This window comes from Natrix helvetica (assembly GCF_964273705.1).
Source record: "Natrix helvetica genome assembly, chromosome: 1".
In the NCBI taxonomy this organism is placed as follows: Eukaryota; Metazoa; Chordata; class Lepidosauria; order Squamata; family Natricidae; genus Natrix; species Natrix helvetica.
Window position 1 is genome coordinate 109,871,941 of NC_138548.1, and position 72,089 is coordinate 109,944,029.

General features: G+C 38.6%; 1 protein-coding gene across 1 annotated transcript; it reads left to right on the forward strand.

The window, feature by feature from the left end:
• Positions 1 to 28,172: 28,172 nt before the first annotated feature.
• On the forward strand, positions 28,173 to 56,551 carry TH (tyrosine hydroxylase; the record flags this gene model as incomplete). Its single annotated transcript, XM_081935460.1, has 13 exons — positions 28,173 to 28,262; positions 35,372 to 35,578; positions 41,270 to 41,444; positions 43,162 to 43,250; positions 43,614 to 43,681; positions 45,279 to 45,329; positions 46,159 to 46,304; positions 48,048 to 48,183; positions 48,278 to 48,347; positions 49,794 to 49,850; positions 52,272 to 52,367; positions 52,544 to 52,677; positions 55,750 to 56,551. The coding sequence occupies 13 exons, from the start codon at positions 28,173 to 28,175 to the stop codon at positions 55,907 to 55,909; spliced, it is 1,479 nt and encodes a 492-aa protein (XP_081791586.1). The 3' UTR covers positions 55,910 to 56,551.
• Positions 56,552 to 72,089: the final 15,538 nt, after the last annotated feature.

Consider the following 72,089-nt stretch of genomic DNA (forward strand, 5'->3'; position numbering starts at 1 on the left):
CACAAATTCTCCCCCACCCTTTAGCATTTACTGAAAGAAACTGCTACCAGTTCCTTACTACTCCAGGAAGTCATGGTGCTCTAAAGGTTTTAGAAATTATATTCCCTTCAATATGTTTCCAATGATGGTCATACATTTGTTAAACTTTATCTAAGGGCGAAAGTCTCCCTTCATGGGGGCAAAAACCAGCTCGGAGAGTATGACTCAGCGGATTGGGCCTGTGACTAGCATTTGAGCATCAGTAAAATCTTTTCTAAAAATTTACATTTGTGCCCCCCCCCCCGCCCTCTCCAAACACACAATTATTTCTTTTCCACTGTGAGAAGGAACAAGGGAGTTGAAAAAACACTTCCCTATAGATCAGCTCAGGAGAGAAGAGCGATATAATCATAAGTATTAGGAAGATTCCGGAAATAAGAGGCTATTCTGCATGTGGTATAAGGAAGATTCACAATCTCTTTTCTCATACTCTTTTCTTGGGATGGAGCCAGTCCTGGACTTGGGTCAGAGGGCCAAATAGTACAGTTTGATATTTGGAGGCTGAAGCAAATGGGAAAAGAGGTTTTGGTTTGTTTGGTGCTGATTATTTTTTGCCCTTGTATGGAAATTAAAAAATGATTTTTTTCTGAATGTTTACCTTCAGTGATTGGAAGTGGCTATTTTCATAGCAGCCAGCAAATGAGAGGTAGAAGTATAATCTTGAGTTAGTGACTATAAACTGTTAAGATCAGGAAAAGTCTCTCAACTAGAATGGTGGACACCACATGGGAAGCCAGGGCTTGGAGCTCTAATTTGGGTGTAAGCTTCATGCACAATGGAGTTGGTTTTCAGAAATGTATTTACTGCTATAGGGTATAATAAGAGAAACTTGAAACATAGTCAAAGATTCCCTGTATTAGTACATCTTATAACAAATTAAACCAAGGCAGAATTATTTTAAGTATATTGTTTTTCTATCCCAGGATGGAATAATTTTCTGAACCTCCTTCTCTCTTAATGTTGCATTTACCCTCACAAAATTTCTAAGGCTAGATTTAGGTTCCAACATGACTCCCTACAGAAAGAAAGAAAAGAACAAAAAAAAAGAAAAAAGAAAAGAAAAGAAGGAAGTGAAAGAAAGGAAGGAAGAAAGAAAAGAAGAAAGAAAGAAAAGGAAGGAAGGAAGGAAGGAAGGAAGGAAGGAAGGAAGGAAAGAAGGAGCCAACATAGTAATATAGATAGATTAGCCTAAATAAAGTAACCACCAAGAGAAATGAAATGGAAAGCCTTGTTTTAATTGTCTATTAACATGTTGAAGGAGTATAGATATGATTTAAAGTTCAAAGCATGTATTACAGCTACTATTTCTTCACTTGATCTTTTCTGGCCAACTGTCAGCATAGTCATTTCTACAGGCAATCAGCAGGCATTTTATGTCACGGAAGCAGATGACAAGGCTCCAAATTACAGGGCCCAACTAACAAGAACACATTTGTGGAAAGCCATAATTGGCATGATGATGTTGAGCCATTAAAGGGCTTGGTGACTAATGGCAATTAAAAAAAGAGCAGAAAAAGAGAGAATGGGAAAGACAAATGCTGGGTCTTTGATCAAAGAATGACTACAACCTTTACAAAAATCTATTGGCAGGGAGGAAATTACATTGTTTTTGTCCGTTGATATTTTCTATTTGCATCAATATTGCCATTTAGCCTTGGAAAATTCAATCTGCATTTTGCAGAAAATTTTACATCAAAAATGGAGGTTAACATTTCTGTGTATCTCTGTTTACACTGTATTGTTCTTTGGGCTCTCTCTCTCTCTCTCTCCCCCCCCCTCTCTCTCTCTCTCCCCCCCTCTCCCCCCCTCTCTCTCTCTCTCGAGAGAGAGAGTTAGGACTGTGCATATTTTGAAAATATGCCTGCTTGAAGAAGGTGACTCATTAAAGTTACTGTGACTTTAAAACTAATCACTGCTTTTTAAGTCTTACGCAGAAACTTGAAAAAAGTTGGACTACTTTATAAGGGAGAGAGTCATATTTGTGAGAATTCTTCTGAAGCATTTCTTCTGCTGATTTTTGTTTTGCTTTGGTTTTTAAATATGATTTTAATTGAAACTTTTGAAAAGGAAGATTATATACAAATACAAACTAATATTAAGAAAGGAAGAAAAAAAGATCAAATTAGGAAATCAAAGACAAAATAAAAAGTGCAAGGAAAGGCAAAAAGTTAAAAATAGAAAAGATAAAAATAAAATACAAAAAAGGGCTTGCAGTATTTTTCATAACATATTTATATTATAAGGTCTCACTCTAAAGCTATATTATAATACTCTTCTTTTTATAAACTATCCTGTCTCCCCATCAATCACAACTTCATTTTTTTCATTTTGCACAAAAAAATCCATAATACGTCACCAATAAATGCAGATAGTGTACTTCCAAAGAATATAATTTATGCATCTCAGTAAGATCTGACAATTTTGCCAACCTTTCCTCCATAATAGGTAGATGAATCTTTCCATCTTTATGCATATTACCACAGTGATCAAACATTGAAACAAGCTTCCATACCTTTTTTCTAACTGAAAATGAAAAATATTAGGTTCAAACTGTCCCCAGATAACCAAGCAAGTCTAAGCCTCAGTTAATTACATAGGACCTAGAATCCAACCCTAGATAGATTTGGATGATGTTTTGGGTGTTACATGGTCGATAGTAAGAAAACATTAGGAGCAAATGAACCATCCATCATGAAATCAGCTCTTTTCATTTTTTTATCTGCTCACATATGTGGAGGTATAATTTTGCTTTTGCCTTTCATCTGACACAGAGATTTTAGTAACTAGCTGAAGCCACACTGCTGTAGTTCCTCCTCTTATTTTCTAGAGAGTTTCTCTAAGGAGTCATGGCAACTCCTTTTGCCTGTTCCTTAACTACTAAGAAATCAGATACAATCTAAAGGGGGAAATTATTCACATTTCTTAATGCAACCTTAAGGGAGTAGTAAAACAGAGGGTTGGACAGGACCAAATGGTCCCACCATAACTTGTAAAACATTGAAGCATAGTTCATATGATGTCTCCTGCCTTGAGCAAAGGGTTGGACTAGAAGACCTCCCTTCCAACCCTATGATTCTATGTTCTATGTTCATTTTGGTGGTGTGTATTTTATTTCTGTCAATGATTCAGCCCAAAATTTGTACTGAATAAATAGGGATAGGGACTCAATGCGCTTGCTGCAAGCAAGGGTTGCGTCACTGGTGGAGGAATCAGCAGGAAGGCATTTTTGCATTTCCCTGTTCCTGTTTAACAAATATGCCTGCTCAAGTTTTTTTTCATTGAAAGTGATGTTTGCTTAGACTGGATGCGGCAATGTGATAGGAGCTATGATGAGATATGTTAGGCTTTCTTCCACTTTTATATATGATGTGACGTAGGTGTTTGGGCCCTCTAGTACTCATTATTTTGTTCATTTATTTGATGTATTTGACTTCATGCAGCCTCTGCCAGCCTGATTTTCTATTGAAATTTATTTTTCATTAAGTATATTATCTTAAGGTTGTGATCTGCAGGCTGTTTTTTATTTCTGAGTTTCTGCTTCTCCTTTAGTTTCATTCTTCAGAAGTTTATCTTATGGATCAAAAATGGACTGAGAAACTTTCACCCCATCTCTACGGTTCTACAGCTATATTTCTCACTTCGTGGGGAGTCAAGGAGGCATAAAGGATCCAAATGATCTTGAATTTCAATATGATTATCATTTCATATGGAAAAATAAATGGCCAGGTACCAGGGGTGGTGCTCATCTCCGTTTCAAAGCGGAAGAGTCAGAGCTGTCCGAAGACATCTCCATGATCATGTGGCTGGCATGACTAAATGCTGAAGGTGCACGGAACACTGTTACCTTCCCACCAAAGTGGTCTATTTTTCTATTTGCATTTTTACGTGCTTTCAAACTGCTAGGCTGGCAGAAGCTGGGACAAGTAACGGGAGATCACTCCAGTAAATGGTGCTAGGAAATATGAAAAAAAGGATAGTTGCTATAGAATTATAAAAAAAAAATCATTGCGCCACCATGTCTCATAGTTCAGGAAAGTTATTTTGTTTTTGGAAAGTTATGTTTTAAAAGATAAATTTTAAAATGCCATGATTATCAATTATCAATTTTGAAGTTTCAATGTATTTTTAAACCAATGTATGGTTTTATACATTGGTATAAAACACACACACACACTGGTGGTATAAAACACATTGGTATAAAGCACACACACACACATACACATGCATATGCACAAACACACACACACATATACACACATACATATACTCTATCATCTATCTATCTATCATCTATCTATCTATCTATCTATCATCTATCTATCTATCTATCTATCTATCTATCTATCTATCTATCTATCTATCTATCTATCTATCTATCATCTATCTATCTATCTATGCTGGTCTTGTTGTATTCGGGTCTTTTCCCACGTAAGATTGAGATTGTCTTGGCTTACATCTTACGTAGGAAAAGACCTGAATACAACAAGACCAGCATACCTACACCCGTGAAAATCTACGAATACGCACACACACACACACACATTTTCTTTTATTAATTAGTTTAATATAGCAAAGTAATGTGCCCTGGAAACGCAGCTGATCATGCAAAGTGGTATTCAATGAGGACCAAAAAGAGGACCCTGCACCTTTGGGAATATGCTAGGAAGAAGATGATATAGCAAAGTATGGTAATACCTTTTTAAAAAATGATCCCCCCCAAAAAAATTTTTAGGATTTCAATATTTATGGACAAAACGTAACTAATATTTAAAATTCAGTCCGTCACTTACTAACTGTTCTCTCTCCCTCCCTTTTTGATGATACCACTATTATATGCTTTTTCTTTAGGGATAGTCATTCGTGAATCTCTGATAGAAATTGGAGAATTTCCTTTATGCATACCTATTTTTTAATTTTCTTTGGAAATCAAAACTGGAGACACTTATATTGGAACAATTACACTGAACACATACTAGCATTTTACCTTTCAGTAGGTGCTACAATATTATTTCACTGATCATTTCAGAAATAGATCTTTCAAAAGCAACCAACCCTAATGTTTGTTTTCTATGCATAGGAAGAACCAGGGACGTGCGGTCAGGGGAGGCAGGGGAGGCAGGGCCTCACCTCTCTTCATGAAATAATAGTATATAATATTATATACTATATATATATATAATATTATAATATTATATACATCTGTCCGGCCGCGCCCGGGAGCTGCGGAGGCAGAAATGTTGGCGCTTCCAGATGACAAAGGCATGAAAGCAACTGGGTTCCCCAGTCGCTTTTGTGCCTTCGTCATCGGGAACGCCGACAACATTTCTGCCTCCGCCCTCCGCAGCTCCCGGGCGTGCCCGGACGGAGGTAGCCAGAATGGCGCCGAGGCAGTCCGGCGGGCGAGCAACCGAGGATCAGGCTGCCTCGCTCGCTCTTTCATCTGCCCGGACCGCCTCGGCGTCGCTGTGGCTACATCCGGCCGGCCGGACGAAAGAGCGAGTGAGGCAGCCTGATCCTCGGTCGCTCGCCCGCCGGACTGCCTCGGCGCCATTCTGGCTACCTCCGTCCGGGCGTGCCTGGCAGCTGCGGAGGGCGGAGGCAGAAATGTTGGCGCTGCCGGAGGACAAAGGCACGAAAGCGCAGCCGCTTGAATGGGAAAGCAATGAAAGGGGCTGCGATTTCACCCCGCTCAAGCCTTGCCGCCTGCATCGGAAAGCAACGAAAGGGGCAGCGAGGGTGGGCAGGAAAGCAACGAAAGCCTTGCCCAAGGGAGCTGGGGATCGGGCTTTGGGTTGGTGGGAGACCTTGAAGGAGTGGGGGGGGGGAAGGGACTGGCGCCGGTGGAGGAAGCAATGCTACGCGGATCAGTGCACTCCGCGGTCCCCTTAATGTTCACTCAGGAAGGCGGAGAATGGGACCACGTGTGCTGGAGGCTGAGGCTGCCTCAGCCTCCTGCACACATGGTCCCATTCCCCGCCTTCCTGATGACGTCACCAGCCTCCCCAGCCATAACCCTCACCGCACGTCACTGGGAAGAACACTATATTGAACACATTGTACTTTTATACTGTGAGGCACAAATGGCTGCTTTTGCATCATTATTTTTGCTCCCTTCAAAACTTGCTAGAGTTTCCTTATCAGAATATGTGTTTAGCCATTTGGTCAGTAACTGTTAGGAACATTTGCCTTTATTCAAGTCTATTTATCTTCTTTGGAAATTTCATTAATTCAATATTATGTATTTTTTTTAATATTTGTTTGTACAATCAAATCATAGGTTGTTCACTAAAGGAAAAATTTGATAAAAGATAAATATCCGTGTTTCAGAAAGTCAGATTATGGATCATATGTTAGGTTGTGCATTTGACCAGGACTGTTTGAAAAGGTATGGTACCAAACAAGCCAGATGATGTTTATGGCCTCATAATCCAGATCCCTCTTTATGTAAGTTGTTACAGGTACAAAGAAGAGCATCTTGGACTGCACTACTGAGTCTGCCATCTTGCCTATTTTGATCAAGCCCCACCTCTGAGATGGCTTGGCATTTAGCCATATTATGATAAGGGATAGATGTACAATGAAGGCTAAAAAAATATTAACCCTACCATTCTAGCCATTGTACCTAAAAATGGTTCACATATGTTTAAACAAATAAAATAAATATTCCATTATTATATAAAAGTATAATATTTTAGGAACCAGGTTTATTAATAAAGGTATAATTAAGCCATTGCCAAGAGAGAATTAGCTAAGTAACCCAGAGATATCCTGCTGAATTCCTTCATCACAGCAGAGAAATTCTGCTGCAAATAGGCCAAAATGAATACTGTATGTCAGGCAGGGCTGTCAAACTCATGGCCCACGGCCTGGATGTGTCACGCACTGGCCACACCCACACCTGGTTTATAGAAGAGGAAAAAGTTGTGATATGTCATGTGACAATGCTGTGATGATCTGAGTTTGGTACCTCTGCTGTACATTATCTACAAAAAGAAAGGCAACATGCCACTGGACACCAGCTGGGAAATAGGAGTGGAATAGAGCTTATTTTTTATCCTATCTGACTGGTGAACTCCCAAAGTGGTATTTGCTTGACCACCAACACAGGTTGGTGTACTCTATGGTTCTCTGGTTTTGATCCAAAATTCTTCTTATTTAATATTATGATTACATAACTACATCTAGACAACTATGGAAGATCCTATCATATATCGTTGTTCAGAGAATCAAAATATAATCAACACTGAGGTTTAACCTCATGAGTAATTCAGTTCTCTCTCTCTCTCTCCCTCCCTCCCTCCCTTTCTCCCCCCCTCTCTGCGAGCATGTTTCTTTTTTTCCACTTTCAATTTATATTAGTTTTAGTGATATTTAGGATCTGGCTGAAGTGACATTTGCCATGTTTCTACAAAAAGTATGAAACAATAATATTCTATAAACCCTTTGCTAGCCTCATCTAATCCTCATGCCTTGCTAGTTCTCTCAAGGATTAAAAAATTCATTTCATGTTTAAGGTAAGTCCATTGTTCTTTTTATAAAAATGATAAAAGCCAACCCTACAGGAATTCAGTTCAGTTTCTCACCTAGACTAGAGAAACATTTAAAGATAACATAAAACTCATTGCACCAAAGTAAGGACATATTTCCTCTATGGAGTTGTGGATATGTTTGCTCTCTGATGCCATTGCTTTTTTTAAAAAAAAAATTCAATTCTAAGCAAAGAGGATTTTTAGATGATTTTTTCAAGATCTCCAAATTGTCAAAGATGCTTTTCATAAAATCCAGAGAGCCATTTTGCTCCTGAAAAAGAGAGGAAATTATTCACAAAAGGACAAAATCCATACAAAAAGCCTGGATACCTAAATCTGGAATTCCAGTGTTTGAAAAATAATACCATATTGTAAGATATAATAGCATTATATATGTTACACTATTTTCAAATTAAGGTATGTTTTAAAACTATATTCTCCATTACCATATTTTGTTCCCAAATAATAATTCCATAATATCTGAGACACAGCATTGGCATCAGTTGTACTCCAAGCTAAGTCTTTCTCTAAGAATTACATATTTTGATTATTGGAAGCTCACATTCTAAGAAGTGCAAGATTTGAGTGGGAAATCTCTTTTCAAACATGTTTTTTTAGAATGTAAGAAGGAAGTGTGTGGCAGGGAGGTGGAGGTGTCAGAGCCAGCTTTCCCAGAAATACTTCTCATCATTAAGAGAATCAATCCTTTATCATAAATCTTTTTTTCTCAATGAAGTCAGCCCTCTTTTGCTGTCATGCATTGGCTCAAGTCTATCATGCATTGGCTCAAGTCTATCATGCATTGGCTCAAGAATATTGCCAGAACAGATTTAACATCGAGTCGTGTCAAAAAATGAAGGCAACTCTACATATTTCTGCAGACCTTTTATTTTCTAAAGGAATGATTTAAATTACTTCAACATTTCACCTATTTCTAAAATGCACCAGGCAGATTTCTATGGAGATTCTCAGTCATCCAGGTCATGGTTGTCCCAAAGATGCTTTTTCAAGAGGCAACTGGACTTCCTTGTTTTTCTTTGAAGACGTTTCGCTTCTCATCCAAGAAGCTTCTTCAGCTCTGACTGGATGGTAGGGAATGAAACGATTTATATTCCATGCAGATAGTTGGTCATTTGCATCCTTTTAGAGAGTCATTGAGGCCACTTGGAGTTTTGTCTGTATCCTCAGGGTCACCCGAGTTGTGCAAATGAGCATGGAGCCTTTTTGGAACTGTTGAAAGGGTCCACGTAGTCTGCAATTTTCTGGAAATCCATTCATACTCCCACACCATTGAAGGGTGTTCATCTCAAAGTGATCGCTAAATGCCTATGGAGATTCTCAATCATCCAGGTCATGGTTGTTCCAAAGGTGCTTTTTCAAGAGCAACTGGACTTCCTTGTGTTGAATGCAAATAAGCATCTATCTGCATGGAATATAAATCCTTCCATTCCACACTATCTAGTCTGAACTGAAGAAGCTTCTTGGATAAGATGCAAAACATCTTCTAAGAAAAACAAAGAAGTCCAGTTGCCTATTGAAAAAGCACCTTTGGGACAACCAGACAGATATTGAAATGAGCCCCTGAAGACCAATTCTTTAAGCTGGGTCCCAATAACATGTTTGGTGTATCTGCTAACCACAGTTCCAACTCTAAGATAAATTTGTGCAGGAAAACAATTACCTGCATCTTGGAAATATATTTTTGTGAATCCAAAGCTAATTAAAGTGATAAGAAGACAAATATACTTAGTTTCCTCTCTACAGAATAGTCTGTAGTTAGTGGCAACACTTCAAAATAGGAAATGGAGTTAAATCTTAGTACATAAAAACAGGTTATCTACTTATAGGTAAATACACAGAGTCCCACCTTAGGTATGAAAGCCAGCTGGGTGGCTTTGGGCTGCTCACTCTTTCTCAGCCCAAACTATTTCACAGGATTGTTGTTGTGAGTAAAATAAGAGGAGGAAAGTATGTTGAATATGTTTTCTGCCTTGAGGTATTAGTAAAAAAATAATAAAGGTGGGATACAAACAAACAAACAAACAAACAAACAAGTAAGTAAGTAAAGTGTACTATTTATTTAGCATGAATTCCAGGTAGGATATAAATTTGTGATCAAATTCTGTGTGTGTCTGATTGCAGTTTGGAAGGTTCAGATTAGATAGCAACAACTCATGTGATGTTCAGTGTTGAATGCACTCATTTAGGCAAGCATCACCTGACCATGTTGACTTGCTGCACCAAATGCTCTACAGCACAGGTGGGGAACTATAGCCCTTTTATGACTTGTGGACTTCAACTCCCAGAATTCCCCGAGTCAGTCATAGAAGAGCCATAGTTCTCCATCTGTGCTCTACAGGAAGTTAAGTGCTGGTGGCTTTATTGGAACAGTGTGAAGAAGTATTTGAGGTGGGATGGCTTTGGCCACTTGATGCCAAGTGATTGGATATTAGAGATTTGGCAAGGATCTGGTCAGATAAGTATCCAAAATCAAAGACAAGAACATAGGAAAGTGTTAAAAGAACTTTCCCTTAGTATCTGTTCCTATCTAAAGAAAAAAGTTAACAAAAAAGTAATCCTTCTTTAAATATCAAAATCAGCAGCTGAGTCAGTGGGAGCCTGAGACTGGAAATGTCACAGAGGAATTTAGATTCTCTGAGAGATTGTGAATCTGCAATTATTGTTAAATCACTTGTGAGGACCCTTTTGGCCTTCTTTACCACAGAACATGGTGGGAGGAGGGAAAAGAAAAAGCAAAGGCAAGTGAAAAAAAAATGGAATGGCTGGTAAAAGAAGTCCCATTGGGAGCTGTCCAAAATATGAACTGGCAATTCCCTTCAGGCAAAGGAGAACTGCAACAGTTCCCTCAGGAAAGTATGAAATCATCAAGGGGAACTGAAGAGGATAAGAATCCCAAGTGCCACAGATGTCCAGGCATGCAGGCTGAGGCAGATGGAAATGGGAATCAAACAAATCTGGATGGAATGATGTTGATGAAGCTGAAATATGAATTATAACGGTGCTATTTGCATATGGACTGGAAAATAAATCCCCATATTTCAAGAATGAACAATGGATCAGGAATTATACTTCACAACATGTAGTAGTTACATGTGTTGTAACTTTCAATTAAACCATCTTATCCATCTCACGTAGTATCCCTAAGTGTATCTTACCATCCTCTGCTTGCAATGATGAGATGGAAGCACCAGGGGCAAAAGAATGCCTGAAGCAAAAACAGCTACACTAGGAAGACTTCTCCAATAACTTTCTCAAAGAAAGTAAGATCAGACTGCTATGAGTTTGGTACACTGTCTTCACTTATACAAAATTTCGAGTTCCTGAAATATTTGGGATTTCCTATTTCAAGCTTTCCCAATCTGGGTCCGTGCAGATATTTTAAAGACTTTCTTCTATGTAGTTGATAATTTTTCATGGAGGTTAGGACCACATTAGGGTAGAAAATCTTGTAGCCTTCAGGTGTTTGGTTGACTTCTCCTATATGTTTTCCAGGCAGCATCGATATGAGAGCTTACAGGAACTGCAGTTCATCTACTCAAAATTACATTAGTCTGTATTTTTTCTAGACTTCTTATCTAGCTACTAATTTAACTATTATAGTTCTCCTTTTTTTCTGAAAAAAAAGTTATTCCAAACCACAGCTGACAAAAATAAAACTGGCATCAATGACATCATATATCTTTATATCTGGTAGCAAATATTACAGCCTGAACACTGAGTGTTTAACAGCTTTTTACATTCTTCTGAGTGAATGTATGCTTATCCCCCATCACCTAAGAGGCAATGAAAATTAGATTCTATTAACATAAATACACTGTTTTTATGAGGGAAATCATGCTATAAACATTGACATGAAAAATCTGTCTGCTTCTAACTTTATTTCTTTAAACTTGAATCTAAAATTGGGTCTGATTATTTCTGCATTCTGTATACTGTATACATTTATTGAAGATAGTTTCCCCAATCTTCGGGCTGTCTCCATATAACTGGATATTGTGACTGAGAGTGAGAGGATTTATAATCTTCTCTGGATTGCAGAGGAAGCTAAATTAGGGTAGTTGATTTATGACCTATCAATAGTTTTCCATAATGTTTATCAAAATGGCAACTCTTCTCCATAATTTTATACATTTTATAACTTAGTAACCATGACATTGAAAACAAAAAGATACACTACCTGTTGAGAAGCCAACTTTAAAAATAAACTACATGCAAGTGGGGACTTCTGAGAAATTTCCCTTCCATACCCTTTCAGTGGTGAAGAGGCAGCCTCCCAACATCTCTAGAACCAATCCCATCATTCCCTTGTGATACTATGAGCAATAGAAATACATTCCTCTCTTCCTTGGGGAGGGGAGTGGTCTTGTGTGATGCATATAAGACAAAATTCTGTTCTTCCCCTCTTGCAGTCATAAGGAGTAGGTTATTGAAAAACTCTGTTTACAGGGTGGTATCAGGCCCCCTAATTATAGATTCCTGGAATATGACGGGCATTCTCCAGACTTATTTCAACTATTGAATCCCTTGTTTCCATATAGCAAATGTCATTTGAACAGCTTGCAAGAAGGAAGCATACCGAGTTCAGTAAGACCTTTATGGAATGAAGTAATGAATATAGAAGATCAGGTAGATGTGTACTTATTATATTATTAGAAACCAGATGATCACCTATACTGCTTAACACAGCTTTTGCTGTAACCTGGAGTATTATTTAAAAGAAACCTGGAAACCATAACCTTAAAAAAATGCAAGTTTAGTCTGCTCAGTCAAAAATTAGAAGGCAGCAAAAGCACTTAAAAGAGGAAGTAGGATGGAATAAGAGAAAAGAGGGAATGAACATGCCAACTATAATCACCCATGCTTCCTTGTCACAATACAGCTGTTGATAGGCTTGCTTGATAAATTAGTCTCTAACAAAGTTGGAACATTATTTATTGTCTAACACATTGGTGATTGGTTCAGAAGTGGTCATTTTGTGCATGCCCTGAGAGCAGAGAAAATGAATTCTGTATAGAATTTTGCCTAACTGAAAAATGGTGTAGTCCTCTGCAAAACAACCTATTTACTTGAATCTTTGAAATATCTGATTTCCAAAAGGTTACATAATCAGTACATCATAATATAAGCAATAGGTTGTAAATGTTGGTTGTAATTTGGCTGGGGATGTAAATTTGTCTGTGCCAGTGTATACATTGTAGAGATTTGAGATTAAGGTTCATCGGTTAATAGAACTCCATGTAAGATCCATTCTCTAGTCCTTCTGGAGACCATATTAGCATCAGAATCCCGAATAGCTCCAAAATAAATATGTTTGCTATGCTAATGAAGGAACCTTGAACTTCTTGGAGAACAAACAGCATCCTTAGGAGCATCACACCAAAACCCTGCTGATCTGAAGCAGTCAGAAGCTGCCTTGAGAAGAAAGGAACAGACTTTGAAATAGTTGGGCATAGCAGTAAACGGTAGCCTTTTAATCTTGGCTTTTCAGATTAGACTACAAAGTTCTAGCTATTTTTCAGGCTAGTGTCGACATATATTCTTTCTATCTCTGCTACAGAATCGCTGCCTTTAGTCTAGTCCTAGGTTCAAACTGTTCCAAGACACTAAAGGTCTGTTTTGGCCACTGCAGCAAGTTAGTAATGGTGATTCTGATAGAGCAGAGTGTACAACATGTTGAAGAAACACTGCATATCATGCTAAAAATTGGATGCTGCTCATTCAAAAAGATTTTATGACTTCCCAATCTGCTTTGGGATTACAGTGTGCTAAAGTAAATTTGTTTGTATTCAAGTTCTTTGTTGTACTTGACAAGGGAGTGTTCTTAAGTGCTACCAAAACCAAGAAATGACTCTAGGATTACAAGGCCATTGTTCTTGAAAACTTCATCAAATGGACACAAGATTTGAGGATACAACAGTAGATTCATAGGACAAAAGCAGAGAAATGATCCTGGAAGTTTCAGTGGAGAAAAAAGAAACAGTACTTTAAATAGTGAATTTTATTACAGAAAGCCTGTAGAGACAGAGGCTGATAGGACAGGACGTCAGGAGGAAGAGCTGCTACTATGAAAACACTATGAGAAAATGGCCACATGAAACATTTTCCCTAGTTCACCCAAAGACAAAGTAAGGAAAGAGTAAGTACATTCACATTTGCAAGATTCTGTTATTGTAGCTGTTACATTAAAAATAATCCTGACTGTATAATATTTTAGATTTTTATAAAATGTTTTATATTTTTATTTCTTGTGCTTTATATGGAAATGTGATGTGAATGTGCCATACAATAAATAATAATAATAATAATAATAATAATAATAATAATAATAATAATAATAATAATAATAATAATAATAATAATAATAATGTTATTATGGTTAATAATGGTTAATGCAGTGCTTTCAACAATTGAATCGGGATCCATCTTGGAAACAAATCAGTTAATGTACAGTGCAGCTGTAATAGTCACTAATGAACTAGGCATTAAAATCAAAGTATCTAATCACACAATGGAAAAAGCATCAAAGCCAAAGTGGAAAATCCGATTAGAACAAAAAGTCAAAAAATTAAGGGCAGATGCTAGCAACTTAAAGAACATGCATGAGCAACGGCTTAAAAACAGAAAAATCATAGATCAGCTAATCAGAAGATATAGATTGGATACAAGAAACATCAATGAAGCTGTAGAGATTGTAAAACAGCAGATAACAGCAACAGCTAGAAAAATTGAAAGATATGAGGCACAAATCATCCAGTATAAACAAAATCAACAATTTCGATCAGACCAACGGCGTTTTTATCAAAGTCTTAATGTGAATGGTGGCACCAAAAGTCAAAAACCAGAAAAGCAGGCCACAGCTGAATTCTGGAAAGAATTGTGGGGAAATGCAAAGGACTACAATAAGGAAGCAAAGTGGATACATGACTTTGAGGAAAGCATTGGTAACAAACAAATGCAAGTATTAGAAATAACAACTGAGATGGTCAAAAATCGAGTAAAAAAAGTAAAGAATTGGACATCACCTGGAAATGACCAATTACATGGTTTCTGGCTCAAATATCTGACCAGTTTACATGCAATGTTGGCCAGGCAACTGAATGAAATTTTACAAAATGGTCAAATTGATGAATGGTTGACAACTGGAAAAACATACTTGATTCAGAAAGATGCAACTAAAGGAACAATACCTGAAAACTACAGACCAATAACATGCTTGCCAACAACCTTTAAATTACTCACAGGCATTATTGCAGATAACATTATGGATTATTTGGAAACAAACAACATCTTGCCAGTAGAGCAAAAAGGCAACAAAAGAAGGAGTAGGGGCACAAAAGATCAGCTCCTAATTGATAAAATGATATTAGAAAATTGTAAGAAAAGAAAAACGAACTTGAATATGGTCTGGATTGATTATAAAAAAGCATTTGACTCATTGCCACATAGTTGGATCATAAAATGCTTAGAAACAACTGGCATTAGTAAAAATATTACATCCTTCACTGAAAAGGCGATGAAACAATGGAGAACTGAGTTGGCAGTAGGGAATGAGAACTATGGAATGGTTAATATCAAGCGAGGAATTTTCCAGGGTGATTCACTTTCACCTCTTCTCTTCATCATCGCGATGATCCCACTATCAGTAATCTTAAAAAAAATGAAGTTAGGCTACCAAACAGCCAAAGAAGCTGAAAAAATTTCACATTTATTATATATGGATGATTTGAAACTCTATGGAAAGTCAGAAATAGAAATCCAATCACTGACAAACACAGTCCGAGTATTCAGCAATGATATTTCAATGCAGTTTGGCATGGAAAAATGCGCCACTGTATCCATAAAAAGGGGCAAAATCACTACATGTGAGGGAATTGAAATGCCCAATGGCCAACTAATTAAATGCAATGAAAATGAAGCCTACAAATACTTAGGCATTTTGCAGTTGGATAACATCAAACATGGAGAAGTAAAAACTATTGTCAGGAGAGAGTACACCAACAGAGTTAGGAAAATTTTGAAATCTAAATTAAATGGTGGAAATACAATCAAGGCCATAAATACCTGGGCAATACCAGTTATAAGATACACAGCTGGTATAGTTAACTGGACACAAGCTGATTTGGACATTTTGGACCGAAAAACAAGGAAACTAATGACAATGCACTACAGTTTACATCCACGCGGTGACACTGATAGACTATACCTGCCCCGAAAATCAGGTGGCAGAGGATTATTACAAGTGAAGCAAATAGTTGAAGAAGAAAAACATGCACTGGCTGATTATTTAAAAGAAAGTCAAGAACATCTATTAATTGAAGTAAAGAACAAAAATCTACTGAAGGCCCAACAGACGAAACAAGAATACAGAAAAGATGTGATAAAATCAAGAATGGAGATTGACAGAACAAAGCCTTACATGGTCAATTTCTGAAAAAAATAAAAGATAAAGTGGACAGTGAAAAAACTTGGTTATGGCTAACAACAGGTACATTAAACAAAGAAACAGAGTCACTAATCCTGGCTGCGCAAGAACAAGCTATCCGAACAAATGCCATTAAGGCCAAAATCGAAAAATCCTCTGATGATGCCAAATGCAGACTCTGCAAAGAAGTTGATGAAACTGTTGACCACATACTCAGCTGCTGTAAAAAAAATCACGCAGACTGATTATAAATTGCGGCACAATTCAGTAGCACAAATGATCCACTGGAATTTGTGCAAAAATTATAATATTAAAACAACAACAAACTGGTGGGATTTTCGTATACAAACAGACAAAATACTAGCGCATAACACACCAGACATCACACTGGTTGAGAAAAAGAAGGTTACAATCATAGACATCGCAATACCAGGTGATAGCAGAGTTGAGGAGAAGGAACATGAAAAAGTCGCGAAATACCAGGACTTAAAAATTGAAATCCAATGATTATGGCACAAACCAGCAGTGGTAATTCCAGTGGTAATCGGCACACTGGGTGCTATTCCAAAAGCACTGGAATTACATTTAAAACAGTTAAAACTTGACAAAATCACCATCAGTCAAATGCAAAAAGCTGCACTGCTTGGATCTGCACGTATATTGCGAAAATACGTTACGACGTCCTAGGCCCCTGGGTGGGGCCCGACTAGTAATCAATGCCAAATCCGGCGAATCAACTGGCCGCTGTGATACAATCGTATAATAATAATAATAATAATAATAATAATAATAATAATAATAATAATAATAATAATAATAATAATAATACATATTGGTTTCATAGTTTTGTCTACTGTACCTTTTTGGATTGACAAAATCCAAGAAAGTTCAGTTTGAACCCAAGGCATATAGAGCCTTGTAGCCACTACTGAATAAGTGCTGATCATGGAAAATAGCCATCACATCCCAATTAGCAGGATGGGGCAGGTGGCTTAACTTTGGAATTGATTAAGTTTATACAATGCTTGGTTATCCATTCATTTTGAAAATACATAGTGTTTGTTCCAAATATAGCCAAGAATAGGTCTTCCATTATTACTTTTTTCTAACTATTGTCCTGCTTTCTTGCTGTCAGTGTTTTAAATGCCTGTTTTATACTTAAACGTTTCTGTATTGACTGAAGACAACTTCTAGTATTTAGCTCCGTTGTTGAGTCATTAATATCCCTTTTTAAATGTTTTGTTTACTTCCTGCCCTTTTTCTGGGCCTTGTCAATTTTAATTGTTACAACTGCATTTCCATGTGAAAAGTAAGATATGCTTTCTTTATTTTGGGACTAAATACAGTAACAAAAAAAATCACTTCCCAATAATCTAACAGAGCCAAAACATTGTCTGCATTTTTTAGAAAAAGAAATGTCAGCCAGCACTTCCCATCAGTGGACATCAGATTTTGAGGAAACTAAGAATAGTTTGAAATCAAAAAGTCTTAATAACATCCAATCACGTAACATTTGGGGGTGGGGGTTGGGGGGACGATGACAACATTCAGTCCTCTTATCAGAACTTTTTTCATTCAGTTTTAGGTACCTGCCTGAAGTATTATCACAATATACAGCATTTACCTTTATAAAAGACAATTCTGTTTGAGGCAGAAGATTAGTCTCAGTGAAGACATTCTCTATGTCTGTGTAAAAGGTGGTGGCCCATTTTAGGTGAAATTATCAACAAAGGACCTTCAGAACAAAGGAAAGATCCTTGTAGTTCCTTATTAGCAGTGGAAAACAGATTGAACAATAACATGGGCGGCTTAGTAGTTTTACTCATGGTGATTAAATGTGTTGCGTTTGTTTTCTAAGGAGTTCCCAATTTTCATCTACACATAAAAATTACCTCTTGACATAACATACTATATAGGATTTTACTGTATAGTAAAAAAAAATTCACATTGAGAAATTTGGATTTTAATTAATAAAATAGAGAAATCTCAATGAAAAGTTGAAATTTACCATTAAATGCTCTTTTCTATGTTCATATTTGGGTGTAGTATATACAGTGATACCTTTTGTAAATTCAGTTTAAAAGTTATTCAAATCACTTTTCTATTTTGATATTTGTATGTTTTTAAAAATATCAAGACATCAATCGGTTTCATTTATATATCCAATATATCCTCTTTACCCATATCATTCTTGCAACTTGTCATGTTTAAATCAATAGTCTAGTCAATTTCAGTCTTATCCAGTATGTTTTGTTCCTTTTCTGCAATGACATTTGTATACCATCCTCTGTGATGTTAAACTTTTAAAATTAATTTCTGAGTCCATAATTCAGAAATGTTCATAGAAAACACTGTTAAAGTGTTTGACTCCATTTTGTAGTAATGCATCAAATTAGAGTATTCTTCTCCTTTAATTGTAATCTTTAGTTTCTTTCGGTCCCTTTTATTGTCCAAAATTCAAAGACCCATCTTATTATGTTTTTTCCCCAATAGCTATAGTTTCTCATAGGAAGTGCTCTTATAATTAATAATAAATTATTAATTCAAATTATGTTCAAATCCATCTAGACTCTTGGCTTGGTTATAGATTTCCAAAATCAATACTCTAAATACTCTTTTGCTGTTTATTCCAAGCATGTAATATTTTTAATCCTTAAATTCAGATTTAAAACTTCTTTTATGAAGTTTTACTTAGTGAATGCAATACACTACAATACAAACTTTCAAAGTTCTAAAGATTTTTTAAATTTTTTTTAAAAGCAGCAAAAACTAATTTCAAGGTGATTAAGAAATGAGGCTCCATTTTAGCTTTTTGTCCACAAAAGTTGCATTATGACTGTAAATTTAGAGCTCAATCCCTCAATTTACAGCCACTCAACTCATAGGATGACCACAAAACCTTCTGTTCCTGAGGTCTAATCACAAGGAATGGCTGCTCAGTGAACACATGGACACTGTGTTTTCCAGATAAATTTTCTCCTTTTTTCCAGATAAATTTCACTGGCCAGAACTCCACATCCAGCCATCAAACTTAGCTGTAAGGCTGTCCTTCTTTGGCAGGATGTGTTAGCTTGCAATGGTCTCGCCAGAAGTCCCTAAAAGAATTTGTCCTGATTAGTATTGAAGGTATTACTTCCATAAGTCACAGCAGGGCCATTTTACCTTGAAGTGAATGAAACTTTTTGTCTTTCTTTCATTTTGCAATAGCAACAACAAGAGCACTTAGACTTATATACCACTTTAAAGTGTTTTACAACTCTCTCTAATCAGTTTACAGAGTCAGCGTATTGCCCCCAACAATCTGGGTCCTCATTTTACCCACCTCGGAAGAATGGAAGGCTGAGTCGACCTTGAGGCTAGTAAGATTCGATCTGCCAAATTACAGGCAGCCGGCAGTTAGCTGAAGTAGCCTGCAGTACTGCACTCTAAGCCCTGGGCCATCACGGTTCTTTTTGTTTTCTGCTTTTAAACCTCACATAATAAAAGAGCTTTGCTCCTTCTTGGTTTCTTTCCCCTATAGGAATTATTGAATTACTGATTATACAATGTGAGAAATATATATGGTTGCCCAGCTCAAGCAGTTGTGATTCTGGGTGGGCTTCAACCAACAAGCAAGGAAAAAAATGCAATTAAAAACAACAAGGATTAATTAACAGGAAACCAGATTCCTCTGGTTGGCAACTCCAGTCAACCTGGAGAAAACTGTGGTTTTAGAATAAAAGGCCAGCAGCATTGGGGCCCATTGTATATTGGAGATCTTTTCCAAAAGGCAAAACTTCAGCTCTACCATTAAATGTAATTCCTGTGTTTGTAAGTCTCCTCTATCAAATGGAAGAAATGCAACTCCTAGGAACTGTATGATAGGACAGGTGTGAGTAGAATCTTCTTGAAAGTGAAACAATTAAGCAGAGTCTGATTATTCCTCCATTCATTTCAGTGGGGGGGGGGGGGGGCTCCTGAGTCTGCTTTTGGTTTTAAAGCACTTTTGTTTGTTTGTTTAACCAAAGCAGCCTATATTTATTTGCATGGGAAGAAACATAGACTCTGAAGGGGCCTGTTTTTAGAGCCCTCTTTCTGGAGTGGGACTATTCATTTCATTGGGATGACACAAAGAATTTGTCAATTGCAAACTGCAATCAGCAGCCGAGTTGCTATATAATGAAAGGGTCTGAAGTTCATGTAACCATGCAGGATTTTAATTCTATTTTTCCTGTTGTCTCTCAAGTCCGAGAAAGCTTGCTGCTGGTGGTGCTAAGCCATGAAGAATCATTATGGGCTATTAAACTCTATTGCTTTTGCTTTTCTTGATTGGAGCTGTAAAGGGAGAATGGCAGAGTTTTCAGTGAATGCCAAACTGTGCTGTAATTGCCTCAAGTGACAGACTGTAATTATTCAAGATTATAGGAGAGAGAGGGGGGAGGGAGGGAGGGAGGGGGGAGGGAGGGAGGGAGGGAGAAAGGAGAAGCTATATAGAGATTGGACTTCACAAATAGATCTGTATGAACTTTTCTGTTGGTTGTTTCCTCTTTTCGTCATCTGTAAGCAATTGTCCTCCATGCACTTTTTTTTGCCATTGCTATATTAATGTACATATATGAACAAGATGGGACAATATTCATATTATACTACCTGACATTCAAAATGGAGAGTACAATTCAGTCTCTCTACTCTGTGTCAAGCAGCTTTTGGCCAGGAATATTTTGCTGCTTGGATCAAAGCTGTCAATCAGCATTTTTTCTCTCTCTCCAAAGGCTTTTGTCATCTGCAACAGGCAGTTTCCTCTATTGCACTCGATGGTGAAGGATATACTACCCAATGTACAGCATATTTCGCAACCCCTTGCTGAATCACCCAACATCTAATACCAAGGCAGCTGTTTCGTTACACTAAATTTCAAGCTTTGTCCTTGGGCCAATGGATAAGACCAGTTCTATCCAGATGCTGGTACTGGAATGAAAAACAAGTTTAGAGTTGCATAAGCAGTTCGGACCAGTTCAGGCGAACTGGTAGCTCTGACAATCAGCTGGGAGCAAACTGGTGTGCCTGCCCGCCCCTGCGTTATACAAACCTATATTGTCGTGAGTCATGCGGCAGAGAGGATTGCTGTGCCTCATCTGTTTTCTTCCCCAGCAGTAATGCAGAAGACAGGTTTTCTCCAAACTGTGTATGTGCATGTACGCAAAGTGCTCGATCACTGAACCGGTTGTTAAACTGGTAGGATGACACCACTGTGTATAAGGAATAGTCTCTCTTTTCCATGTAAGGTTCTAATAGGATCAGAGTTTGCAGTGACTGACAGGGAAAGAGATCTTAGAATAATGGCAAACAGTTCATGAAGGTGTAAAAGCAGTATACAGTACATCAACTGTGTAATAAAAGCCCAACAGCATGTTATGGATAATAAGAAATGGTATCGCAAATAGAGATCCCAGTATTGTAATGCCCTTATATGTAAATCAATGGTGTGAAGACATCTGCAATATTTAGGTCCACGGCACCTAGAAAGGATATAGGAGATCTAGAGAAGATTCAGAGGAGAGCATTTAAGATGATCACAGGGGTGGAGCAGCTTTGCTGAGAGGAAAGTTGTGGCATTTGCCACTTTTTAGTCTTGAAAGGAGGCAAATGAGACAGGGCATGATTGAAGTGTACCAGTGTGGATAAAGTGGAGAAGAAAAAACCAGTTCTCCCTTTCCCAGATGCTGGAATCATAGATTCCCCAATGAAACTGAATCTTGGAAGAATCGGGTCATTTTTTAAAAAAATGCAGGCTGAGAAAGGAAAAACCATTTTATATTAGAATATACAGCAAAAAACCAAGGAAATAATCTATGCCTCTTTGCCATTACATCTGTCTTGCACAGCAGTCCAACACTTGTGGGAAAATCAATTAGTCAGTTAGTCAGTTAATCAATCAATCACCAATCAATCAATCAATCAATCAGAATAGAGCTTGGAGGTCTTCTAGTCCACCCCTGCTCAAGTAGGAGACTCTACACCATGCTAGAACTCCTTAGAACACTATGCTAGAACTCCTTAAAAAAACACCTGCAAAAAGATACAATGGCAGTGCATGAATTAGACATACAGCTCTTACTACATTCTTGGAAAGTAATTATTCACTTTCTAAAAATGTATACAAAACCCATAAGAAAGGATTTGAGTGATGGACACATTTCACATGGAATGTTAAGGTTATAATGTCCATACACCTGGAAGGTATATTTTTCCTTCTTTATATCTCCAAAACAATGCTCAGAAGTCAAAGCAAGCATCCCAAGGATTCATATTGTTGTCCTTGATCATGCCATTTCTTTCATCTCCTTTGGATTTGGGTTTAAGCTCAGTTTGAAATGTTTCTCTCCCATTTGATCGGTTCCACTAAGCCAACCCCCCAGGGCAGTTTTCATTTTTCTGCTTGTTACAGGAACCACATCACACAAGTTCCTTGATGCATTGTACTCTAATCATCTTTTCAGATAGGATCTGTTGGGAGAACAAAGTGACATTCATAATTCTCTTTAGATTATATCTATCAACTTGTCTCTCTCTATTATCACATTTGACTACTGTCCCAAATGCTAAGATAGGCATAGATACCCATTAGAATTATGTGCAACTAAAGCAAAGAAATTAGTAGCTACATTGAGGGACTCTAAGGATTGTAAATATCAGCTGGATGTTACCCTAGTTTAGCAATTCTTCCTTCTGGGAACTAAAATGCGGAGGATTATGTAATAGGAAAGATGAGGCGGCCACCTTGGTAGTTCACTTCAATTCATTAAAAATATGCTTACTTCTAAGAAATTGCTACTATATATCTATTTCTGTTACCATTCCAAAGAAGATATAAATCAGCCTCTCTAGCAATTTTATCCAATCTGCTAGTTTTTTCCCACTTTTTGGAAACAAAATAATTAAGTTTCATTCTACAAAACATCTCCTACCCATGATGAGGCACTGGAAAAAGAGGAAGAACAAAGGAGGAAAAGGAAAATTGACAAACCTGGTCAATAGATTCTCATTCAACAAATTGACGAATCTGTGAATCTGAAAAGTTAGCTAAATATTCTATCTCTGATCAGTAAACTATCATCCTAGTGCTGGGTAAACTAATTGGTAGAATCTTCATGTCAGTCTTTCCTTCATTTTGGTCAGTGTTTCTTAACCTTAGCAACTTTAGGATCTGTGTGGACTTCAGCTTCCAGAAGTCCCGAGCCAGGAGTTGAAGGTCACATGTCTTCAAATTGCTAATGTTGGGAAACACTGATCTAGGTTCACTGTCAATTTGTCCACTCTTGATTTGGACTTGACAAATGACTTCTTCTCACTCATTTGCTATGCCTCTGGCCCTTATTGTTCTCTGAACTGAGATGAGAGAAAAACTAGCACATTGGGCCACAGTGACAGCCATCCATTTTATCCCCATTTTACTGCCTAGCAAAGGTAGAAAACATCTGGCTATTGCTGAGGGGCCTTTGTAGGATTTTTTTTTCCAGTCTCAAACATTGGGTGGGACTGTTAACCTTCAGAGAAAATCCACTTAGTTCACATTTTAATGCGAGTTTATTTAATTTTCACGTCCCAAAGCTTTGCACAAACTAGTACATAATTAAACAATGGTATCTGCAGCTTTTCAATTTTTTTTTGCAATATAACCTATCACTTAAGAATACCTAAGAAAATGTGTATATTGGAACTGGAATATAAAAAAAAATATGTGAGGGAAAATAAAGCACATTAGAAACAGCTGATTGTCATAATAGAAATGCATAAAATATTGGTTAGCAGTGCTTCCTAAAATGAGTGTTGGTCTTTATAGGAAGGTTTAGGTTGGTCTTAAAGAGAAAAAAAAGTCAAGCTCACTCAAAAAGGTAACAATACCAACACACTCCTGGAAAAAGGTGAAACCAGACTTCCGGTTCCGGCGGCTACGGCGACAGGCAAGCCTTTGCCTGCTCCCGCTCTCCCGGTGGGCTTCCCCCGCTTCTGGGGGGGCACAGGACGCCCCGGAGAGGTGTCCTGCCGAGGGAACGGCTCGCGGAGGGTCCTGGTGTCGGCGGCGGCTGGCGGGGGCTCCTCCGCTTCGTTCTAGGCACCGGGGAGCAGTATCGGAGGGCGCCCGTGTGCGCGCGCCTCGCCCCATGCCGATCGGAGAACGCGCTATTGAACGAAGCAGCGGCAATGTGGTGAGAGGCTGCCCTTCTCCATTCCCTCTATCTTAAATTTATGGACCCTCCAGCATCTTTTTAAGAAAAAAAGTTAAACTTTCGGACTTTTGCCAGAGGTACGGCTAGAGGGAGGGGGATTTCCCCCCCTCCCTTGGACAAGCGGCTTGAGAAGATTTTGCTTTCGCCCTCAGGGGAAGGAGGAGGGGGGAGAGCCAACTAATGATGCCTCACCCTTATAAAAGTGACTTTCATTGGACTTAGCTCCAGAATCTATGGGTGAACTGAGAACTTTTTGAATTTTTAAAACTTTATTATGCCTCTGAGCCCAAAGCTGGCAGGGCAAGATGGCACACTTCCGTTGTCTTCATGAACTGTGAAACCTGACTCCACCTTTAAAATTCAGGCTTCCGGTCTTTGTCTCCGAGCCACCCAGAGGAATCTCTTGTGGATTGTTCTTCTTTGAACTCTTTGGGGAAAAAATTTTCATCTACTGCTAGACTGACTAAAGAAATCCCCATCTGTTTGGATCCTCTGCCTTCTGGATTCGCCTGCCTGCTCTACTTCTCCAGCTGCCCAGTCTCTATTTTGACAGATTTCCTTGCTTTAAAAACCATGCCTCCAAAAAGACCACCTCCTGGAAAGCCTGGATTTGCTACTTCTGCCCCAACGTCTGCAACGTCTAGCCCAGCTACACAGTCAAAGATAACAGAACTGATGCAACCCAAGACTACAGAGATAGACTTTCAACAAATGCTTCAACAAATTCTACAGGGCCAGGAGGAAATTAAGAAACAGTTAAGGGAAATGAAAGATGAAATTAAACAGAACCAAGCCCAAATCTTTAAGAACTCACAGAGACTGGACCTTGTGGAGGGTGGGGTGGCGGAGGCGAGGGGGGGGTAGAGGCTTTACAGAAGGGGAACAAAGAACTTGACATCCAACAAATGAAAATAGAGTTTGAGAGAATGTCCTTTTATCTTAGATTTCAAAATGTAATAGAAGCAGATGGGGAAAACATAAGGGACATTATGACTAATATTTTAGCTGAATACATACACAAAGATAAACAGCAGATGGATTGGGAGATAGACCTAGCTTATAGAGTGAATTCAGCATATGCCAGAACACATAATGTACCCAGGGAGGTTCACATTAAATTCCTTAGGAAAACCACAAGAGATGAAATTCTGGGTGTGCAAAGGGGGCAAACATTGACATACTGTGACAGGGAGATAACCATTCTAAAGCAGATTCCCAAAAAAATTAGGGAAAAAAGGAAAAATTATTCGCAATTGGCGAATAAATTATACCAGAAGGGGGTGTGGTTTAGATGGTTGATGCCTGAAGGTATGCTAATATTCTGGGAGAAGACAAGAATCAGAATTAATACACCCATAGAGGCACAGGCCTTTATGGAAAAAAACAAAGCCAACCTAGAAAAAACAGAAGATACTACAACGGTCATACAGGACACGGGAGGGGCCGGAGCTCTGCCAGCGGGGGGTGAAGGGGCAACACCAAGAAAGCTCAGATCACAAAAATAAATAAGGAAATCACAATGTTATAAACAGACCGAAAGTAAAAATGAATTTATAACTAGACTATATATTATAATTATATAAATTGATTGAAAATTATTTTTTCTAGAATTAAGATGCTGACTTTTTATGATTATGTATTAAGATTTGATATTTTGATGTAATCTAGGAGTTTGGAGGGAGGGGGCGTCTGCCACATTTGCAACTGCCAAAATTTGTAATTCCACCTACCCCTTTTCCACATAAATGTTTTTAAAAAAACCAATAAAACTTTTTGAAAAAAAAAAAGGTGAAACCAGATAGAATCATACCAGACAAATTTGGCTATCTGTTATTGATGTGATTTTTTTGTGAAAAAAATATATGGATAATAGTAACTTTATTCTTGATTCAGTAACCTTGTTGACAAAATAAAAAAGCCAACAATAACACCCAAGAGGTCCTCATATATTTATTTGCTCTGTTTATGAAATGTATGTAGATTTGCCTTCTATAGGATTGAGCAACTGGCAGTAGATCAATCAGTGAATGAACACAGCATTTCTAAGCATAACTCAATATACATCTTATGACCTAATTCTAAATTCTAGAATTTTTTCCACCTCATGAATTTGCCTTTTAAAAGTGGAAATCTCCTTCCCTTTCTCCCTCCCTCTTTTTTGATTATTGCTAGTGGAGAAGTCATTGAATCAACAAACAAGCAACATGTTTATGTGTGGGGAGGAAAAAGGCTGGAAGGAAAGGAAAAAAGATTGCTCCTCCCCCATCAAGTTTTTTTTTAAAGTATACAGCTTATTTCAGGGAGTTAGAACACTCAGTATTCCTGCCTGTTCACCATGTTCATAGTAGTCATTGGGAGTTATCTCCTATTCTTGATCTAAAGCACATAGAACATTTCGTACTAGGATCCATTAAAAAGTTCTGAGTTTTTAGCCTCACAGAAATATTTGAATATATTAATAATAATTAGCAGGCTAAGCAGAAGTGAACATTTTATTAACATTTATTCTGGAGCATTTTAAGCTTGCCTTGAAATGGATGGTCAGACAATGGATATAAATAATAATAAAAAGATAAGCTTTCTGAGATATAGAAGATCTATAAAAGAAAGTAAACACAGTTCCCTGTCAACCTTAATGAGGATGTTGAGGTAACTGTAATCTTTTACAATTGAGAGTAGTTTCATTAATGTTTCTCAATCTTGAAATTTAAGCCAAGCATCTTTATTCTGATAGAACCCCAGTCTCTGTATTTAGATGATACTTGAGTATCATGTGGGTGGAAGAGTAGGAGAACATTTACAGAATAAAGCCACTATTTCACTGTTAGTAATATATTCAATGTAGCCAGGGGTGGGCTGCTATGGGTTCGCCCGGTTTGGGAGAACCCTATAGCAAACGTTATGGGTGTTAACGTTACGGAGAACCTCCAAATTCCATCCCTGACTGGACCCACTCACCCCTCCCACCATTTCCTCCCAGGAGTCTCCATGTGTCCTCGTTTTGAATGCGAGGTAAGTGCAGGCCCACATGGAGGCTCAGGGAGGGGGGAAAATGGGTCTCCTGGAAGTTCTGGAGGGCCTCTGGAGCCTGGGGAAAGCAGTTTTTTCATTCCAAGAGGCTCGAGGAAAGCCTCCGGAGACTATGGAAGGCAAAAACCTCCCCCCCTCCCCGCTATGGTGCAGGAGGCCAACTAGGCCATGGCCACCATGGCCATGTTCACTCAGAAATCGGGCACAGAACTCATTGCTGAAATTTTTGAAGCCCACTCCTGAATGTAACTAAGCCCCAAGTGTGTATTCCTGAAGGCTTGAAACTTTGCCTTTTGTGGCTGTCTATCATTTGCTATTTGTAGCTGTTTAGCATTTGCCTTTTTGCTCCTTATGTTTTAGGCAAATGTTCTCTTCTTCTGACCTGACAAAATTTCCCCAAAGTTCTCCACCAAATGCTTAAGAATGATTTCAGACCCAGGTCCCAAATCCTCTTTCTATCCCCTTTCTTTAATCACGTGACTCAACTCATGCAACCAGCACAATGTTGCTCTTATTTATTTTCACCTCTTTACATATTGCTTGGCAGGGCTAATACAGTCATATTTATCAAAAGCAGACTGCAGACAATTCACTGAGAATGCTCAGCATGCATACGACTAGAGGAAGCTGTAGTAAAAAGCCAGGGTAAATAACTGAGCAAATACTTTGGGTGCCAGGGCGTCAACTGTATGTTTGCAGGAACTGGGTGCCTGTCATCTTTGTGGCAATTACATTTAATGGGACACAAGTGTTTTCTTCCTCTGCATCTCTTCCCTCCTCCTCTTTTCTCTCCCTGAGGCTGAAGGGAGGGAGGTGGACAGAGGGGGATCAGAGAGGGTCTTTGACGTCAGACATGCCCTATAAAAACCCAGAATAAGAAGGGAAAGCAGTGCTGGAAGCTAAGCGAGTTCATCAGCCAAGATGCCAACCCCAAACGCCTCCAGTTCTTCAGCCAAAGGCTTCCGGCGGGCAGTATCAGAGCTGGACTCTAAACAAGCCGAGGCCATCATGGTAAGCAAAGATGCTCTCAGCCATCCCTGGGCTGAGATCTTGATTTGCAGAGACAGGCAAATGTAGGGAAGGAAGAGAAACCTAACTTTGTATCATGAGCATCAATCTATTGTGGGAGAATCCCAAAGCTAGGCAGATCGGTCCTTAGAAATGTTGGCACTAATTATTAGTACCAGAGAATTATGCAGTTGCCCAGAAAAAGCATGCCATTTATAGAAGAAAAAGTGATGAAATAAAAGAAAAATATTATAAAATGGGAAAAATATGGAATCATATAAAAACTAGGCTAAAACTAAAATAATAACAAAAAGCTTTCTTTTATTATTGTATGTTTGAATTGCTTTGCATATCTTATTATTGCCTAGAATAGGAGTTTTACAATATTCTAGTTTAGTAGAAATTTGGTGCGGTTATATGCCTTACTTTAGTTGCTTGTTTTTGCATGAGAGAATAGTGATTTGTATCCAATGGCAAATTGCTAATGCCTTCTTTGTAACACTGAATCTCAATTCAGTTCTGCATTTTTCCTTGCTGCAGCCTCTGAGTTAAGTCTGCAATATAGATATGCACAGAGGGAAGGTTATAACTCCCCACAAGACTTGATATAACTGTATCAGACTCTATTAAAGTTTTATAGATATTGCTAGCTATAACTTCATGTGTGATCATTGCACTTCTAGCACCAAAGGTAAATCTCTCATTTTTAATTTACTTACAGTATATTTTTGACTGCCTATCATCAAGTACATAAGACTCAAGTGCTGCATATATGGGTGTCAACCAACCTTTTGAGCGTTCTGGTTCATTAACTTGGAATATTTATGAAGATGTCATATAAGCATCCACCCTAGCAGCTTGAGCATAAAACACTGTTGATTACATTTCTCTTGCTTTCTTAGTTGCATTTCCACAGGACATCAGTCTATAGCAAAATATACTTTATTCCTATAGTGCAGACCCAATGAAAATTGCCCCATCTTCCAAGAAACTGCATTTCACCACAGGAAGGAACCTGTAGCTGTTGCGCACAAAATCTTGCACTGTGCAGCAAATAGGAGTTTTACTGTGAGGATTATTTGTATAGGAAGAAAGAATTAAGGCTTTACCCTTCATGGTCCTGAAATAAAATACTTATCATGGTTATTCTTTAAAAAGAACTACAAAATATAATGGAATTTGGCAACTGATGTTACTATTGGAAGGACAAACTGTTTGTTGAAATAATTCTGATTCTCTTTGGGTTAACAGTTTCATATTTACTCTAGATATACACTATTATTGGCTTAGAATAGTAAAGTCACTTCAGTGAAGAAAAGTTTGCTGATTGGTCCAATGTGTTAAATTCTACAAGTAATCATGCTTTATACACTTTTCAGCAGAAATCATACATTCTCCTACAGTACATTCTTTGCAATTAATTAGTACAAGACCTTAATCAAAATTGTCTATGTAATGTAAATGTAGTACTATGTAATGTAAACTAGAGTAATGTGCCTGAGAAGGAGAGGTTTTTCAATTTTTCCCCATTAAAAACAAAAAAATGGAATTCTTGCAATAAACTCATTTTCAAATCCAAGAAAAGGTTTTGTAAAAACAAAGATATTTTGGGAAAGCAAAAGGGGAGGCAGGGAGCCAAACATCTAAAACTAGATTAGCAGAAGTGATCTTAAAAAATCTCTTTAGATATCTTTTTCAATATTTTTTTTACAAGAGAATAATAGGAAATAAATTGTAAGCAACATTTTAGCTACATTTAAATAAAAGACCACAATTTCTCCACTTAGTGCCGCTTCCCTTTTGATTTCATGCTACTTTTAAATATATATAAAGAAAAATCATAATCAAATATTATTTTATATTTAGGGATGAGGAAGGAGTTAATATCAAGGTGGGAGGATTTATTTCTGGGATGTTGAAATAAAATATTGGTTGTATTAAACCACAGGTTCGAACAGTTCATGTAAAATTCCAGCAGATGCATTTGTACAACCTCGATAAACCTTGGTCTTGTTTATGCTTCTTGTGGGATAACACGTTTTATGAATCTAGTGCATTCAGTTAGTTTATGGCTAACTAGGCTGTGTCAATCCACAACATGGATCTAATTCAGTAGCCAGCTGAACATATTTTATAATTGCAATCATTTAGTTATGTATGTAATTCATTTAAGTTTCAGAAGTCAGAAAGTCTTGGTGTTTTACACAGCTTCTGAATTGTTTTCTTTTTTTGTTATAAGGAATGCTACTTATCTTTGAAATCTTTTTTTTTCTCTGTTATCACCAGCATAAAAAATAGAAAAGCAATTAGCTGCCTCTGACAGAGAACCTGAAATAGAAATCAATAGCCATTCCTTCAAGGAGCTCAGTTGATGAACAAGGGTTATCCCTATGCAAGCCTCACAACAATCAGTAGGGCAAGCGGATTTGATTTTTAAAATCTTTCCATTTTGTGAGCTGACATTGTAGTGCACTGTACCTGTTGAACTGATACAGCAGCAAGTTTCATTCAGCTTAAATTCAAAGTGTCTCTCTTTTGGGGTGGGGGGAGACAGTGGTGTCTTTGAGTCAATTCTGAGTGCTGGAGGCTGCCTGAACAAATCCCTCCACTTTTCCTGCTTACCTGCTTCCTGGGGTTGAGAGACAGGGAAGAACCCAAGGTTACCCAGCTGGCCTTGTGTCAAAAGTAGTATTAGAACTCAGGGTCTCCCAGTTTCTAGCCCGATGTCTTAACCACTACACCCAACTGGCTTTCTAGCCTTGCAAAATGTTTGCTCGTTTTAACTTTGCGCTGGTTTTGGCTAAATGCACAGTCCTTACAATTTTGTTTAGAGCCGGAATAAGCAAAGTACAACCGTTGGAGTGTTTTGGATCTCAGCTTCTATTAATTTTAGCCAGTGAGGTGAATCACAGACAACTGTAGAAACTGTGGTCTAAAACAACACCTGAAAGATTTCTAAATTGCTTTCCTCTGATGTAGAGACCTCAAGGATGGTCCTGGCTTTTTTTTTTTTTTTTTGCTTTCTCTATCTGCAGTCAGGAAGCAAATTTTGCAAGATCAGTCAAGTCCCAGGCAAATACCACTCTGCCAACCCAATAGTGATGTTCACTGTTGCTTTTGTGCAAAGAATGGAACTGAATTCTCCTACACAAGCAAAGATATAAAATCCTATCCCACCCTTCAGGAAAGGGCAGGTTCTAGGGTTTATTCGTATGGAAAGCTAGCCAAGTAACTCTTAGATACAAGCAATCTTGATTCACTGCTTTGTAAAACACAGGTTTTTTTTTTACCGAGCAGATGCAAGGGCATTGCTTGAACTCATACTAAAAAAGGGGGGAAGCTTAAAGCTACCATATTTATCTTTAATTTCTTTCCCCCAAATATAAATAGGGAAGTAATGCTATGCAATAAGGTGGAAAGGTCTTTTGGCCCCAGATGGCTGTTGCATGACCTATAATGAAACACCGGCTTGAAATCACGGGCTAAAAAAGTACTGTTAGGAATAAAACCGATCGCTTTCAGCTTTCATTATCCTCTCTTCCTTATTTAATGTAGCAGGTTGCATTTCAAACAAGATTAACCTACAGTATATCTGATAGACAGTGTAGTAGGCAATTGCGATTCCCCCCTCTTTTTTTCTTTGCTAATAAAAACAAACGTGATCACCAATCTTCTTCAATAGAGAAAACACTGTCTATTGAGTCCTGGTGGAAATAAATGAATAAATAATAAATATTTAAAAATTAATAAAATAATAATAATAATAAATGAAGTAATCTGTATCTTCTATTCAAAGGGAGATAGAGATGAGTGTATCTTATTTCTCAAAGATGAACAAAACACGTTTTTCCCAGAAATACTCTGCCTACAGCTTGGACTCAAATAACACATCAATTAAATAACTGAAGCACTGAAGCATAAAATCAAACAAAAGTCCACAGTCCCATATAGGAGTTTTGTCTCAACCTAACATTGTTTAAGTAATTTAGGATTGCAATTCCTTGAACAACAGATCATTTGGAGCTAATAGGATTTTGGGAATTTGGAGGGTATACTAGGTTAGGAATGGCAGGCCTTACAAGCTGGGATATTATACAAAAAAAAAAAAAAAATCAACAGGAGTTTTTACTACATAGATGTAATTTAGATTAGGCAACATCACCAAAGAGTACATACTTATATATGTCCATTCAAAAGTAAATTCTATAAATAACAATTCTAGGTACGTAGGTATATACTGGTTTTTAAAACTATATTCACATTGTTTCCATATCTGGAAATATACCTGTTTCCTTGAATGCATTCTATGTTAGCTTCAGATGTTGGCATGAGAGCAATGAGGAGCCTTCTAATTTTATGTGCTTTGTCACATTGACCTTTGGTAACTTCATGCTTTCTAGTTGAGTTGTTCTACAATTATCAACCATAGGTATCAACAATCAAGCCCAGACAGCTTATCCACCAATAGTGAAGGTAGTCGGGGATTTTAGGGGTTAAAATCCATCAAGTGTATACAGCATGAGGTCGGGGAAGGAAATATCACATGATAAGAAAGAGGCAAATCCACATGGAACTGAGTAATGAACCTCTAAATGACTATTTAATACTATCATTACATATGGAAATTCTTTCAAATGCTTTAGATCTGCCTTTTGATGTTTTATTCTTCTTCCATTCGATGGTGTCTGAAGTTTTCTTAACAAGATTTTTCAAAAGTGGTTTGCCATTCTTAAGGCTAAGATAGCGGAACCAGCCAAAGGTGATTTTGCCTAAGGCAGGATTCACAAACTCTCCAGTTTCTAACCAGGTTGGAAACTGGCTCTCATTTTTATCTCTATCTGCTTTTTAATACATCTCATAGTGACCCAGTTGGTATGATTTCTAATTTATACCTCCAGTTTGCAAATAACATAATATTAATGGTAAGCTTGGCAAAAGTATTTTGCTAGAAAATTGACAAGCATGGGTTGGATGTGTTTTTGAATAGATAAAGCTGCTATTTATGGATTTATGCTCTCCTTTCTTCTTCTTCTTGCTCCCAGATGTGCAAAAATTCTTTCTGGTGTTTTGAAAATAAAGAGAAATGGGGGTGGGAAGCAAACAATTGAGCATGCTTACAAGCAATTATCTCAAAAGCCCACTCTGTCCTTCCCCCCATAAAACTCCCCAAAAGCAAAGACATAAGCACAAAAAACCCCTCAACTTACCAAAGGTAGTCTTTTGGGTCATTGTCCACCCTAAAATGACCACTACAAAGTTCCCTCTTTCAAAAGGCATGCTTTGGAGTTGCATTGACAGGTAGTCCTTTCTTCTAACATTCGGCTCTTTTTCTGCAAGCTGCTTGATGTCAGCGGTGATTATATGCGAGATTAAGGTTTTTGCTCTTTATGCCTCCCTGAACCAGGGCAAAGCAGAGGTTTACAACTAGGAAGAATGCCTGCTTCGTCAGAAGGGAATTGATGCCCACCTCTCCATTTGTGACAAATTGTTATAAAACCGCTGCCATAAATTTGTTAAAAATTAGCAAAACGATTGAATACATTTTGCAAAATAGCAGCTTGTTGCTTTCGACATCAATATCAGCATGCGAAAGAAACTGATTGCCACTGTAGATTTTACCCCCTGAAATAATTTAGAATTCTGTACGTTTCAGTAATGTTTTTAATGCACGGAGTATTATTTATTTATATGCTATAACATTTGTATTTTGGCAATTCACTATAGGCTTTTAACAGTTCACATAAATTTACAACAATAATAAAAAAAAACTTTAAGATGTTTGATACGGATATATTAAAGTTGTGATAAAAATTATCCATCCTCCTTCCCCAACGGCTAACTCAGCAATATTAAAAACTAAAAGGTCTTCAAAACAATTCAGTCTTTATTACCTTCCTAAAAAGCATCATAGAGGATGCCATCCAAATAAAAACGGTCTTTTCCACTGTGACGGAGCATATAGTGAAAACAGTTTTCTGCTCTCCATCCCTCAATATTGTATAGGGGGCAACCTTTAGAATCCCTCACGGGAAGGTGGCATCACTCAAGGCAGTCCTATCAGTTTCTAGGTGCCACTGTATATTAGATTTTATTAATGATTATATAGTGTTTGAATGATACTTGGAAGCCCATTGGCCTGCATCCAGTACCTGCAACATTAATGTTACATATTCAGCCAGAACATGGCTGTTGGAATCTGAGTCAACTGCGACTTCTGAGTAGTCACCAAAAGTAGACATACATAAAATAGTAGTCTGGGATAATGAAAGTCTGGATGTTTGTTGCCAGGGTTTCCTTCTGGCCACTAGCACATTAACCAAAACTGCACAACCTTGCCAGTAGTGACTGCCATTTGTCCATCTTGTAGCAGATGTGTGTCTAGAGCAGTGGTTTCCAACCTTTTTTTGGCTATGACTCACCTAAGCATCTCTAAAATCCTGATGCCCCCCCCCCATGACATATAATTCTTACTTTACTCACAAAGTGAACTCTACTCACATGGAGGAAGCCTAAAAGGCCATTAACTTGGTTTAAACAAGGTTCAAATTGCCCCCATTAAAAATCAAATTGCCCCCCTCCCGAGGGACATGGGCTCTCATGTTGGGAACCACTGGTTCAACTTGCTCCTTCAGAGGGAATAGTTCCCTATCTAGAGTGATAACTGCAGTCAATCAAGAATCTGATGAATCCTGATAAACAATATCAGAATTTAAGTTCAGCTTATTTCCCCGCCCCCCTCCTCAATCCCTTACTGCTTCCAAACCCTGAGTCACGACATCAGCAGTCTCTTCTGGGCCATGCTTGGATATCAGATGTTGTCATCTCAAGCTCCCTCATATAGATATTAAACAGTGGGGATGGGAATATGATTGAGAAGCATTCTTCTCCCCATATCACTGATTGAAACATCACGTCTATAGGAATGAAATTGCTGAAACAAGTGTCCAACTCCTGATCTACCATCCGATCCCGGACGATACCAGAAGGATAATTAAATAGTTACATTTGGGCTAGAAGAAGCTACACTAAGCTGATTATTCATATATTGTATAGAGATAAGAATCATTTTCAATGGCTGTGTTGAATTTTCTCTTCTTGTGCTCTTTGCCCAGTCTCCACAATTCATAGGTAGACGCCAGAGTCTTATTGAAGATGCCAGAAAGGAGAGAGAAGCTGCTGCAGCTGCTGCATCTGAAGCTGCTGAACTGACTGAGACCATTGTCTTTGATGAGAAGGATGGGATAGCCGTGTTGAATCTTCTGTTCACACTTAAAGGAGGGAAGACTTCACTGCCATCTCGTGCACTTAAAATCTTTGAGGTGACGAGGCGGGGTTAACTTTTATGCTCAGAACCTCTTCTGTAGGTGTGGCCTGCTTTGTGGGAGTGGCTTGCTGGCCATGTGACCGGGTGGGAGTGGCTTGCCGGCCATGTGACTGGGTAGGAGTGGCTTGCCAGCCATGTGACTGAGTGGGAGTGGCTTAGTAGTCACGTGACTGAGTGGGCATGGCTAACTTGTTAAATGTGGTGAAACTCACTTAACAACGCTCTTGCCTAGCAACCAAAATGTTGGCTCAGGAACTCTGGCATTGAAGCGTGCAAGTCTTAAAGCTGTCAAGTTACAAGACCCTTGCACCCCTAACCCTTTAGAAAAAAACCCCAAGGGTGTTCAAACTTAACAGCTTTAAGACTTGTGGACTTCAACTCCCACAATTCCTCCTCTCACTCTTCATCTTGATGATGTGCGGATGGGCGGGGGGGGGGGGGGGAGGGAGCTGGAACCGGTTCTAAACGGCACTGTAGATTTGTGGAACCTCTTCTATAGAAGAGGTTAGAACTGGCAGGAACCCACCCCTGGATAGGGCTATTACTCAATGGACATTTCCCTCACCAAGTGGTTGCAGCTAAAGCAGTAGTGTATGTGTGTGTGAGAGAGGGGGGGGGAGAGAAAAGAGTAAGGGAAGAGAGGAAAAGACAAAGACAAAGAAAGGATACATTATCCCAGTTTAAGATTCTTAGAGTAACTTTTAAGATAAGAATTGAAATCAGAAAAAAATTAAGGATTGCACATCTTATTTTAAATAGTCAGACTCAGCTCTGGTGGAATTTCTCAACATTTCTTAGATTAGACTTCTGACTGGATGCATTCAGGGATATCAGTGCCTTAGTAGGATTTATTGGATGTATTTTTCAATATTTGCTTGCTTTCCTGTTCAACCAGAATTGGGTTTGCAACAGATTCTTTCTAATATTGGTCAGGTCAAAAGCCAACATTATAATAACAAAGAATAATAATGCCTGGAGCCCAGAAATTACTATCATCTGCCTCTTTTTAACAGGTTATTCCAAAAGCTAAAATAATTACAAAGCACAGGATTAAAGGGGGAAATGTTTAAACAAACTGAAAAGAAAATTGAAGTACTAAACTGTGAGCTCAGTATCTTTAAGGCAAACAAAGCTAATTTAGAGATGGAGAGAATTTAGTTATTGTTTCCATAATTCCTATGAAAGCTCAGAAATGTTGCAAAAAGTATATAATAAGGCCCAAAGGTAATTTGTTATGTCTCTTAGTATCCATTTTTTAAAATAAATGAACTGTTTGTGTTTGTATATGTATACACAAAAGTGTGTGGAAATTATTTTACAGTCAGTTGAATAAGATTAACAATAACACTCCAAAAGAGTGTAAAGATTTGTAAGACTAAAGGACATTTATCTGAAGAGAAGTGAGAACTGACACCTTCAAGAGAGGAAGAGAAGGGAAGGAAGATAGAGAGGAGGAGAGAAAGATGGAAGGGAGAAGGAGAGAAAGAGAGAAGGAGAGAGGGTAGGAAGGGGAAGGGGAAGAGAGGAGGAGGGGAGAGGTAAGGGAAGAAGGAAGGGATAGGAGGAAGGAAGGAAGTAGAGAAGGGAGAGAGGGAGAAAAGAAAGGGAGAAGAAGGTGGTGTCAAAACAGGCAAGGGATGGTAAACAAAGCAACCCAAATGGAATATTATAATTCTATAAATGGAATGACAAATGTATAAGAACCATGAATGTAAAAAAAAGAATAATAACTATGTGAATGTATACCTATAATTGTATACGGTTTGGCTCCTACCTCACTGACCGGACGCAACGTGTGTTGGCAGGGGAGCAGAGATCGACCCGGAGGCCTCTCACATGTGGAGTGCCACAGGGTTCGGTACTCTCGCCTCTCCTGTTCAACACATACATGAAACCGCTGGGCGAGATCATCCGTGGTTTTGGGGTGGGATATCATCTGTATGCTGATGACACTCAGCTATACATCTCCACCCCAAACCACCCCAATGAGGCCATCGAAGTGATGTCCCGGTGTTTGGAGGCCGTACGGATCTGGATGGATGGCAACCGACTGAAACTCAACCCTTCCAAGACGGAGTGGCTGTGGCTTCCGGCGCCCCGGTTCAACCAGGTGTTTCCATCTCTGGCCATTGGGGGCGTGCAACTAGCCCCTATGGAACAGGTGCGCAATTTGGGCGTCCTCCTGGATGCCCGGCTGTCCATGGATGACCATGTAACAGCCGTGGCAAGGGGGGCGTTCCATCAGGTTCGCCTGATGCGCCAATTGCGCCCCTTATTGGACCGGGATGCCCTACGCACAGTCACCCATGCGCTGGTGACGTCTCGCCTGGACTACTGCAATGCTCTCTACATGGGGCTTCCTTTGAGATGCACTCGGAGACTACAGTTGGTCCATAACGCGGCCGCGCGGGTGATCATGGGGAGGACTAGATTCTCCCCTGTAACACCTCTCCTGCGCGAGCTGCACTGGCTTCCTGTGGTCTTCCGAGTGCGTTTCAAGGTCTTGATTATGATCTTTAAAGCGCTCCATGGCACAGGGCCTAGTTACATGCAGGATCGCATCCTGCCCCACACATCCCTACGACCAATCCGCTCTCACAGAGAGGGACTTCTCCGGGTGCCGACCGCCAAACAGTGTCGGGGGGCGACACCCAGGAGCAGAGCCTTCTCTGTGATGGGCCCAGCCCTGTGGAATGACCTCCCCCGGGACATCAGGATTACTTCCGATCTCCGCTCCTTCCGTGTACAACTGAAAACCCACCTCTTCCAACTATCTGGCCTGGCTCAACCGTAATTTTCTCGTACTCCTCCTGACTGTCTGTTTTTTAACATTTTGAATTTGGACTGTACATGGGGTTTTGTAATTAGGGTATTTTAATGGTTTTTAATTGTCTATGTATTGTATCTGTTAACCTCCTCCGAACATGTGTGTCTTTGTACTTATGTATGTCATGGATTTATGTAAATGTTATATGTTTTTTACTCCATTGTACGCCGCCCCGAGTCCTTTTCGGAAAGGGAGCGGCTAATAAATTTAAATTATTATTATTATTATTATACAGAGAACAAAAAATAAAAAAAATATTTTTTTTTTAAAGAGAGATTTTCAGGAGTGCAAAGCTCTTTTGGGCAATCATGAAGTGGTGTGTAAGGAAAGTAAACACCAATGCACACCAGGCTCCCACAGTGAAAGATTCATTACTCCGATCCCTCCGGCACTGCAGGTAGAAGATATGAAAACAGATGGGTGTAATGACATTTGCCTGTTGATGAAAAAGGCAGTGGGCAGCCTTGTTTCTCTCTGCTGTTTTACATTATATACAACTAAAGCAAGTGTAATGCAATCAGATCTGTCAGATTAATGCTGAGGTATTGATTGTTCTACATCCCACATTCAAACAATGCATCTACAAAACATGGAGCTAAATTGAATTTATTCGTGACATTACTTTCTCTTCCCTTGGTCTATCTCTGATTAAGTAACAATGGCAACCTTTCCCCTATTGTATCTCTGAGAAGGAGATAATTTAACTCTGGAAGAAGTAGAAGCAAAAGCCTTATTAGCATTAGACGTGGAAGTATGAGCAGGAATTTTGCACAGATGAGAACATTTGGTATCAATGAAATGTAATATCTATGGCAGAAGCAGGCAGATCTCAGATTTTGATACACCAGTGAGAGCTGAATTCATGATGGAGGCTCATGTAAGAAGACATATTCTAGAAAAAATAAGGAATGTTGTACTCAATCCAGGAATTTGCAATCAATAAAGAGAAGCAAGTTCATAAATCGTTTCACACAAATCAACCCTGACTTCATCCTAAGTATCTTTTTTCAACAATCTGGTGGTTATTTTGGCGTGTGTGGAAGTTGGTCAAGGGACGTTAGAAATCCTTGTCATTCTATCCCAAGATCTACCAATAAATCCCACTCTGTAGATTTTTCAGGAGTGATAATGTGGAAAGGAGAAAGCTTGCTTATTTTTTTATCCATTTCACCCAGAGATTAATCTTAGTCTTAATGAAGGTTTTTTTTTTTTAATGAGAAGATTGTAGAACTGGATGGTGGATTATTTAACCTTTCTTCCTCCTTCCAGTGTGCTTCTCCTGGGACATGACAGTTATATGGGAGTTGTGCCAATCAAAGAGTTCAACCCAAAATTTCCAAGGAATTTGTCCTAGAAGTCAAAGCATTCTCTTGATATTTTACATTCAGCACCTTGGCCAGAGCATAGTGCTGGGGCTATTCAAAAACTATCTGGAAAATAAGACATTCAGCTTTCTTAAAAATATCCAGGCTTCAATTTATCTTTACGTGCTTGTAATGATGTGATATATTTGAATTAACAGTGTATTAATAAAAGTAGTGTCATTACACTATATGATGCAACAGTAAGTACAGTATCATTCATCATCCTACAGTAGCTTTAGGTATTAAGCTGTGTCACCAGTGTTACAAGAATCATTTCTCTAGAACATCTTTATTCTTATAGTGCAACTAGGATAGTGATGGGCTAAACTATTGTGTTTATAATGGTGCACTTTGAACTGGACCTTTCTAGCCTATATCTTCTAGTTGTTATGAAATAATAGTTTCTACAAATGATGTATCTGTTGACTTGGAACATTCTTCAGAAGTGATCTGACCGAATGTAAGTACAATATTTCAGATAGTTGACTGGCCAGTATTTATTTATATGTGGGTGTAGGTGATCCTTACTGACCAACTATGACTGACAATTCCATTGCCAAGTCATCTAGTTGTAAAGTTAAATATGTGACTGTGTGCAACTATGACATCAGTTTCAGCTATGGTTGTTAGTGAATCCCATGTGGTCATTCAGTGCAATGACCCTTGACCTCAGCTTGCAACTTTCTGCTGGCTTCCCCATTGACTTTGTTTGTTGGAAGTCACTGTAAAACTTGCAAATGGTAATCATGTGATGTGCAATGTTGCAATTGTTGTAAATGTGTGTCAGCTGCCAAGAGCCCAAGTTGTGATCATGTGACTTCAGGGAAGTTGCAGTGGCAACTTCGAGGATCAATTGTAAATCTCTTTTTTCAGTGCTATTGTAATTTTGAATAGTCACTGAATGATTGGTTGGTAAGCAAGAACTATCTGTAACATCTTCCTACAATTGTCTATTCCACCGTACAGGAGCTTTATCATTAGTCAAAATACACTTTTGTGATATTCCCACCCATTGGCTATAGTCCTGACTAAGAAGTATGTCTTCTTTGTCCTAAATGAGACAAATTTAATAATAATAATATATACTGAAGAAACAATGAACCATATAGTTAGCTCCTCCAAGGTCACACAGATTGGCACAGAACCAGAATGACAAAGTAGTATCAATGGTGCATTGGTATCTCTGCAAGAAATACCACTTGACTGCAAGCAAAAATAGGGGAGACCCGAAATTAGATTAATAATAAAAAAATGAAATCAAAATTCTATTACCATTTTCTCCTACTTCTTTCCTTCCTTAATGTTCTTTTTTCATTTATTTTTTCTTTTATTACAGGGAAAAATTCTAATAAAAATACGGTAGTTTCAAAAGATAAATAGCAGCTTACTTAAATGTTTTGCTTTGTTTTTAATCTAACATTTATTTCTTGTCTTATCTGGAAGTCATCTCATATTTTTTTCTCAGTTACTGTTTCCTTTCTCTCTGTCTCTAAAGACCTTTGAAGCCAAAATTCATCATTTGGAAACAAGGCACTGTAAGAAAGTACAAGAAGGTTCTCCTGACCTGGAATACTTTGTGCGATGCGAACTCCATTGCTCTGCACTGAGCACATTCATCAGTTCCCTTAAAAGGGTGTCAGAAGATGTAAGGAGCACAAAAGAAGACAAGTGTAAGAAGGACTTTGTAGCTTATACAATGTATTAGGAGCAGGAGATTTCGGTAGAGTGGAATCACTGATAAAGCGGGGGGGAGCAAAATGACATTCTAGGTTAGGGTTGTTTTGGAGGAAGGAACATTTGAAATCAAATCTCTAGGTCAGCGATGGCTAACCTTTTCTGGACCAAGTGCCCAAAGTGTGTACATGCACATGTAAATGTGTGTGCGTGCTAGAGGTGAGTTCCTACCAGTTCTGACCAGTTCGGCCAAGTAGGTAGTAACTCAGCCAGCCATGTCTCTGAACTGGTTCTATTGGGGGCACCATCTTGTCTTTTGCATGGGCAGAAGCATTTTTTAACCTACTTCGCATGCGTCTGAAGCACTTCCCTGAATGAACCAGCAGTATAAGAAGCCAGAACCCATCCCTGGTACATGCCCTCAAATCCCCAAAATGCAATGCACGTGCATCCCTCACATGTGCATGTGCCCCCCTGCATGCACACACAGCCTCCTTGCATGTACCCCGTCCCCATGCATGTGCAACCACCTGCATGCACCCCGCCCCCCATGCATGTGTGATAGAGACATGAATATCAGCTGGACAGTGAGAGGGGCGCACACATATGTGGCAGAGCTGAACTGGGGTGACAGCTCACGTGCCCACATAGAGGAAACATATACATCTATTTTCTTCAAAGGGGTATCTAATTTTCCACATATGTTTCTAGACATGTGGATCTTAACTAGTACATCTTGTTATTTTCACTGAGATTCAGAGGACTACATCCCTGATCTCACAGAACTTCCTGAATGAAAGCAACTCCATTAACTCCCCCTTCCCCAGATTTAAGGTTGACCTCCTCATTCTTGAGCTTCACTCCTAAAGTTCCCTCAAGACTTGTTATGCCAACAGGAGACAGGTAAACCCGTGCAATGGCTGCCTTACTATTAATAACACTCCATCTTTTATTCCCTTTCCCCATTTTACTTTCTTCCTCTAATTTTAAATTCATTTTAATAATCATTATTGAAAGGTTTTAGTGGGTGATTTATTTACTGTTTTTACTGGAGTGTTGTAAGACACCCAGAGTCACTTTCTGTGAAATGAGTAGCCATAGAAATCTTCTAAATCAACAACTAACCTCAAAAACTGCATGGTCACGCCTATACTGACTGCGATTATGAGATTTGAAGTCAAATGAATATGGATAAGACTTAGTTGGGAAAGGCTATTTTAGATCATCCAGTAGTGACCAGAGCTGATGGACTGGAATGATCAAAGCCGACCCATCCCCAGTCGGCTTTCTGGTGGGCCGATGACAAATGCCCAAATCAGAGCTTTTGTTTGATCAGTTTTCCCAGTTCTCCTGTGTCTAAGAATGCCTATGCTAATCTTCAGACTTATTCTGTTGGAATCTCTCCATATTATTCAATGAAAGCTTTGGTCCTTTCACCTAGGGATTTGTCTCTGACTTACATTCCAGTAAAAGAATGATGGTAAAAAAAAAGATTATAGAATTACACAGTTATTATGTTATGCTAAAGGAGATACTGCCAGGAATTAAAAGATAAATCCACTTCATGGGTTACTGATATTAAATAGAAGCAACTATTTTATGTTTCTGCTTTTGATCTTCTTAGATAAAATTCAACATTCCCAACATCACCAACTCCATCATATCACTTTGTGGGCTTTCACCTAACTTCCTCTTTCTTATTTTGGATTTCAGTTCATTGGTTTCCAAGAAAAATTTCGGAGTTAGATCTATGTCACCATTTAGTTACCAAATTTGACCCTGATTTGGATCTGGATCACCCAGTAAGTAAACATTTTTTCATTATTTCTTTAGGAGGATCATCTAAACATTCAATTTTATGGGATGAAAAATCATCATTCTTATTGATCTCAGCAGTTCAAGTGTTAAAGTGATTTAAATTGTAGAAAAAATCCCAATTTCACACATGCACTGATGAAATCTGAACTGTTTACTCTGAAGTCATGGCATGTTTATGACAAATATAAAAAGGCTGTGCTAGGGAGCACTAGCAAAGAGATTTAAAATAAAACTACCAATGTTGTAATGTCTTTAGAACAAGTGATTCCTTCATATCAGCTTCTTGAACCTTTAATAAGAATTTGGCTTCTTAAATAATACTGTTGGTTTTTTTTTCTCTCTCCAAGGGATTCTCTGATGAAGTATATCGTGAGCGAAGGAAAATGATTGCAGAAATTGCTTTTCACTATAAGCAGTAAGACTTACCACTTTGTCCACTGTTATCTATGGACTCCTCTAAACTTGTTTTATTTTCTCCCTTTCCTGCTTCATCACTTTTTCTCTTTCACACTCATCCATCTTGCTTCCAGTGTTCCATGTTTGCCAGTTGTGTGTAACACTATTTCCTTCAATCAATTCACGCATTCAAACTTGAATCAAATTTCTGCAACCTAATTCTAAATTGGAGAGTATTGGTTACTCTCTTCCTAGAGCTAAAAGATACTCAGATTTGTGGCCACCTTTAATTAAAAAGAAGATGGGGTAGTTAGCTGATTGTAAAATAAAGCATCAAGCTAAAGCAAACCTTGTGTTTTATCAGTGCCCCACTTAAAAAGGTGTGCAGCTTTCAGATCCCAAGCCAGAAAGTTGCTTTGAATCTGGTAGGAATGTATTCACTATAGCCCTTAGTGGACCTTAGAAAAGCTGCATATTTGTGTAACTACGCAGAGCCAGGAAAACACATGTTTGAGGAATTGTAATAGAGGTTTGGACAGGGATGGAGATGGGGTGGGGTCAAATCAGGGGTGAAATGCTACTGGTTCGGACCAATTTTCCCCAACCGGTAGTAAAAAATGCTACCAGTTTGCCAGAACCAGTAGCAAAAAAAGGCTACCGGTTCAGGCAAGCCGGTAATTCTGATGATCAGCTGTACGACAATCAGCTTTGCCTCATAATTTATATTTGCTAGAAAGCAGGAAATCCCCACTACCACTGTTCTACTTACCTTTGCAGACTCAGAAAAGACTTCTTAATCCTCCTTTTTCAGAGCTGCATGGTAGCACCTGTGGTGTGCATGCACGCCAAGAACGCATTTGGCATGCATGTGCTCACGAAGCAAACCAGTAGCGAAGCGAACCTGTAGCAGATTTCAGAGCATTTCATCCCTGGGTCAAATGTTTTTGAGAGAACACATTTACCAAGAAAGCCTTTCCCCCCAGAAGGTGCAGCTTCTTTAATAAACTATTGATAGATACAGAAAGCACACACATGTTGGCTCTGATGTGGCTTTTTCATTTGGAACTAAATATTGAACAACTTCACTCGGGGCCATTTTTAGAAAAAGATTGTGATAGGTAACTGCATCTCAGTGTTGTGTTTTCCTTGTATGAGTGACTTGGGAAAAGCCATGCCGACAATGGCTGCCATGACCTCAAAATCCCCCAAAGTGGCCCCTTTGGCTCAAAACAATGAGGATCTAACAGATCACACTTGATCTACCATATAAATGAGTGCGACTACTTATAGTGATCACATTTTCTTAGAAAAAGTAGAGGACAAATCTGAAAAAAGGACTTATCTGAAAGAGATAAAGGGATAATTAAAAAAAAATTTTTTTTGCATTACAATGGAAAATTCACTGACAAAACCAGGAAAACAAATACTTAAATAAATCTAAAGGATAGTTTTCTGAAATAAAGGACCGTCATTTAATTTAAGGTACACTATAATCTTTACTCTGTGACAGATTTTGGACATGACTGGGTATGACATAGTTAAATGTTGCAGGGTTTGTCTGTACTATTTGCTATACCGTTATTTTTAAGTACCTGTTCCTTGTATTCTTCTAATAGTGGAGACCCAATTCCTCGAGTTGAATACACAGAAGAGGAGATTACTACTTGGTAAGTGTAAAGGAACTTTTTCTAGATCTTTTCTTAGATCCTTTCAGAAAAGTCAAATTGCTTTTTCTAGAGTAGCTGCCCCACCATTTTCATCTCAATTGTTAAGGTATCATTTGACTCACGATCACTCTAGGTCAGAAGAAGATTCTCGCCCATTTATTTGCACTCTGTTTTTATTTATGTTTTATATGTTTTAAACATTTCGTGGCTTCCACTCTAGTGTAATGGTTAAGGTATCAAGCTAGAAACAAGAGGCCTGTGAATTCCAGTTCCAACGCAGGTACAAAGCCAGCTGAGTGACCTTGGGCCAGTCACTCTCTCAGAGCCCTAGATAGAGGGAATGGGACAACTTGCCAAAGCTAACTCACCATGGGCAACTTGTTATGGCTAACTCATTGCAAGACAACTTGTTGTGTGACAATTTAACAATTTAATTATTTAAAATAAATAAAAATAATTTAATTTTTGCCATTTACATTTCATTCCGTTCTCCTTTTGCATCCTTTCTTTAATGATTCTATTCCACCATTTCTTTGATATTAGCGTAACTCTTGTCCTGCAGTGAGTTGTCCTGTGATGAGTTGGCCATGGCAAATTGTCATAGACCCTAGGAATGAGGCAATAGCAAACCACTTCTGAAAACTGCAGGGTCATTTCTGGGCAGTCTCTAAGTGTTGAGATGGATTCAAAGACAAAATGATAAAATAAAAACATAAAATAAAATAATGTTTCAATCAACAGTCCTAAACAGATTGTCAGAATTCTAAGGTAACTATCTTTTCTATGTGAATACTCTGGAAAAATATCATTGACATCTTTTCTTTTAAAGGAGGGAAGTGTACAGTACTCTGAAGAGTCTTTATCCCACTCATGCCTGCAAAGAACACCTGGATGCCTTTCATTTACTGGAGAGGTACAGTGGCTATAGTGAAAACAACATACCTCAGCTGGAGGATGTCTCTTGCTTCCTGAAAGGTAAGTATGTGGTCATTTTTAGAGGATTGTACATTTTTATGGTGTTAACCCTGCTTGAAGTTTTGCACCTCTGTGGTTTAATAAATTCCCCGCCCAATTTCAGCAGTACTTCTGGGACCTCTAGGGGAGACTCTAGTTGAAGGGACCTTCAACTAGATTCCAAAGACGAGTGACCACCGCTGATCTAGATATATAGGACCGTGTTTAAAACTCGGATGTACTGTCCCACAGAGATGGTGACTAGAGAACAACATTGCAATACTACCCTGGGAATTTTCTGTATCTATCTATCTATCTATCTATCTATCTATCTATCTATCTATCTATCTATCTATCATCTATCTATCTATCTATCTATCTATCTATCTATCTATCTATCTATTAATTATCTATCTATCTATCTATCTATCTATCTATCTATCTATCTATCTATCATCTATCTATCTATCTATCATCTATCTATCTATCTATCTATCTATCTATCATCTATCTATCTATCTATCTATCATCTATCTATCTATCTATCATCTATCTATCTATCTATCTATCTATCTATCTATCTATCTATCATCTATCTATCTCTCTTTCTATCATCTCTCTCTCTCTTTCTTTCTCTCTCTCTCTCTCCCCATCTCCCTCTCCCTCTCCCTCCCTCCCCTTTATCCTGGACAAAATCTATGAGACAATTTAAAACAGTGTTCTTCAATCTCCAATTCTGTATATTCACTTGTTATGCAAAATAAGCATTTCATTTAAGTTTTGTTCTCAGAAGAAAATCCTCTATAATATTTAGGTCACATCTCCTCAGCCAGGTAAAGAAAACAGCCTGCCAAAGTTCAGCAAAATTCACTGTTCTTAAAACAGCAAAAGATAATTATGGTTTCTTCAAGAGGAAGTTCAAGAGGAATCCTCCAAAATGCTCTGCAAAGATGCTCAGTAGAGGGGAACATCCATGAGACTATTGTTCATCCAAAGAAAAAAGGATGCTTCAGGATCTTTGCTCATCTTTTGCTCATTCTTTGCTCATTTTGAGAAGAACGAATCTGTTCCGCTTCTTCTGGACTAATGTGTAGATCCAAAGTATTATCCATTGGGATTTTGCATTTTTGAAGATTTTTGTACTGCAGATTTTGCTCAAGAAATCCTACCAAAATGTGTAATTAAACTGCATTTTAGGAGGAAATGTAGAAATTTAAACGATAAACATTAAGATCTATAACACTATAATCTTTAATATATTTGTGATGACCCAAATTACATTTTCTAATAATAATATTTTCTAATAATAATATAGATCTGGAATGAATAGACTTCCAAAAGAATATGTACATTAAAAAAAAGATTAGAAAAAGACCAGTTGTATAACTTCATAAAATTCAGCACTGGATGTACCTGAACAGCTACAATATAACACTTTAGTAGTCCAGTACTAAAGGCTGTTCATGCTTTGAAAATAATTAAGAAAAAATGCTTCCATTATCATTGGCCTGATTATTTTCAGGCTTCCTGGAAAGCCTGTACGTCCCTCCTACCCAAAAAAGTTGTGGCTGTTTTAAAGAATTAAAAGATTAATGAGACCTTTAAAGCAGCTGCAATTTTCTTTTAGCAAGATCCAAAGCATTTCTCCCAAATCATGTTTGAAGCAAATACAGCCTTCGTTTGATAAGACCCAGTTAAGCTCTTAATGTTCATCCTTTCTTAAATGATGCAACCAAATATAAGAGATGGTTTGGATTGTTTCAGAGAGAACTGGGTTCCAACTCCGACCAGTGGCTGGCCTTCTCTCAGCTCGGGATTTCTTAGCCAGTTTAGCCTTCAGGGTGTTTCAATGCACACAGTACATCCGGCATGCTTCTTCTCCCATGCATTCTCCAGAACCGTGAGTACAACCTCATAGAATTGGCTTCTTTAGTGCTTGGCTTGCTTTTTTCAAAGAGAATATTGCAAACAGTGGCTGTTTTTTCTTTCCAAAGGGACTGCTGCCATGAACTTCTGGGACACGTACCAATGTTGGCTGATAAGACATTTGCACAGTTCTCGCAGGTAAGGTCCAAAGGTGGACCACCTTGCAATGAAGGTACAATCTCTATTTTGCCACTAGAGCAGTCATTGGCCATGCCGACTGGGATGATGGCCGTTGAAAAATAACTCAACCAGAAGGTGCTCCCAGATTAAAGTAGCAGCCTTTTATAAAATGACATTTTATACATTTGCCAAAATACATAAGGAACGTGATGATGTTATCCATTCAGTCATTTCTGATTCTTGGCAATTCGATGGGCCAGGTCTCTCCATATATTCAGATCTTGCACTACTCCCTTGAGTTGTTCTATGCGCTGGTGTCAGCTTTGAGAGTGTCCAGCCACTGTGTTCTTTGGCAGCCTGGTTTCCTTTCCCCCCAAACTATCCCAACAGAATTGCTTTCTCTAGTGAATTCCCCCACATGACATGGCCAAAGTAAGTTACATGCAGTTTTTGTCTTCACATAAGCATTGTCAAAGATGGATTTTCAAATGTATTCCCCCCACCCCCACTGGGATATATGGGATTTTATTTTCTACTGTTAACTAGTGGGTTAAGACTGGGTGAACTTTAATGCACCTTGTACCTTTCACTTCTCATACTGAAACACTGCTAAAAAATGCCCATCAACTCCTTTTCAGTGACAGCACCCTTGAGAAAAGATTGTTCATTTAGATGTCTACCCAAATGGATTTTGCCACCTCTTATCTCCTGTGGCAAAAGTGGGAAATCCATAGGTCACATGTTAAAATGACCAAATATTATGATTTCCAAGTTTTCAATACAACTAAAAAAAAAAGAACGATTAAAGCCATGTGTATGCATCAGAGAACAGAACAGAATCGTAGCATTCCAAAGAGATTCTTAAACGTAAAAAAAGAGATAACCATTACTAGAATTATAAAAAAATAAAGTTTGGTGTGTACTGGAGTCTCTCCTTGAGGGAGGTGGGTGGTCTAGAAACATGAACTATAAAGAAATATGTAGTAGAATATCTTGAAATACTTATAAAAATAATTTCAAGATTGCAAGCAGGCAATAAACTATACAATCCTATCTGCATTCAGTATACAGTGATTTATAGACTTCCCATGAGTTCATATCACCAGATCATGGGGCTTTTACAAATATGGTTGAAATAAGAACTCATCAATTAGGCTATAGCATATCCAGTTGTTTCCTGACAAGCCAGAGTCATAATTTCCTAGCCAGTGTTCAAGAAGATTACCACTTTATAATTAGAAGCATTTGCCAATCTGGCTATGAATTATGGGATTTCATTCCCATAATTCATAGCCAGGGGAGGGGATGATGTTGGAAAGTTGTAATATACTGAATATCCATCAAATCTACCAAATCCTATTGTATGATCCATAACAATTGAGCTGTGCCCACAAAACATATAATGGTCATGGGGAAAAAGAACATAATAATTACTGTACATGATTGTTTTTCTTTTGCTCCTAGGACATTGGACTTGCATCTTTGGGTGCAACTGACGAGGAGATTGAAAAACTTTCAACAGTAAGTCCTTAATTCTAGGATACACAGATAGAGCTGTAATTGCCTCTGTCAAATTCTGTTCAACATATATATCTTTTTTTATATACAATTTTTGTTTATTTTTGAACAAAGACAAACAAACATAAAAAACCATCTTCCATTACAAATTGTAGAAAGTGTGTCAGTTAGTTATAGCATTTCCATGCATCTCTTCCATAGTCAGCACCTGCTTTTCATATCAAATCGCATATTTTAAATTCACCTATATTCATGTATATCACGATTATTATATCTCAACCTTAATTTGACTATAATTGTTTTACATCCTTTTATATATAATATTCAAAATCTAGAATAGGATTATATGATAACATTCTATTAAATCATCCTAAAATCATCCAATCGCAATACATCTTTACAACATATTCTAGATAAGGCTTCTAAACCTCCTCTCATATTCTCCATGTGCTGTTTATATAAAATTTCATATTATCAAACTAATATATCTATATGCATTGTTATCATTATGAAACATTATTTAACTATAGCTATTGTCACTTCATTTTATACATACTACTAGTAAACTAAATTAACTTAGTATTATACATTTTCATTGCATCAACCTGTATCTTTCCAGTAATAGTACGGTCTTATATCTCTTGCCATTAATGTTCTAGTTACTTTCTTAATAATTTTGTATAAACTTCTCTTCGCAACATGTTGTTCCTTTCGTATCTCATAAAAGCTTGACACCCAGCATCTGTTCTTTCCATCAGCTTATCTTTGGTTATCACTAGTGCTTCTGTCAAGATTTCTCTCCTTATCTCCGTCAATTTCTCTCTCTTTTCTTCTTCTGTGCTTTGAAGTCTGGGGTAGAGTTCCAATCCATCTATCTCCCCTTTCCATATTCTGCTCTTGCCATTTACCAACCACACTCACTTTGTTGTCAGTATCCACAGTTTTCTTATCTCTTTGCTCATTTTTTTCTTCCATCTTTTGAACTCTGTCCTCCACTTTCTTCATTTGATAAACACCCTCAGTTTCTCCATCAAATTTTTCTGTTTTGTATTCCATATTCTCCAATCTCTTTTCAATTCTCTCTGTCACAACTAATAGATTTTGAATTAGTTGGCAGAGCCATTCTTTCAATTTTGCAGACACTGCTATTTTAATCAACTTCAAACAGGTTCATTTATTATCTTTCAAGTCAAAATGTTGTCTTCCCTCCAATAGCTAGTGATAGAACTCCCCAAAGGCACCTGTATAAACAACTTGTGCTCTTCCTGCTATCACCGTCAGTTAACAAACTGAAAGAACCTTGAATCTCAAGTGATCAAAGAGAAAGAAGAAAAAACAATGTATCCAGCCTCCAGCCTCTAAATGGCAGTGTAACTGCTTTTCTTCCTGTTGTTACAACCCTCTTTATACTCCTTATTATTATCTTCTTTATATTCCAAGTTTAAGAAAGAAAAAAAAAACCCTTAAATGGAGATCAAATCCAATCCAATCAAGCATTATATAAAAAAGGAGAATTTTAATCCATAGGTGTAAGCAAAAGTGAAAAAAGAAGAAGAAAGAGTTAATCCATTCAGTTTAAAAAATAGGGAGCCTTTGCAAAAGTTCCATCCCTGAAAAAGAGAAAAAAAATAAAAACAGAGTAACACACTAAGTTTAATGTAGATTAATTTTGCTCCTTACAGTCTTCTGTTTTCAATTTTAATTTAACTTAATTTTTTTGGGGGGGGAGGTCTCTTTTTCTAATAATAAAATTTCCTCACCAATTCGACACACTTTCTCTTTCCGCTTACTTCCCGTTCTGGAGCTGTCCCAACTTCAGCAGCTTCATTAGCTGTGTTCCTGTCACTGGAAAAAAGGCTATTCCTGGATCTTTCAAGGACTTTGCAGTGTCCCTGAGATCAGCAGGAGGTGCCCTTCTCAATCACCATTTCCACAGGATGGTTTAGGTCCGAATGGACGGTCCAGCGACAGAATTATCGACTGCGATCTCGGAGCACCAAGATCGCACGTCGTGCCGTCACAATGTCAGCTCTCCTCCCTCATATATATATATCTTGATTGTAAATGTTGATAGGAAATGCCAATTTTGGTTATGCTAATCAGGATTTCTAGGAATTGTAGCCAATGTAGCTGGCAGGGATAGAACTGTGATGGAATAATCTGTTATAGGTTTTCAATACAAGCAGTAGCAGATACCAGGAAATAATATTATTAGTAGATATTCCAGCATAAATATGACAAAGAGAAAACGAACACTGATTTCTAAGAACAAAGAAAAATGCTTTTTTTTCTAGAAGAGCTTCTAATTGCCATCCCAAATGCAATGCAAAAGAGGAACAGATGCAATAAAAATGTACCTCTATAATACGGAAAAGAAAATGCTAACCATCACTGTTTTTCTTTTCCGTCCCACTTTTCTTGCAGCTTTATTGGTTCACAGTGGAGTTTGGGCTCTGCAAGCAAAATGGAATCATTAAAGCCTACGGAGCTGGCCTCCTATCTTCATACGGAGAGCTCATAGTAAGTGTTGTCCCCCCCCCCCCAATCTATCTCCATTCAGCTACCCATAAACTGAAGAGTGCAGCTGCTTCTTCTGAGTTTTGGTGAGCCTATTTGGTCGATCAAGTTATTCTTGCTGCAGTAAGCTACTTATGGGGTTCTCCTGCTTTCTTCTCCCCCCCCTTTTCTTGATTTAGCACTCTTTGTCCGATGAACCGGAACTACGGGACTTTGACCCTGATGTTACGGCCATGCAACCCTATCAAGATCAGACCTATCAGCCTGTTTATTTTGTATCAGAGAGTTTCAATGATGCCAAAGCTAAACTCAGGTAAGGGTCATCATTGGAAAATGGGCATCTATACGTCTAGTAGTTACACCAATAGGGAGTTTGATTGCTGCAGATGATGAATGATTTCTTTTTTAACCAAATCATTAGATGAAGGTTTTTCTTCCAAATAAATTTTTTTAAAGAATCTTTTTACTATTTTCATTGCTTTTTCAATGAAATCTAAATTACAGCATTGGTAAACGTGGAATAAATGAAATATGTTCTGATTGTGTGTGTATATGCATTTACGACTGATTTACATCTTTGTTAATTTATTTTTATTATCACTTTTCTTCAGGATAATCAGGATAGCAGACATAATTGAATGAGAACATTAAAACGTAAAATATATTAAAACATTAAAAATATCTTTATACATTACATTACATGACTATTCCATTCAATAGTACTTACAGCTACATATGCATAAGACTGTAACTGATCACTTCCAAAGAGAAAGACTCTTTCCAGAATAACTCCTAGGTCCACATAGACTTCTGATGAGACACCTAGAAATACCTAACTAGTGAGTGAAGACGTGAATACCCTTGATAGTGAAATAGATACTTAAGACATTAAAAAAAATCCGTAACTTATTATAAATCACTATAACGATATGATCTTCTAGATATTCAAACTTTTGCAACATGAGTATCACATTTCACCAGGAATGAGTGCTGGTTACATTATAATGGATTACAGAATGATGGGAATGATTTGCTGGATTACAGCAAACTCTTGGTTGTCATCTAGTTCAGGGATTGCCAACCAGCCCACGACCCACTACCGGACTGCGGCCTGTTCAAAACCGGGTCACGGAAGAGATGGGCATGCACAGGAGGTGGGTTCCTACCGATTCAGACCAGTTTGGCTGAGTAGGTAGTAATTCGGCCTGCCATGCCACTGCTCCCTAGCACCGCCATCTTGTTTTTTCTTCTTCTGCACATGCACAGAAGCATTTTTAGTATTGTGCATGAATGCATAGCACGCATGTGCAGTGCATCCCTGAGAGAACCGGTAGTAACAGAAGCCGGAACCCGCCCCTGAGCATGTGTGCGTGTGTGAAGCTTCACTCATGCAAGCGGCAGGCAAGCATGTGTGTGCGAAGTTCCATTTGCACAAACGGCACTTTGCGTGCTAATCCCCTCTGCTTGTGTGAGTGAAGTTTTATGCACAGGGGTGTGCGCTGCCTCCACTTAAGCACAAGTGCCTGCCACTCTCATGAGTAGAACTTCACGCGTGGGTGAAAAGACCTCCTCTCACGCGGAAAGCTCCATTCGCGTGAGTGAAGGACACTAGTGCACGGAGCTCCCCCAAATGGAGCTGTGCATGCGGGTATGCGTCTCCCACTCACATGCCCCCAACAAGCTAGAATGGTTGGGGACCACTGATCTAGTTAACAACTGCTTTTTAAACAGACCCCATTCTGATATCTCTATTAACTAGGGTCTCATTTCCCCAAATACTGCACTGTTCTCAAAAAATTCAATGAAACTTGCTTTTCAGTAGGTTGCTGTTATAAATTATACAGTACATTGACACTCATTAAACATCCAAAGAAGTTTATGTTAGGGAAGAAAGTTACATTCTATATGTTTTCATCCCACCAATATTTTTAAAGAGGAAGATAAGAAGTGTACATGAGCGAAATATATGTGCAGGAAAAAACTCCAAATGTCTGTAGTAGCACATACTACCCCGTAAAACGTTGTATGGTCCTTACAGCTTAATTTTAACTTGCGAAGGGACACTAACTGAAGCCAGATTTTTGAAAGACCTTTCTCATAATTTCTTCTGAAGAGAATATTTGCACACAGTATCCCAAGATAAATCTGAATATTAGTATGTACTAGTGATCAAAAGGCAGTACTACAAGAGAAGGGATTAATATTTGCCCGCTTGTTATTTTTGAGACAAGTTAATATTATTTCCCAAAGCCACTAGATGGTGCCGTAACATAAATAATCTGGAATTATTGGGTCCTATAGAGATTCCTTCATTACTACATTAGGTTCTGTGGGCTACAACTGCAACCGCTACAGCTTCATCAGATGAAGAAGGAAAAGAGCATACAACAGGGCTGTCAAATGGGCGGCCTGTGGGCAGGATGTGTCATGTGCCGGCCATTCCTACCCCAGCTCTGCAAAGAGAAAAAAACATTACGAAATGTCACATGACGGCAATGTGACGCCGCGAGTTTAACACCCATGGCATACAATATCATTTCAACTAAAATGTTTGGGTTTTTTTTACAATACGAATGATTGTAACTATATATGTGTGTGTGCAATTAGCAGATACATTTTCTAGTTCAGTCTGGTGACTTAATATTTACCTTGTGGGTGATATAAAACACTGCGCTTGCTGTAAGCCTCTAGCTTACAGCCTTTTTTGCTATTACAATTTAGTTTCATAACCTTCCTCAATTCAGTGGCTTCCATTCTTGGTCACAAAGTGGCCAGCTATTTTCAATGGTAGCTTTTGGCTCCATGGAAATACATTGCCAGTACGTATACCATTTATGATATTGGCTGACCTTCAGCGAGCAAGTCGCCTGTTGCGTGTTTAATTTACCTAAGCACAATGTGGATTTTTTTTTAAAAAAAAACCTGTGATATAATCAAAAGATGTGAAAAGAAATAAAAATGTAGTGAATTTTATTGAAACAAAAGTGGAAAATTTATTTCTATTTTATATACAGCATGGTAGAGATGCTAGCTTTCTTAGAATGAATTTATATTTAGGCAAAGGGCAGGGATGACTTTAGATAGTCTTGTATAGTTTTAGACTAAAAATAGGTAGGGTTCAACTAAATTGAATGTAGTTGAACCTTATATATTTAGTGATTCTTGACAATATTAATCCTTTGCTCCCAGATTAATTCCCATAATCCTAGAGAACATCAAACAGAGCTGCCATATTCCTAGACAACCAATGACCATGTCATTCTCCAAGGTCCAGGCTAAGGAGAGCTGGTTTACATACAGTATGCCTTAAGTTGTTTCCTTATCTCTTAACATTTACAGGAGCCCACTACATTCCCATCTTTGATGTTTGTCCTCTTCTTTTCAGGGTCTACGCAGCACATATCAAGCGACCTTTTTCTGTGAAATATGATCCGTACACCTACAGTATTGAGCTCTTGGACCACCCACAGAAGATCTGCCACTCCCTGGCAAATGTACGCGATGAGCTCCACTCATTAATGGATGCGCTCAATATTATCAGCTAACACAAGATTTGGACGAGCCTTCCCCCCCGCCCACTCCAAGCCAATGTCTTTTTCTGTACCTGCACACTTGGTTTCCTGCCATGGCTACTATTTACTGCACTGTTTGGGCCAACAACGTCACTATGATTTCGTTTAGGGTTTTGTGTTGCTGCCTCATGCTACAATAATACCTACGGTGTGAATTGTGCCCCACATGCTATCGTGTGCAGAGCAGACATTTTAGTGACAAGCTTGGTTGAAGAAAGTAAAGTAAATGAAGGCTTAGGAGCTTAATCCTGAATCCCTTGGGTATTTTTTTTTTATTATTAATAGCGAGGGATCTGGATTGGACAGATGCTATAAGAAATAATTGCACAGCACACTGTAAATCCCTTTTTAGAGAAAAAGAAAAGCAATGCGTTCCCAAAACATTAATTGTTTCCCCAAATTATATTTTTTTTAAATCATATAAAATGTGAGAGATAAGCACAGAAGAGACCAAATAGTTTCTTACACTGCCAGGTTCAAGACAGTTTAACTCCACTTTCTGAAACTCAGTTCTGCTCAATTCCGTCCCCTTGGAAATGAGAAGAACAAAACACACAAATCAAAAGAGACAGAGATAAGTTTTCCTTTTTGTAGCTCCGAGGAAGGCTTCCATTAAAGAACTTGGACAATGTACTAGTTGATTATATTCTTCATGTTTTTCCTACCCCCCCCCCACCCACTTCGTAATTTTGCAACATCTTCTATGACTTTGTTTTTCCCAGAAAGACCAAACATTCCATTAGTAATTCTCTGTTATGACCAGAATTCTCTCAGCCCTTTTGCTTAAATGGTTTCAGACAGGTACAAGCCTAAGGGGGCTGCCCCACGCTAAGATCGTACTGGTAACAGGAGCTCTGAAGAATTCCAAGGGATGACTCAGAACAAGGCCCAATGAACTTTTCTCATCTGACTGGAACATCTTTCTCATCATCTCTAATCTTTCCATCTGGGAAAAATTCTTCCAGGATGAGCAAAGTTTTGACTAATGCACATTGGCTACAGTTGTCGGCAGGCTTGTTTTGTGGCCCTAGGAAGCTCGGTGGAATCTCTTGCCAAGCATGTGATAAAGAGAAGCATCGGCTTCTCAAATCCAAACGAGGTCCAACACCCCTCAACAAACTGAGCTGACCCACATCAGAATCACATCTGCAATGCTGATAATGCTACCATGTCACAGCAGCACTTTTAGCTCTGCAGCCCATCATACGGTGTTACCAGTTAGGGACTACTTGGCAAATAGGGAGCGTGGATTAAGTCAAGTTCAGGTTCAGGTCTGTTCCCATTAGTGCCACTTACAGTAAGAAGGAGGCCCCTTGGGAAGCCTATATGAAATAAGTGATTTCTGCTAAAGGCAGAAGAATCCGCAGAATTGAGAATGAAGTCTTCTGAACTCTTAGACCTTTGGCAGCAACTGTCTGTCCACAAACCTAGAGTGCTGTGTTGGGTAGAATGAATAGCAGGAAATGGCTAATGGATAATAATTCTCCATACTAAAAGTGCTGATCTTGCTCGTCTGATTTCTTTTCCCCCTCTGAGGATGAAGGTAAGTGATGAAATGTGTGGCATGATATCTTGGCACAAGGTCTTTGACTTATGTACTTGCAGCAGGGCTTTGGATCGAGATGTCACGTTGCACGTTTTGTCATTTGTGTGTGTGTGTGTGTCAATATGGCTTGCATTAGACACTTCTGTCTGAAAAACAGCACTTGGTTGCTAGAATGGTTTAAAAGTTCCCAAATGTCTCCTGGTTCTGACCTCAGCAGACCTACCTAAAATGAGAGAAGAACCAAAGAGCACCACAGTGGCGTGAGGACTAACATATTCAGCCTGTACTTTCCCTGTTCTGCTTAATGCTTAGACTGTTGACTTCAGGGCTACAATGCCTAGCCTAATTTTAGGACATTTCTGCTTCTTCCCTTTGCTCCTTGTACCCTTCACCTGAACGACAAAAAGAATCTGAACAATTCAAACATTTGACCACACTTTATTGAAACTGTAGCTTGATTGTCAATACTGTGGCATGGCCAGCCAGTTTCCAGTCTCAGGCCTGAATGGGCATCTCAGCATTTAAGTATGACATTGTTCCAGTACTTTATAAGCTTTCTATCACCCTACACCAGTGATGGTGAACCTTTTGGGCACCGAATGCCCAAAGTGCATGTGTGCCTTGCCTATGCCTGCATAACCCACACATGCACCCACATCCTGTGCAAGTGCCTAAGCCTTGTGCATGTGTGGCAGAGACCTGAAACAGAACTGGGGCAATGGTGCACGTGTCCACAGAGAGGGCTTTGCGTGCCACATCTGGCAAGCTTGCCATAGGTTTGCAACCACTGCCCTATACGGACATTAATAGTGCTGAAAGGCACTGATAGCATTTGGCTAAGGGAGCAAGAAATGCCCAAATATGTCTTAGCACTTTCAAGACATAAAACTTTTCATTCTAAGACACTTCCTGTTCTAAAGTTCGGTCTATTAAAGTGGATGAAAAAAAGAATCTGGGTCACTTGAGAAACTAAACAGACATTATATTTTGTTGAAAAAGAAAGAAAATTTAACCATGTAGCTTGTAGGATTTTTGTTTTCATCTTGCAGGCAAGAAAATTGATAAAAAAATATCCATTCAACACTAACAGGGAATCATTTATAGTAATCTTGTTAGGAATGCATACACTTAGCTTAAAGAAATTCTCAGTTGAAGCCTTCATTGACTGCAATGGACTTGGATGCATTGTGGTACTTGCAAGATAGTTCAGGTCTCATAAACATTCTATGGCATTTACAGCACCATAATGGTTGAATGCATGCTATGATTTCACAAGATCTCAGAATGTTTTTTGTTTTGTTTTGCTTATGATAATAGATAACTATATGAATGTGACAAAAGTCTTGCTACCTATTCTAGTCCCCCCCCCCCCCATTTATTCAATCCAGATTTCTTGGGTAATTCACAAAACTTTAAGCTAACAATTGCAATGGTGACTGATGATGATAGCAGATGCAATCCACGAATCTGAAAATGAATATGTCTGAATACTGTCTATATATTCTATGAAGCTATGTGGAACAAGGATGTCTTGAAATGTCCTGAAGAGATGGCAAAAGTAGTTAACATTCTTCCTGGTGAGGAAAGTCACTGGTTGAATTTCTTCCTGTTGAGACTCAAAAGGACAATGAAGAGAGGCTTCCTTTTTTTGTCTTGCTTGGAAATATTTCATGGTATTTTTGTCTGTGTTCACCATACAGCTTGAAAGAACAGGTGCCAATATTATTGCTGCTATTGCTGCTTCTATGTGAAGTGGATCTGTTTCTCTTGCTCCATAAAGAATATATTTGTTTCTCATGCAGCCGCTGCTGATTTGCTATGAATAAAATCATATTTCTGGCCTTGCAGTTTTTATTTGTCTTCCTGAACTCACCTGCCATGACTGTCTTATTTTGGATGAGCTGATTTCAGAATGGCTGTTTCTATCACAATTTTATACTTAGAGAAGCACCAAAATGACAAAGTATCTCATGAAACTAAGCAGTTTATTATTGCATAAAGTTTCATAAATCACAGTAGCTTTAATTCAACTTTTCTTGAACAGTAGCCATTAATGAATTACTTTTTCAACCACCCAGTGTTGGAAGGGGACTTTGGACCTATACATTCAGATGGACTGTGCAGATTGCAGTAGATGGCATTCATCATATAGTTTACTCAGCTCTGTATCCAATATGATCCATAAAAAGTTTTATTTGCTGTGCAAACTTTCAGAGAACTTAAATTACATTCAATTCAAAGATGAAGCCTTTCTGCTTCCACTAGACGTTGGGTTGGTTTCTGTATGTCCAAAACTGCCTTCTGATAGTCCCACCAACTCTTCTGTTCTGAATACCCAAATATCAAACACAACTGTGATATTGCACACTAATTTATCTTCCAATGAAACATGTGTTGATCAATGACCTATATACTTTACATGATACATAGAATATTCTATGGTAGTCATAAACATTGCCCACATCACTATTATGAAACTAACAATGTTCTGTTTTCTGCATATTCATAACAGCAACGACAGTACATTTTTATGGATTGTTTTATTGGCCAGTGTCTATTTCCTCAATACACTCCAACAGTAACTCATAGTGCAATTAGTTGTATTCTCACTATTATCACAGTTGGATGAAAGGTCAGTTGTATTCCTTCCTCAGCAGTAGGGCTAAATTGTAAAAGAGAATCCTACAAATGGTATTGATCTATAGTTGCTGTTTCATGGGAAAGAGCCAAAAATCTGAATGGTCTTGTTGCACTTTGATTCATGCTTCATTTTTTTCTGTTCTAAAAGATGTTCCAGTGCTTGTGGATTCAGAGAGAAGCAGAAGCTAGTTGTGCAAGGTCAAATTCATTCTCAGTGTGGTTGGGGGAAAAGTTAATATAACCTGGGGAGCTTCAAAACCGAACAACTAACTACATAACCCAAATTCCATCCATTAATATTAGCAGTGGTACAAAAACATGGATTAATGAAGAGGGGGGGGGGGGAGGAAGGGAGGAAGGAAGGGAGGAAGGGAGAAAGAGAGAGAGAGATGTGCTGCAGCTGATTACTAGTCATACCTATCAACCTGTAACAAGAATATCCCATAAGGTAAATAACACAGAGGTGAGAGAAAGTTGCTTTTGGCTTGTAAATAACCTCAGCCTTCAGCAGTTGAAAGCTATTGGTCTTTCCTGACTCTTTTCAGTTGAAGGTGCTGAAGTAGTTCCCAAGATCTATTATCAAAAATAAAATCTGCTTCAGTTGCCCCACTATGTGGAGGTTACATGATAAATCCATGATGGCGAACCTATGGCACGCGTGCCCAAAGTGGCATGCAGAGCTATGTCACCTGGCACATGCAGCATTGCCCGCTCTTCTTCCAGGTTTTTGGCATGCATACATGCACAACGATCAACTGGCCATCGTGTGTGTGGCAGTGCCGGAAACTGGAAGAGCTGCTCTTCTGTTTTCCAGTGTGAGCATGCACACTGGTCTGCGGATCATCACATGTGCATATGCACCCGTAACTGGAAAACTAGCTGGCTGACATTTATGCGCATGCCAGAAACTGGAAATTCATTTTCCGGCACACGCATGCCCCCTGGGCAGCTCCTCTTCTGGGTTGCAGCCCAGAAAAGCGCTTGTGCCATCACTGTGATTGTTGAAAGTCACAATCCAATCTCCCTGCAAGTGCCAGCATATTCTTGAATTTCTGTTTCTTCTCAACAGTGGCTTTCTTAGTTATGTGAAGCTCCATAATACAGTCCAAAACTTATGCCACCAATCAATACAATACAATACAATAGTAGAGTTGGAAGGGACCTTGGAGGTCTTCTAGTCCAACCCCCTGCCTAGGCAGGAAACCCTATACCATTCCAGACAAATGGCTATCCAACATCTTCTTAAAGACTTCCAGTGTTGGGGCATTCACAACTTCTGGAGGCAAGCTGTTCCACTGTTAATTGTTCAAATTGCTCCACCTTGTATTTGAAGTGGTTTTGGGTGATGTGAGTCTTTTTACTTCTCAAGCATATCATCCCTAGATCCAACCTGATCAGAAGATTCAAACAGCTTCACTTGCCCAAGGATTAATTCCCACAGTTTCATGAATCACTAAAGAAAGTTTTAGAAACTGACTGATGAGATGTTCTCTTTCTGAACCACTGCAATTATCACCTTGCTTATAGCACCATAGCGTTCTTGAAATGTGTGCATATTTTCCTCACACCAAACTCTAATAAACATACTCTGAATCATGCTGTCAACACAAAAGCTCAAATGTTCTTTGAAGCTCTCAGAATTTCCTCAAAATTCAAAACCTCCAATATCTATGAGTCCTAAAATTAATCTCAATTTCAAAAGAAAAAATTCCCAAAGTATAATCTTTGCCATCCATTGTGTTCTTTGCTGATGAATGTCTGGAAGGGGAAAATATAGATATTCCATCTCTCTCTCAGGATTGTCTTCAAATGGGAACAATCTCAATAGGAGACAACAGTATAGGGTACTATACAAAAATTGCACAGGCTTGTTTAATCAAACTTTGAGTATAATTGTCATTTTAATATATTTTCTAATCCTCGTGTGACTAATTAGAGATTCACACTGCTGATCAACACAGTTTTCTCAACTGATGTAAATAAAAAGGTTGTCTAAATTACTAAACAGCTACTGAAGTTGTGTTGTGGCACTCTGATTCCCCAAAAATCTAAAGATTTCCCAGTATAAGGAAATAGCAGAAGAAATAATAGGTGAAAAGAAGAAAATTAAGTGGCAACTGTGGAATGGAAAATCTTTTATACTCTACATACAACCTTCAGACATTTAGAGTTTCTGTTTGTCTCCTATGGGAATCTGACCAACTTGGTTTTTTTTTTAAGTTTTGTCATGTAATATTGTTACAACGTACAATACAGGTCTACTTCTTCTTCAGCAGTTCTCAATCTTAGAAGTGCACTTCCTGACCCTTGGTAATGTCATATCATTCATATTTTGATCAGCTCCTAATCTTTGTCACATCATTATTTTAGGTCACCATAGCATGCTATGGAATTTCCATGCACCTGTTGGCATGGGGTGGATGTACTTCATTAGACTGAGTATTTAACTATATCATTCATCCAGATCACTAGAAAAAGTTATTTGCTGAGCATGCCTGCGAAAAGGTCACATTCTTTTCAAACATTATTAATTTTTGATTCAGGTATCTTTCCATTATCTGGAGGAACACCTTCCCACCATTGTTTCTATCCACTCAGTACATTCAGGCAGAGTTGGTGAGCTTCAGGTCCCTTCTATTAAACAGGGTCATCTTATGGACCTCCCTTTCTGTCTAGGTTCTCACCTTCTGGAACAGCATTCCCCAGAGAGATGAATGGCACTCTCTCTCCTGGGGTTCTGAAAAACAATTAAAACCTACTTTGATCCCAGATCTAATGTGCTTCATGTGTATGTGTGTCTGTCATAGTTTGTTTTAATGCTTTTGTTCCAGGATATTTTAGTTGTGTGTGTGTTTATTATTTTAACTGATCTAATTTAGTGTTACATTTTGTAAGCTGCCCAGAGTCCACTGAAGAGTGTGGCTACACTAAATCCAATATAATAATAAGAAAGCAAAAATAGTAATAATAATAGGCACCTTGGATGCAATCCCAAAACATCTCAAGCATCATTTCAACACCAATACCATTGACAAAATCACCATCAGTCAATTGCAAAACAGCTTATATCCTGCCATGACACCTGTAACACAATCAAACAACTTCTGGCTATCCCAGGTCCTTGGGAAGGGCTTGATAAGTGGATAAAAATGCCAAATCCAGTCTAAACATCTGGCTGACTGTGTGATCAACCATAAACATGGTTATGACTGTTGGCTCACTCCCCATCTCAACACAACAACTGCTGGTATAAAAGGGTCCTAAGGCCTTAAATCTCTAAGGAAAAAAAGTCACGAGCTTCTAAAGGAAATATGACTAAGAAGATCAGCTCTTAGAAATAGAGTTCAGTGATTTTCTAAGCAAAAGTTTATTTTCATGAAGTCATTAACAATACGTTGCACAAGTGACTCCTGCTACATAATAAGAGCCAGGGATTCATCAAATAGTAACAATACTAATGATAAAGATAATTGTAACAATTAACCTTACCATCAGGCACTAAAGGTTTTTCAGCTGCTTAAGTGCCTTGTCTTCTCTCCCTCTTAGCTTTTAACACAGTTCCTGTGAACTGTTTGTGAACGGAAGATCTTGGCATTTACAGATATTTACAAAAGTTATAAATTTCAGGCTGCTTTCATAACTCTCCTGGAAGTGCATATAGAGAATGAGCAGCAAAATGTACACCCTGTACATGCTGACATCACCAGCTCCTGTGGCGTGTCACCTGGGATGAGTAAGGAAAGGCAGAACAGGTGGGAAGTCAAGGTGCTGTGAATCTGGTGCCTGCCCACATGCAAAGGTTTGTACAGATCTGGATCAGGTCGGGTTCAGTTGAAATCTGAACCAGTTCAACTTTCCTACCCCATTTTCAGTGGCTGTTTTAGAGGGATGTTAGAAGAAGCAGCCATTGTCATCACAGATCTCTGCTATATCAACCTGTTGGGCAGCAATTCTGTGTACACATATTTGAGAAAAAGGACAATACTGTACCAAGGATTCATCACTAATGTCATTTGCTAGTACTGATAAGTGTTGTTACCAAGAAGTACAGAAAAAAATATTAGAGACAAGATGTGCCAATTATTAAGCAAATTAGGAAAGTACTATTTGCCAAACATTTGCCTTCTAATTTTGCCTTTAGGGAAAGCAGATTCTGTGTGTCTATCTAATTCTTAGAGTATTTGAGAATTTCTTCTCGTGGCATTTTTGAGCATCGAGAGCCGTGGGGGCGTAGTGATTAGAATGAAGTACTACAGGCTACTTTTGCTGCCTGCCAGCTGCCTGCAATTTGGCAGTTTGAATCTCACCTAAAGGTTGACTCAGCCTTCCATCCTTCTGAGATGGGTAAAATGAGAACCCAAATTGTTGGGGGCAATATACTAACTCTTTAAATTGTAGGAGAGAGCTGTAAAGCACTGTGAAGCGGTATATACGTAAGTCTAAGTGCTATTGTTATTTCACTGTAAGATGGTACAGCATGCTGGCAATTTGCACTGGGTACTTCGGTGCATAGTTTTTGCAACACTCTGAACATGGTACCACCCTGTGTGACCTCATGTTATAAACTATGTTCATCAATTGGATTTTCATCTCAAATCACAGTTGAAGCAATTTCCTTCTCAGAAAATTGAAACTCTAGAGATCTTTTGATTGACTGGGCTCTGACTGATAGGAACTCTTATGTCACTTTATTCCTTCATTCGAAAACTGTGTTGGCTCAGCCATCAGAGGATCCCAAGTATTATTTCACATGCATTTGAACAGCAGCCATAGGATAGGGCCTTAGCTGCTTCACAACTCTTTTCTGTAGCAACTCAACATGAAAGTATAATGTGGAGTGAGAGGGATGAGGCACTGATTCAACACCATTTTTGTATACTCCAATTGACCAGGCCAGTGATTGAGTCAAAACTGGTTCTGGCTTTGTTAGCATTCAAGATGGCAATTGTAAAGATAGCTATGGACCAAACTTAAACTGTTTCTAAAGAATTGGGGACTAAAATAGAGCACAGCAAAGATTTATCATCATTCGGCCATATCCCTGGAAGTTTGTGATTTACAATTTGAAAGATTTCTATGTCAGAAATTCTCTTCTTTTATTTTCCCTTGAATATGTTACTATGGCATGAGAGGCCAGTAAAAATGATACTAAAGGACACTTAATTGATTACCTCATAACTAACTAAAAACAAACAGAAAATCTGCTAGAATATTAGTCTCTACTCTATCAGGATGTCATGGACATTTTCCCCCTAGCTTTCCAATTATAACAACTTCTAATGTCATCCAGTCATTACTTAGCTGACGTGAAACAAGTCCCCATTACTTTAATGTCAGCACAAGAGTGATTGGGCAGCTGATAGAGATGCTAATGTTACTAGTGGGGGATCCTGCTTATGTCACAGCATATACGTATTAACAGCTAATAGCATCAACCAGCCAGGGTCATAAGGAACTAATTAGATAGATGTTGTACCACTACTACAATGGCCAGATGATTCTATCAATCACTATAGTGAACATCATGAACATGCTGCCAAAATGCAAGCCTAATTTTGACGACTGATGTTCCTCTTCTTGTTCTGATGTGGAATTTGTTGGATTCTCTCCGATTTGTCTCCACTCCCCAAACCAAGCATAATCTGTCAGTTTGAAAACAGCCACCATTCAACCTCCCTAAGATGCAGTGGGATGAGTAAATGTAAGTGGGTGTTTGTTCCTGTATGGTTAGCTACTTGTCATACTGCCTGGCTTACCGTTGTGCTCTGTACCTATGCCTATTCAGGCTATTTCAAAACAGAGGTCTAGAACTCTTCTATAAGAGCATTCACTCTGTGTCCCACTGACATGACATAGGTGTGGAAGAAGAGTGTAGGATGAAACAGACATGAAAGCAACAAGAAAGCTCTACGATGCTTCAAAAGTGTTATTGTGCTCAGTGAGTGATTATAGCTGCACCACCATGAAATAGTGTCGAAGCAATGCGTCTAACCCATCTAATCAGTAAAAATGGTTTAAAAGGATGGTTAAATCCCTTTGTTTCCAGAGGAGGCAAATAATTTATAATTCATTGGTGACAGGGCCAGCAAGGTACATCTGAGAAAATATGACTCTTTCTTGACTTAATATGACTCTTTTTTGACTTAATTCAACCTTCAGTGCTACACTGATTGTGTTCAAACCCACTTTTAAACATAGGTTTGATATTTTTTTTCAAAAGACGACTAAATATGTGTGTAGCATATTCTGTAGCATAGTATTCTGTAGCATGTCCACAGAATGCTTGAAAAAAGCTGAAGAAACCACCAGTAAGGCATTACAGGGGTTTGTTGGGGGCAATATGCTGACTCTGTAAACTGCTTAGAGAGGGCTGTAAAGCACTGTGAAGCAGTATATACGGTAGGTCTAAGTGCTATTGCTATTATGTACTCCGTGAAAATCAGGCACCTGCTTTTTCCCACAACTTAAGCCTCTAAGGAAGGAATGCCAGAGGAGAAAGGTGTATCTATAAAAGCCCAAAGATGCCAATAAAATCTCTTCCAAGATCATCTCAGTAACCACATTGCTAGCAAAGCACATTAGATCATAATCCATGACCAAAACTATCAGAAAAAACAAATACATGACTTTTACTTGCTTTAGATGAGCGTGGGGATCAGACTAAGGCAATAGCATAATAATATTGCTGGGATTAGGGAGAACATAATGATGAATCTTTCGTAACATGTAGGAAAATGGTCAAATGAACGGTGAATAGTTGAAAACAGGTGGTAAAAATATAAAAACCAGGAAGATTGGTGGCCCTTGTTTTCCAAAATGTTTACATTACATTTCATTTAGAACTATTAATGTACCACAAAACATATTTAGGCTTCACTAATATTTGTAAAGGATGTGTAATGAGCATGCAGTAGGCTTAGTACCGAAAGTGGGGCAGGAAGCTGGAATGAGAAAACAGGCATTGATGGATCACAGGCATACAAATATACTTTAGGATGCAGGCAGATATTAGTTATCAAAATGTTCAAAAGTATGGCTGCCTTAATATGTGTTCCAAATCTTTCAGTCCAATTGTAGCTTTGGTCAAGTGGGGAAAAGCCACCCAAAGGAAGGGCGCTCCCATTTTTTACATAAAATACACATGGGCAGTGCATGGACACATGCTTTTGTGAATACACAAGAATGACCTAAACCTTCATCTAGAACTCATTCCAAACCAAGTTTATCTTTGAAAATAAATAAACCAAGTTTATCTTTGAAAATATTTATTTGAAGGGGGGGGGGATTGGAGGAGTTGAATAAATGTTGTACTTGATCTTTTCTTTAAACAGGCCAGCTGTTAAATCAGTTTCTCTAGGTGCAAGAAGTAGAAGTGTCAGTTTGTTAGGAAATTGCTATTTTTATAAGAGATCAAGAAAACAGGAAAGATTAAGCACACACACTTAGACACATATGTGAAGAGATTTTGCAGCCTGCTCATATTGTTTAAAAGGGGATTAGAGAGCTCAGATGGAGAGGCTCGAGTTTAAGAGACTGCAGAGTCAATGCTGGAAGTAGTAAACATCTGCATGTGTTACAATAGGTTCAGCAGAATGCCTCTGAGGGATATTTTGAAACCTGCATACAATTAAGTGACCCAACAGCACAGCCCAGTAGAGATCATGTTTAACTTTTGCAGAACAAATGCTTCAAATGCCTAATGCTGCAGGGTTATTCGGGGCCTCCTAAAGGTTGGATGTGCATCAATAAGAGAGAATTTCACACTGGGGAGAGAGAGAGAGAGAAAACGACATGTGTGCTTCAATGGATCTATCCACTAGTGTTCTGTTCCTCTCCCTCTTTGGAGGAAGATTTTCAAACATTTGAGCAGCAGAGTACTTCTAGAAATCTTGAAGTGCCACAAACTACCTTATTGATTACAGAGGTGCCAATTTAGCCACTTCTCAGCCTTGGGAAAGATAGGACATCTCTACACAAAGACTTGGTACCTGTTCAGGTTCATCCTCAGAAATGTAAAATTGCATACTCTTGGCAGCCTCTTTTTTATTTTCTGATTCCTCAAGATTTTCCTGCAAAAGGGACAAAATAGGCACATTTTTTTTTACAATGCCATGGTTTTTCTGTACTGATAATAGCACTTAAAGTTATATACCGCTTTACAGTGCTTTACAGCCCTCTCTAAGCGGTTTACAGAGTCAGCATATTGCCCCCAACAATCTGGGTCCTCATTTTACCCACCTCAGAAGGATGGAAGGCTGAGTCAACCTTGAGCCTGGGGAGATTCGATCTGCCAAATTGCAGGCAGCCGGCAGTTAGCAGAAGTAGCCTGCAGTACTGCACTCTAAACCACTGAGCCACCATCGTTCATAAGCAATATATCCCCTCTCCAAACCCTGAGTTCTAGTAAGTCACTTTTTTATCTTTGGAAATTTTTTAATGCAGTAAAGGAATGGCAATAAGGCAGGCTGGATGTTTCTTTTTTCCTGCAGTAGCTTCCCATTGCAGGAACATAGACATTTACTCCTTTTTTTACACTGAATAGGGGTGAAAGAATTTTTGGTTAAACTGGAACCTACAATGGCTCAAGAGATGGGCTATTGACCAAACTCCATTCTTCATACTTTCCAACTGGTCAGCCAGAAGAAGCACTGATTGGATTAGGTGTGTTTTTGGTCAACTGAAATAACCACAAGCCAGTTGCAATTTATTTATCGTATTTATGGAGAATGTGAACATGGCCATAGTAGACAGAGGTACACTCAGTTTGTGGCTGGTGGAATGTTTGCCCACAAATCAGAAGTTGTGAGTAATGTATACATGTAAGATCTTTCTAATGAGCAGAAACACACCAAGGAAATACATGGTGGTCAGCAGCTCAGTTTGGCATGTGGAGGAGTTCATTGAGAAATCAGAGACAGGCTCAGGATGAGTCAGGCGTTACAATGCAAGTCCTGTATTGGATATATTTGGGTCTGATGTTGGAATGCAAGTATGAAAGAGTGGCATTTGTTATGATGTCACCAGTGTGTCATCACATTTTCATCATTGTGACTAACCACCTATGAAATCAGGCACGAATATTTTCTGTTGTTCTTGGAATAAGATATTTTCCCTATATCCCTATTGATTGGTCTTGCCCATTCTATATCTGTTACTATATAGCAGCGGTTTCCAACCGTGGCAACTTTGCTGGCTGAGGAACTCTGGGAGTTGAAGTTCTTAAGTCTTAAAGTTGCCAAGGTTGGAGACCCCTGCTATATAGGGCATGTAGTACTGGATTTAGAAGTTGTATCTACTGAACATAGGCAGTTTTATTCCAAGAAGGATATCTATCACCATTACCCAACATTTCTGATGGGTTGCAAAAAAAAAAAAAATCCAGGCAATCAATATATGGTAATAATGGACTGAAGTTTTCTCTATTGCTCTGCCAACTACTTGTCCTGATTTAATGGAGATTTTAATCACTTAGGCTTGTTCACTTTGATTCTGCTTCCATTTTTCATTCAGATTGGTAAAGTTTTCCCAAAGGTGCTTTCCCCCCAAAAAAAGACATCTGGACTTTGTTTTTCCTCGAAGAAGCTTCTTGGATGAGAAACAAAAAATCTTCAAGAAAAAAACAAAGTTTTGAAAAAAGCACCTTTGGGACAACCATGACCTGGATGACTGAGAATCTCCATAGAAATTGGTCAAGTTGTTCCAGTTTTCCATGCATTATTGAATCAGGCTCCACGTCTCTTTGAGAACTCATGTTAAGTGGGTTAGACAACATCTCTCATTATCCCTAGTTAGCTGATGAACCCCTCAGCGTTCTTTGATCCTCGGTTGGTAAACCTGTTCCACACCCTGGAACTAAATCCAGCAATTGTACAGAAGAATTAAAATTTTAGATACATTTTCATTCTTTAAGCATGCTTGCTTAGATGGAAGGGGTTGAAATCCCTCTTACATCAGAGTAAAGTTCATTAGGGAAGAGAAATAAGTCAGGCCTTAATCAAAACATTGCTTGGATGTTGGGGGGAGTTCTGACATATTTCAACAGCAGCTGAAAAACCTGAGGCAAGCGAATTCAAGGTTACCTTCCAGATTCTCTCCTCTACACGCTTATCAGTGTTTAGAAATGTGAAGTTGCTTGCTGATGCTTTGGAGTTTTATATTTTGTATCCTTATCGGTAATATCTCTACCCAAGGGAGAGGCAGGTGAATTATTCAGGAAGAGTAGCAGCCCAAGCAAAATAACATGAAAGGGAGAAAGCAAAGAAGGGACAAAGTATTTTTCCAAACTGGCAGTCTCTGTCTCACTCATGAAAACATCCCAACCACAAAAATCTCCGTATTTTTTTTGCATGTGCAAGCTAAAATAAAAATATCAGTTAACATGTGCCCCTGTATGCTTTGAGCAAGAACACAAGACCAGTGAGGGCAGGAAGAGGCAAAGAAGGAAATGTTAACAATGCACTTGCTCTCCTGGATTGTGAAATACTCTAACCTCCAATGCACCACAATCTCCAGTAAGCCATGCAAGCCAAAGGCTTTATGTGTCCTGTAGTAGCTTTTTAAAGTGATTCTAACAATGCTCTTTCTTGTAGCTCCCTCTGAAGGAAGGGCAAACTGACAAGCCATTCCACTCTTTTACTGCGGTGGTAAGTAGTGCATCAGTGGTCCTCTGGGGAGGATAGACAGGTCCCCTTTCGTCACATTTTAGATTCTACCTATAGGCAGCAGAGGTGGGTTCCTACCGGTTTGGACTGGTTCAGCCGAGTAGGTAGCAACTCGGCCTGCCACACCCCCGAACTGGCGACACCATCTTGTTTTTTGCTTCTGCACATCTGCAGAAGCCATTTTTTCAGTACTGTGGATGCGAGCATAGTGCACATCAAGTGCGTGTGTTCACATGGTGCATTCCTGAGAGAACCGGCAGTGGAAGCAATGGAATCCACCCCTAACAGGCAGGAATTTTAGGTTGAATTCTAAAACCGGGAGGTCTAGTGCTATGAAGTGATTTGCACCAATCTAAGATTGGTAGAAGGAGTTTATAACAAATGGCACATGCAGGACTGGCTCAAGAGTTTTTGCTGTCTGAGGCAGTTTGCACTTTTTTCTATTTCATACATAGACAGGTAGTCTTTGACTTACAACAGTTCATTTACTGACCATTTAAAGTTACACCGGCACTGCAAAAAGTGACATATGACCATTTTTCACACTGATGACCGTTGCAGCATCCCTGTGGGTCATGCGATTTACATTCAAATGCTTGACAACTGGTTCATATTTATGACGGTTGCGGTGTCCTGGGGTTATGTGATCTTCTTTTGCGACCTTCTGACAAGCAGAGTCAATGAGGAAGCCAGATTCACTTAACCATGTTACTAATTTAACAACTGCAGTGATTCACTTAACAAATGTGGCAAAACTCAGTTAACAAATTTTTCACTTAGCAACATAAGCTCTGGGCTCAATTGTGGTCATGAATCGAGGATTACTTGTATCAACACACACACACACACACACACACACACACACACAGATGTGTAGAGTGATTAAATTACATGGAAAGTAGAAATAGGAAAGGAAGAACATAAGTTGAATTTCTATATTGAATGCTTTCACCAACAAATGCAAACCACAATTATTAATTAAAAAATCCAATTATGCAACAATTTCAATAAGAGAGAACAAAATACTGGTTTTTGGCACAAAGGCACTTGAAGCTAGTGTTGGGATTCTGTTCACATATCTGTGGCCAATAACAGAGAGATACTATTTAACATCTGCATGGTTTGTGGGGAAAATATAATCTAGGGTTTACAATCAACCATCTTCAATAAATTGCTACCTCAGTTCTGTCTTTCCATCAAAATCTCTCTCCTTCCTTTCCTCTCTCTCTCTCCCCTCTCTCTCATCCGTACGTCGATCCATCCATCCATCCATCCATCCATCTAGTTTACTTTATTTTCATTGCAT